This window comes from Kogia breviceps, chromosome 1 (assembly GCF_026419965.1).
Source record: "Kogia breviceps isolate mKogBre1 chromosome 1, mKogBre1 haplotype 1, whole genome shotgun sequence".
In the NCBI taxonomy this organism is placed as follows: domain Eukaryota; kingdom Metazoa; phylum Chordata; class Mammalia; order Artiodactyla; family Physeteridae; genus Kogia; species Kogia breviceps.
Genome location: NC_081310.1, coordinates 148,076,883 through 148,148,971, shown reverse-complemented (window position 1 = coordinate 148,148,971; position 72,089 = coordinate 148,076,883). Strand labels below are relative to the sequence as shown.

General features: G+C 37.5%; 2 pseudogenes; one reads left to right on the top strand and one right to left on the bottom strand.

Moving 5' to 3' along the window:
* Window positions 1-19,547: 19,547 nt before the first annotated feature.
* LOC131764272 (small ribosomal subunit protein uS2-like) lies at window positions 19,548-22,780 on the top strand (annotated as a pseudogene).
* A 24,150-nt stretch (window positions 22,781-46,930) lies between these two features.
* Window positions 46,931-47,584, bottom strand: LOC131745049 (large ribosomal subunit protein uL1 pseudogene; annotated as a pseudogene).
* Between the last annotated feature and the right edge of the window lie 24,505 nt (window positions 47,585-72,089).

Here is a 72,089-nt window from a genome sequence, read left to right as displayed (position 1 = left end):
AGAAAGCATGTTCCATAAGGTTCTGGTTCTTTAGAATATGTTGAAGTTCCTTTTGGCTTAATATGGGTCAATTTTTAGAAATATTACATGTATGCTTGAAAACAGCATGAAATGTATCAGAATACCCCATTAACAGTGACTTAGGCAATAAGACCCTTAATTATCTTGCATAACTAGAAAGCTGGAATTTGGATGCTCCAGGGTTGAAAGAGCAGTAGCTCAATGGTGATACCAAGGACACAGACTCTATTTTTCTGCTCCTCACTCTCCTTTCTCCTCATGCTTGGTCATAAGATAGAGCTGTCCCCATTCCAAACACAACATCATCACACCACTGTTTCAAGCAGAAAAGAAGAGGATAAAAGGCTTTCTCCTCATAAAGCTCTTTTACCTAAGAAGAAAAACTTTCCCCAGAGCCCTACATCAGTCATTCCCCTATGTCTCATTGGTCAAAATGAGTCCCATGGCCATCCCAAGCTGCAAGGGGACTAGAAGGCAAGAATACGGAAAGGAGGAACAAGATAGGCAGGATGCATCCCCTCAGGTGATGGAAGCCTCACTACCTCAAATAAATGCCTTCCTTGGTCAATAAGCAGGAAACAAGCACTGACATTTCTTATATGTGCAGTTAGATACTTGGAACATAAAGTGAACTCCTCTCAGAGCCAATTGACCAGAACTAGTTACATGGTGCAGCCCCATTACAAGGGGGCTGAGAAGTATAGCTTTCCATGTGCCCGGGAAACAACAATGGTGAATATGATAGTGGCTACTACACCATCCATGCAGTTTCTTATTTCTGTAAGTTCTGTAATATTCTTTCTTGGAATACCTTTGCTACAATCAATGAACCTACAATGACACATCATTAGCACCCAGAGTCCAAAGTTTACATTAGGGTTCAACACTTGGTGTTGTACATTCTATGTATTTGTACTATTGTATAATAACATATATCCACCATCATAGTATTATACAGAATAGTTTCACTGCAACCTTCTTTTACTGTCTTCATAGTTTTTCCTTTAACAGAATGTCATATAGTTGGAATCATACAGTAAATATGATTATTCAGATTGGTTTCTTTCACTTGGTAATATGTATTTAAGTTTCTTCCATGCTATTATAAATGGAATTGTTTTCTTAATTTCCTTTTCAACTGTTCATTGTCAGTGTACAGAAAGGCAACTGATTTTGATGTCCTGATTTTGTATCCTACAACTTTGCTGAATTCACTTATTAGTTTTACTTTCATCAGTTTTGTAGTTTTCCTCATATTGATCTTTTACATATTCTGTTACCTGCTCATTTTTAATACAATGGTCTTACTTCATAATGGCTTCTAGTCTTCCTTTTATTTCTTAAATCATTATAAACATTTATTTTATAATCTCTTTCAAAATATTCCATTATTTCTAGTTCTTAGGGTGCTAATTCTGTTGGTTGCACCTGCTGACTCTCCCTTATGGAAGCTTTTTTTTTTATATGGTTTGTAATTTTTTTCTATTCCATTTCAGAGGAATTTATTTATTCTATAGCCATCATAGGTGCCCTGGTTGTAAAAGTATGGAAGAGGGCTTCCCTGGTGGCGCAGTGGTTGAGAGTCCGCCTGCCGATGCAGGGGACACGGGTTCGTGCCCCGGTCTGGGAAGATCCCACATGCCACGGAGCGGCTGGGCCCGTGAGCCATGGCCGCTCAGCTTGCGCGTCCGGAGCCTGTGCTCCGCAATGGGAGAGGCCACAACAGTGAGAGGCCTGCGTACCGCAAAAAAAAAAAGAAAGTATGGAAGATACACAGTATTTCTAGGCTCGTTTCTGCAAATATGCTTCTCTCAATAGTATCAATGTCCCTGGACTATTTCTTTGATAATGTATCCTATATATCCTATATATATACTATATATACCTATATCATGCAGATAGAATAAATTTGGGCATCACACATACATATAGCACAAGCTTGGGATTTTAATTTCCCAGACAGATGCCAAGATTCTTTCCACATATCTGGGACAGAGAGTTTTTCTAGCATTTGAGTATAAGAACTAAGTTGTAGGCTGTATTCAGGAGCATCAGTTCTAGGTTCACTACCTTTCATAGATTTTTTTGGCCAAATTTCTTATCTCTGTGTGGGCATTAGGAACCTGGCCCCTTACTCATAAATCCCATAAGTCTCCCTAAGTCAACTTCCTCCATACAAGCAATGGGATCCATCAGTGCAGCTGGTGCACAGACACTGAAGCCTCCTTCACTGGCCTTTCATCCGCACAGAATCACCCGTGTGGACTGATTTGAAGGCTTCAGAGCAGCAATTCAACCCAAAGCAACTTCTCCAACCAGGGGCCTAAAATTCTACTGCTAAAGATAAATTTTTATGGAATAAGCATTGCCCTTACACTATTCTCTTTCCATAGACAATATTCTAAACAGACTTGTTTTGGAGACAGTACCTCTGGGAACATTTTTCAGAATGACTTTGGCATACATCCAGTCAAATATATTGTCCCCATCGGTACTCATTTGTTTGGTGAGATAAATAAATTCACATATCAGTGTAAATGACAAGGAGGGAAATGAGCAGGAAGAAGAAAGAGGAGGCATTTTACAGGTTGTCAAGACACAGGCACTGAAAAAATATTTTAACAAAATTAAAATGAGCACTGTTCCTAAGAGGGAGGTAGTATATACCTCTTGGTTCTTGCCTATGCAGCAAGAACCCCTCTTTTCCAGGGTAATCCACTCATGCAGTCTAGGTAGAGATGATACTGGAGGGGCAAATGACTCAGGCCTAGCCAACTAGTATGAACCATTCCACTAGCCTCAGTTGGTCCACAGATGGGGCTTTTCTGCTGGAGCTTACAGGGAAGATGGTCTCTTCCACCGAGGTTGATACATTAGGAGGATTTGAGTCTGTGGTTGCCCGCAACCATTTTTGCTCCACGTGGAGAGAACTTGGTGAAGAATGACACAGGAGAGATACACAGAGCCAAGAGATGGAAAGAGAGTACAAAGGAGATTGCTATGTGCTCACTCTTCCCTCTGGTCACACAGTGAAACTGTATTTCTGTCTCCCTTGAAGACTATTGTAGTTATATGACTAAACTCTGGTCAGTGACAGTGATCCTACAGGCTGTCCCCCACTCCCACCCTAACATCTATCTGTTGGCTAGACGTCAAGTTCCAGCAGAGGACTCTGAGGCCCTTGGAGTAGAAGGCTAGAAGAGGAAATGGGCTTGAGGCCCTTAATCATCATATGGAAGGCCATTCACTGAACATGCTCATTAAACTGTTATGTATACAGAAATAAACTTCTATTGTGTTGAGCTACTGAGATTTGGGGGTTGTTTATAACAGCATTTAGCCTATCCTGATTAACAGATAATACAGAGACCTACTGACCTTGTTTGAGTCCATAGAACCATCTAGGCTTGAAGCTAACTACTCCCCTGGGAAATCCTTTTGTTTAAGTTGGTTTGAATTAGGTTTCAGTTTCTTGCAACAAGAAGAGTTCTGACTGACACAGAGTACAAGAGGAAATGTGTAAAAAAAAAAGACAAATTCAATAATACCTTAGTGTATTATAATATACTTATAATCTAGAAGTGTATAATATACACTTATTATATGTGTGTATATACAAGTGTATAATATATTCTTATATATATATAATATATAACTGTGTAAACTGAGTTACAGAATCATTTTGGGAATTCCCTGGTTGTCCAGTGGTTAGGACTCTGCGCTTCCACTGCAGGGGTCCCTGGTTTGACCCTTGGTTGGGGAACTAAAATCCCACAAGCCACGTGATAGGAACAAAAAATTTTTTTAATAAATAAAGTGTCAGTTTAAAAAAAAAAAATCATTTTGCCCTCTAAGAGAGAAACTAGAACAATATTAAAGTTGTGAGCAGGCTTCCCTCGTGGCGCAGTGATTGAGAATCCGCCTGCCGATGCAGGGGACACGGGTTGGTGCCCTGGTCCGGGAAGATCCCACATGCCGCGGAGCGGCTGGGCCCGTGAGCCATGGCCACTGAGCCTGCGCGTCCGGAGCCTGTGCTCCGCAACTGGAGAGGCCACAACAGTGAGAGGCCCGCGTACCACAAAAAAAAAAAAAAAAAAAAAAAAAAAAAAAGAAAGAAAGTTGTGAGCACCTCAGAGCTATTGTCAATTCAAATATTTCTTGAATTCTATAGGCCAGGAAATTTTTCCTCCAACTCAGACAATGACTTTAAATAATAGTTACATTGTTAATTGTTGAAATAATATGCCATAGTCTTTTTCTCCTCAATCATTAATGTATAATATTCCAATAGTAATTTATCACCAAGTCAGGTAGGTCAATATGTGAGAATACAAAGATAAACTCCAGCCTTGTAAATTTATACATTTAGATAAGAAACTCAGAGACAAAAAGGAGTTTAGAGATCATCTAGTCCAACTCTTTCATTCTACCGATGAGAAAATTATGGCCTAGAGAGGTGAAAGTACTTGTCCAAGTTCACACAGTAAACAGGTGGCAAAACCAAAATTACAACTCAGATATTCTAAGAGAGGAAAAGAACCAAAGTACAGGAGAGAGGGGGCATCACTGATAAAGTAAAGAACCTTAGCTAGGAGGAGGAAATGAGATCCAGAGCACAAATAGAGAAATTAGCCTTAGATTTAAGGATGGATATCTCTTACATTTAAGCTAGAAGAAAAGGGTGGGTATGAATACAGATAAAAGTTTGTTAAGGGTCTAAAGAAGTCGCATTTACCATAAATACCATAGTTTGCTGTTTTGTCACACTGTCTCTCTGATCTCCCTTAAGGCAGGAATTATAGAAATATAATCTCTTGAAAGGGAGCACACCTCAGGAGCCAGGCAGAAAGGGCACAGAAAAATATCCCAGAGTTGTGGACAATGAACTTTGCCAACATCACAGCTTAGCTGAGGCCCAATCTCAGTAACAAAAAGTTCAGGAATTAAAATCAAGCCGAGGAGACTTTAGACCTACTCTGGTGGACAGACTGACCAAGCACATGAGAATAGGGTTTACGGAGTAAATGTATCCCTTGGGATGAAATAGGGAGGGTACTATAAACAGAGACAAGTCCTACCAACAGCCAGACAGCTGGTAACAAAGGCCAGGCTGCACAAAGTCTTTCTGGCTGCCCTTTTATATACGAGTAAGAAAAGCATACATCTCTGTTGGGTGTGAGTGATCTGGCTGCAACATCTGTCATGCCATTGATTGCCAGGCTGGCTTCATTCGTTCTGGCTGGCTAAGCTAGGGTCTCCTTTCTTCCTTACCTTTCCAAGTACATCTCTTCTCAAGCTGCGTGATCTGTCAAAGAAGGCATGCTTCTCTAATAGGGTGGACGATTCTTCAGAGAATATACTTATTATCAGGAAATAACCCAACTTGACTTAAAGGCCCCTAAATAATCTTTTAGTTCTGACATATTTTTTTTACCCTAAAGGATTATCTTTAGTGCCAACAGCACCCAGCATGGCTAAGGCCTCACAGGAAAAGAGGTTCCAGCTCTGGAATTAAACATTCAACAAGCAGAGTCCAAAGACTTTCAACTAGGATGGAAAGTCTACAAAATTAAGAAGGATATGGAACAAATAACTGCTATGAGGATGTTGTAAGATGTCTTGACCTTTATGCTTCCTTTGCATATATGCTGGGGAGGCAACACAGCTTCATGGGCTTTAAAATCATTATAGCATGTCCCAGGTCCTCTTGTCTTCATACTTTACTGACTTCAGTTGCCATCTATGTACAAAAGATTTCCTGTCTAGAACTCATTCTAGAACTCCTGACACTCATGCCCAATTACCTACACAACTCTTCTACTTTATTAACCCTTAGGCTCAAAAAGTATTTATTTGGCATCTGCTATGCGTCAAAGAATGTCCCAATCTGAGCTTACTATCTTCAATCTCCTCAAAGGAAAACTGGATGAAATCTTGGGCCCTACACCAGAGTTTCAGACTGGACTAAAATCAGAAGCATCCATAGAGTGTCAAGTGCTATCCCAAGCACTTCCACCTATGCATCTCGTTTATTCTTCACAATAATCCTATAAAATAAGAATCATTACTTCCATTCAACAGGTGAGAAAACAGATATATAAAGTAGATGTTTCCAAGATTTTTTTAAAATGTCTCTGTTTTATTTTATTTACTTATTTTTGGCCACGCTGCATGGCATATGGGATCTTAGTTCCCCGACCAGGGATCAAGTGCCCCGTGCATTGGAAGCGTGGAGTCTTAACCACCTGACCGCTGGAGAAGTTCCCCAAGATATTTCGATTTCAAGGACATTTCAAAAAATATTCAGGGAAGTCACATAGGATGACTAACTGTTTATTTTGGCAAATAGGAACACTGAACAAATCATTTACTATAAATTCACAGAAGATAGGCTATATATATATATATATTTTTTTTGGCGGTACACGGGCCTCTCACTGTTGTGACCCCTCCCGTTGCGGAGCACAGGCTCTGGACGCACAGGCTCAGCGGCCATGGCTCACGGGCCCAGCCGCTCCACGGCATGTGGGATCTTCCCGGACCGGGGCACGAACCCGCGTCCCCTGCATCGGCAGGCGGACTCTCAACCGCTGCGCCACCAGGGAAGCCCGGTAGTTTATATTAAATGGAGGAAACTGAAATGGATATGATCAAGTAAAAGAAGCCAATCTGAAAAGGCTACCTACCATATGATTCCAACTATATGCACATTCTGGCAAAGGTAAAACTACGGGGACTGTAAAAAGATTAGTGGTTGCGAAGTGGGAGGAAGAGGGATGAATAAGTGGAGCACAGAGGATTTTTAGGGCAGTTGAAACTACTCTGCATGATACTATAATGGTGAATACATGTCAGTTTACATTTGTCCGAACCCATAGAATGCACAAGACCAAGAGTGAACCCTGATGTGAACTATGGACTTTGGGTGAAAATGATGTATAAATGTAGGTTTATCAGTTGTAACAAATGTATCAGGCTTGTGGGGGATGTGGATAATGGGGGAGGTTCTGCATGTTGGGGGTGCAGGGATCATATCAGAGATCTCTGTACCTCCTTCTGAATTTTGCTGTGAACCTAAAACTACTCTAAAAAGCTTTTTCCTTACAAAGAAAAGATAGGCTATATATATTGATATGTATATGTATGTGTATATATGTATAAATTTTACATATATATGAATATAAATAGTTCTTTCAATTCAATAAATTTAGCTTTATGGAAAATTTATATTGTCTTTCTTTTTTTTGTTTGTTTTTGTTTTTGCTGCCAACCGGTGAAAACCTTGTCATAGGCCCTGAATTTGGGGACTACTCATTTGAGTTACTTGCTCAGGGCTCCTGGATTAACAGATAAGTAGTTATAACAGCTTCCTTATATTTGCATAAATAGCGAGGTTACATCTCTCTTCTCCAGCCATCTTTCCAGATACCCTGTGTTGAGCAAATTAAATTATGTTTCCTTTCCTTAAATGATGTGAAACACACAGCAGTGCAGGTTTTACCTTAGGGGAGCTTTAGCTCATACAGTGGGGTTACTTTCTATTTAAAAAAGAAAAGAAGGATCATCTGTGGCCTTGCTTCAGAGATAGAATAATAACTTCTGGTGAATATCATTTTGTCATAACTATATTTTGTGAAAATTATAAGGTATTTCATAGTATTATCAGAATAAATAAGAAATCAGTTGACCAGGGCTTAAAATTTTAGTTTTCAGAGTAAACACAGTAATAATTTTCAAATCATAGACAAATAAAATTTCCAGTTTGTTAGAAACAATAAAAATTAGTTTTATATGTACTTTCTAATACTGAAATGAACTGATTTTTTTTAAACTATAGCAAAATTTAGAATTTAAACACTACCCACTATTCCCTACCTAAAAGTCCTTAAAGAAGTCAAATAATACTGCTTGCTAGACCTAGCCTATTGGACTCTAGGCTCATTAACATTAAAAAATATATAATTTACTATTTGGAGTGACAGGTATATTACGCAATTAATTTTTTGGTAATAAAATACCATTCAGTGAAGAAAGCAAGGCCAAAATTAGCAATCAAGGTGAAATAGAAAGGTAGAAAGAAAACTATAAGCAGTGATGTGACTAACATAGAGTTGTGATTATTGTGATAATTATATTACATTTTTGGTCAAGTTAAAACACCTTAGAAAAAAATTTATTTTTGTATGTCAAAAAAAATGGTCAAGTATCACAATTTCATACAGCTCCAACTAATGTCTCACAGTCCTCAGTATATTTTAATCAGGTTTTTGGAAAATGTAGCATTCATTTTTATTCAGGAAAATTAAGGGGTCCTGTGACTTGGCTTTATGCCAAATTATCACAGGGAATCAACAACAGAACTAGAAATATAACCTAATGGAATAAAAGAATTATTAATTACACTAATTCAATAGCACTTACTGAGTGCCTACCATATATGCCAGGCAAAGTTGTGGAAGTGTGTGTCCTTGCGGGGAGTGGACAGGATGGGAAAAGGGCATAGTGGGGGAGAAATGTGACATGCTTTACAGAGATTTAGACATTTGAAGTTTTCCAAACAGAGAGTTTAACCTTGGAAAGACCAAAATAAAGACGTAAGACTACCTCTTTTTTATTTTTACTTCTATTTGTCAGTGAAGTATTTGTTTCTGTTATCAACAGAAACTGATTAACGAAAAGGTGCTAACTTAATCAAGTTATGTATATGAATTCCCCAGCAAAGCCAGGCGTAGCAGATAGTTTCATATGCTAAGATCAACAACCAAAGCACTTTCTGTCAGGGACTTCAGCTGAGTGAACAGTTTCATGAACTGACATTGTGGCAAAATATTAGCTTTAATAATGAATCTGCTAATTCTTCTTCCCTGCCTGTCTTGTTCAACATTACATTCCCATTACGGCAAATAATAAGCCCTCAATAAATATTTGTTACATGAACAAATTAGCTGGTGTTTGGTCTTTGATTATAGCATAATAATTCCTGGCAGATAAAATAAGTTTGCCATACTTATTGATTATATATAAACTTTTTAACAAATAGTGTGAATTACCATACATTCAATTCTAAATTTTTCTCTCACCAAATAACACCATTCATTATCTCTCAATAAGATTTTTTCAAGAAGATCAAATCTATATAAAGTATTAAATTCACAAATGTTAGCAAATTATTTTAAATATTCTTTTATTGAAACATCCCAGTTTGTATATTATACTTTGTATGTGTATTTTTTATACTATAAATATAATCAGAGCTACATGTATACAAAAATTCTGTTTCCTTTTATTGCTTACAATACAGTACTATATGGCTACTACATAAAATTGTTATAAGAATTAATGAATTATACAAAAAAGGAATTTTAAATATAAAAAAGCATATTCTAAGTGAAAACATTATTATAATAATTCTACATCCTTGCCCAGTTATAAAACACAAGAATCATTTTATAAGGCTACTTGTATATTAATTTCCAAATAGTCTGATTAAAGAATGTTTTAATCTATATTTTAGGCAAAATAGAAAATCGAATTTTAACATATTATCAAGTGATTGAAAATAAAAGCACTGTCAATTTAAGTATTTCAACTGCCAGAGTTCTATAGGCCAGATAATAATTTTAAATAATAGCTACATTGTTAATTGTTGAAATAATATGTAATAGTCTTTTTTTCTCCTCAATCATTAAAATCATATAATATTCCAATAATAATTTATCACTAAGACAGGTATTTTTCTAAGTAATGTATCACCAAACCACATTTTGTTTCTGATGTCATCTACTGAAATCAATCCATGTTATAAAATGACACATTGGCTAAAAACTTGATAAACTCTGGAATGAAGTTCACCGACATGCTACTAAAAATAGACCCTTTTTAATTTTTTCAACAAATTTAATACGAGCATGGTGATAGAAATACATTAGGATAATAGAAATTCACCCTACATTAGTTTTTAATAAATCTTAGATATCACAATTCTTTCACATACCAAATTTTAATTAGTCTTCAAAAATAATAACTACCATCTCTTGAGCAGTTACAACATGAATGATACCGTGCTAAGCACTTTACATGCTTTACTTCATAAAAGATTCACAACTTTAACATATTAATTAGTGTTCCCATTGTATAGAAATGAAACTGAGACTCAGAAGGTTAAGAAATTCATTCTCAGTAGAAGAATTAGGATTTGAATACCTCAGGTCTATCTGACTACAAAGCCCATAGTCTTAAACAACCATCCAATGTTAAGAAAAAAGTCCTAAATATAGAGAAGTGGAAAGTCAGCAAAGTTGAAATACAAAGTTAAATTGGATGTGAAAAAAAAGATATTGCTAATTGTTAGAGAAGGAAATGTAAACCACACTAAGAGTCTCAAAGATACATTTACAGAATAAGTGAGACAAATAAATTTTCATTTTTAATAAATCAACTTCTTTTGGCAATATTTTTAAGATGACTGCAGAGAATAATCCTTTCCAAAGTCTCCTGATGAACACGTTTTTCATTCTCGACTAAAAACTCAAGTTCTTTTAATAGTCAAAATTTTCACACCTGTGGGGTGGTTTCACTAATTAATGTACATTTTTAAGCTTTTGCTAACAAGTTATCAAATATTTGTGAGGAATAAAGTATGCCTATTTAAGCTTTAAACCATCATTTGTCCTCCATAGGAAATTGTTATTTTCACATCTCAAAAAATTCATGACATACAATTAAAAAACAACAAACAAAAGTCACATTTTATAAGGCAGCAATTATGTTCATATGGTACCAGTATAATTGAAAGACAGAAGACATTTCATTCGTTAGTAACACAGAATTTCTTCTAGTGGGGTTTCCTCAAGCTCATTAGATATTCCCTGGCTGATTCTCCTAAGTAATTAGATTTTAACAGGATTTTCAACAGATCAGAGCAATCTCTGTGGGTGCCAATAGAGAAGAGTCCCCCTCTGGCCTTACTAGCAGGGCAGAGCAGATAACATCCAGGCTGGGAGTTAATAGGACAATTACTGGCCTCTTTTAAATGAGTTACATTAATGCACTTAAGCTAAATGACTCTATATATGATTAAATATTAACATCTGCAAAGTATGAAATCATGATATGCAATCAAGTTTTGTTGTTTTCATTTCCCCAAAGAAAGATTTCAATTGTTTGTATAAATGCCTTTAAATACTGTGTATTGGACATTTTTAGGGTACAGAGTAAAAAGCTGGAAAGCATTCTTTTTTTATATATATATATATAAATTTATTTTATTTTTATTTATTTATTTTTGGCTGCATTGGGTCTTTGCTGCTGCACGCGGGCTTTCTTTAGTTGAGGGGAGTGGGGGCTACTCTTCTTTGCAGTACACGGGCTTCTCATTGCGGTGGCTCCTGTTGCAGAGCACGGGGTCTAGGCACACAGGCTTCAGTAGTTGTGGCTCGTGAACTCTAGAGTGCAGGCTCAATAGTTGTGGCGCACGGGCTTAGTTGCTCTGCAGCATGTGGGATTTTCCCACACCAGGGCTCGAACCCGTGTCCCCTGCCTTGGCAGGCGGATTCTTAACCACTGTGCCACCAGGGAAGCCCCAAAATCATTCTTCTCACTTAAGAGTCCTAAAATATACTGACTTTTAGGATGCCACCTCTGGCTATGATGGAGTAACTAAAAAAACAGACAAACATATGAAATAATAGTTTTCAGACATGGGACAACAGGCAAGGAAGAGAAGGCAAAATAAATGAGGTGGTCTCCCTAAGCTGAGAGACAGAGTTGAAAATGTGGGGAAGCCAGGTGGCTAGAATCACAGGAAGAGTACCATGGAGGAGACTTGCACCTTTGGTGCACCTTCAGAGCACCAAAAAAGAGAGCTCTGAAGATCTACAGAGTCTCATGTTGAGTGTTGATAGGCACACACATACAAGGAAACTACCCAAGGTTGGAAAATGAACCACGGGAAAGGAGCAGGCAGAACAATTTTCTGAGCTCACACAGGGCTGGGAATAGTTCACATTCCCAACAGCCAGGGCTAAAAACGAAACAAAACCAAAACACCCTCATAATATATAAAGCAACAGGTAAAAAACTCAGAAGGATAATGTCTCAGTAGTAGGCAAATTAGCCCTAGACTAAAAGTTGCTCTAGCCCTCCCTAACAAAGTTTAAAAGCAAATCTCAAAAGGATCACCCTATTTCCAAGTTTTTTGAATGCCCTGGAACAAAGCTTAAAAATATTTATAGGAACATAAAAGAATCCAGCACTAAACAACATAAAATTCACAATGTCTAGTACCCAAATTCACGAAGTCACACAAGAAGCAGGAAAATATGACCCATAATGAGGAGAAAAATCAATCAATAGAAACAGACCCAGAAATCAAACAGATTAGAAATTATGAAAGAAGAACATTAAAACAGCTATTAAAAATACACCCTATATGTTCCAGAAGAAAAAGGAAAGCATAAGCACGGTTAAAGAAAGACATCAAAGATATAAAAATGACCTAAATCAAACTTCTAAAAGTGAAAAGTACAATGTCAAAGATGAAAAATAGGGCTTCCCTGGTGGCGCAGTGGTTGAGAGTACGCCTGCCGATGCAGGGGATGCAGGTTCGTGCCCCGGTCCGAGAAGATCCCACATGCAGCGGAGCGGCTGGGCCCGTGAGCCATGGCCGCTCAGCCTGCGCGTCCGGAGCCTGTGCTCTGCAACGGGAGAGCCCACAACAGTGAGAGGCCCGCGTACCGCAAAAAAAAAAAAAAAAAAAAAAAAAAAAAAAAAAAAAAAAAAAAAAAAGATGAAAAATACACTGGATAGGATTAATGGTAGTTTGACACTGCAGACTGGGAAAAAAAAAAAAAAAAAAAATGAACAGAGCACCAGTGAGCTGTGGGACACCTTCAAGTAGGTTAATAAGTGACTAATTGGAATCCCAGAAGGAAGGGAAAAGAAAAACTATTTGAAGAAATAATGGCCAAAAAATTTCCAATGTTGATGAAAATAATACACTGAAGAAACATGAAGCTACACCAAGGTATATCATAAATCAAGTAGTCTAAAGCAAACTGACTTTAAAATGCATTTTAGATACATTTTAAATGTTTTCAGCAAAAAACTACCACAAAATTTATTGGTTCAGATCTGATCCAAAGTCAGACTTGTACTTGGCTCCTAAGACATTGGCCCATAACATTTTCTATGAAAAACTTTTAACCGAATGTAAACAGTCAATTTTGCCAATATCTCTCAATATATGAGAGATATTTCAGAAGTTTTATATTGAATTCCATTCTTTACTTTTTGACTTTATAAAGTGATGTTTCCTATCCTTATTGTCATTATAAGGTTACCTAGTCTTATACCCCAAAACAATACATAAAATACCAAATTGTGGCCCCGCAAGTGCAGAGGCAAGAGCCTGAACCAGACAAATAAGTGCTGGGGAGCACTATCATCCCTCAGTTGCCTTTTACTCACTTGGATAAAAGAGGGCATAAGATCAGTAAGAGAATCTTCCCACTTATCAGGTCCTAACAAAATCACCATGAACTTAGTGGCAAATTCAGGGCATCATAATCCAGAGAGAAACTGAGCCTGTGTACATGGAGGGTCCTTACAAAGAGGTGATAACTACTTGTAACTTTTTCTTTCATGAGAATCAAGCTTAGGTTAGACTGTAAGGAGAAAAAATTCCTGACATTGGAATAGATTAAAAACAAAAAACGAATTTTCTTAAAGTTTTTAATTCAGGTTCTGTCCTGGATAACCCTTGTAAATTCTGGCATACACCTGACCTGCCTTTTCTATGAGTCTGTGAACACTTGATTGTTTAAAACAATAGTTAACCTTCTTAGGCTGAGCCACAAGCCCCACTAACTCTCAAACAGCTTGGAGCATGTCTGTAACCCACCAAATGCAGGATATTCAGATAGCCTTTTGTGTTGAATTTCCCCTCTCTATTCTCTTTGTTCATCTACAAATCTATTTCCATAATTCTATTCTCCCTTATGCAGTTTTCAAATGTCTATATCTTGCTTTATGTACTTGAAATATTCCAGAGATCTTAGGTGTAAACACGACTTTTTTCCAATCTAATTAAACTTAAAGGGCATTTGGGGAACTAGTTATTTAAAAGAATTCTTTGAGTGAATTAATCATCTTCTGAAATTTTTAATCTAAATCTGATTGTTATATATCAAATTTGCTTAACACAGGTACACAAAACTAAACTGTTAGTATTATTTGCAGATCTGGGTGGAAGGGGATACCTTACATAATTTACTGAGTACTATCCATGGACATTGGAGAATGTCAGTATCATAAAGATATATAGAGATAAAAAATCAATGAGTTTTAGAAAATGGGTTGAATCAAGCTGGCCAAATAAATTATATTAGTCATAATGGGACCCACATGAGAACCAGCATTTGCAAATACCTCAAAGAAATCAAACAATTTGCCTAAAGGAATTATAATAGACACTAGCTTCCCTTTCCTTAACACTTTTGGAAATTTTTCAGGCCTGTTTTATACAATGAACTTGAAATTCTTATCAAAGAGGCATATTTATAGATTTGACTGATCCAGTGGACATTTCAGTATGTCCTACTAAAACATAGAATGTTGAAAGTACAGAAAGACAAGGGTAATACACATGAAAGAGGGTATAGGATAATACAGTCCCATGGCTAACTATGATTTTTGAACCACCGGAAAGCAGAACTAAAACCTATGACTTGAAGTTGCAGGAAGACACATTAGGCCCAGTATAAGACTAAACTTTCTAACAATCTGAGCTAAACAAAGATCAAATTTCCCATCACTCTAAATGTGCAAAAATTGAATGACCTTTTGCCAGGGATTTTGTAGATTGGATTCAAGCGTTGTATAGAAGATTTAATTAGACAATATTTAAAAATCTAATCTTTAAGTATTCCTAAACATTCAGATGATCTAATTCTATGATCTTAAAAGCTTTGGTGGTCACACAAGGAACTTCCTTTGCCTTAATTTCTTTATAGGATGATTGTAATACTTGTCCCTTTCTTGCATATAGGAAATACTGTACTGGAAGAATACCTAGGGTATCTGGCTCAATCACTAACTTGTTGGGTGACTTTGAACAAATCACTTAATAGTCCTTGGTTTTTGTTTTGTTATCTGCAAGTGTGGTCTGGGGGTTCTAAAGACATGCCCCAAGAGTTCACTTTACTTTATATATAGATTTTGCTTCTCCAAGTCTCTGACTCTAGCTGTATATCAGCCCGGCACCTTGCTAGAATAACCAGCCAAAATTCTATGCTCTGGCATTCAGAAAAATGTAAAATCTCTAACATTATAATTCCATGTTGCTGATATGGGAAATCCTACAGTCATTAACTGACTGTTTGCCCCACCTATAGCCATTCATGGTAGCCAATCACAACGAAAGGTCCCATTCCTGGTGTTCCAGTGGTTAGGACTCAGTGCTTTCACTGCTGGGGCCCAGGTTCAATACCTGGTCGGGGAACTAAAATCCCACAAGCTGCGAGGCATGGCCAAAATAATTAATTAATGAATTAATTATTTTTTAAAAGATTGTATTACCGGTTTTACATTTCTGATAAGAATTATATTGTCCCTGTTCCCAAAGCAGCAATTTGTACTATAACCCTAAGAAAGAGCAAATAGATGAACTCCAAGTTCATATCCATTAAAATATTTTAGAATATTAGTTGTATCATTTACTGCTACTTCTAAAATAAATACACAGAGAATATTACCAAGAGACATGTTAAATGAATCACTCTGAGAAAAATGCCAAATACAGCACAGAAAAATGACTAAAACTAATTCTTTTCTTATAGCAACTCATCAAAACTGACTATCTAGTCATCTGCATACACCTAACTCTGAGTTGAAAAATTCAATCTCATTAACTGAAAAAACTCTCCCACCAGCTTAATATTCTCTGTCTAGTGCCAACATTATATTCTTTTGCAGTCCAATTAGAGATAGGCTCATTGTTCTCTTAACTTTTTATGCATTTGATCCAAAAAAACTGTACTTGAAAAACAAAATAAAAATAAAACTGAACTCTTACTTGTTACCAGAGGATTGGTTGGTTGTGAAATCTAGTTGCTGAATATTTGAAGTCATAATGGAAAAATCAATATTTCTTGTTGTGCAATGCCCACTTCATGCTGTTTTCTGCCTCTAAAAGATGTTTTCTTAAGGGGGTGAGACCACAATCAGACATAATTCAACTTTCCTATCTGCCATCTAGAAACATTCAGGTAAGAGAAAAAGAACTAAGGATGGTCAAATATCAAGAAAATCCAACCACCAGTAACTATTAGATTCATAAATGAATAAAAATAATGACATATGTATGGCACTTTAAACATTTCTATGTATTAACGTCCATGGTTTCACTTGATGTGCTGGTAACCTTATGAGCTAACGTAAGGCATTAACTCCCATGCATAGGAAGGGGAAATGAGACAGAAATCACTTGCCTGGTCACACAATGAGCCTGCTATGGACTGAATTGTGTCCCCCCCACCAATTCATATGTTGAAACCCTAACGCCAGTGTGACTGTATTTAGAGATAGTGCCAAAAGGAGGTAATTAAAGTTAAATGAGGTCATAAGGGTGGGTTCCCAGACATGATAGGATTAGTGTCCTTATAAGAAGAGACACTATAGAGTTCACTCACTCTGAGTGCAAACAAACAAGAGGTCATGTGAGCACATGTCAAGAAGGCCACCACCCACAAGCCAGGAAGGAAGTCCTCTCCGGAAACCAACCTTGCTGAAACTCTAATCTCAGACATCTAGGTTCTCGAACTGTGAGAAAAGAAATGTCTGTCGGTTAAGCCACCTGGTCTATGGCATTTTGTTATGGCAACGTGAGCTAAGACAGAGCTAATGATCATGAAACTTCTCTGAGAACCAAAGTCTCCTTACTTTTAGTCTTGTGCTATGTCAATACAATATAATGGCCAGCATTGAACTACTGAGAATGATCACTTGAATTTCAAGCAATTTTTCCTGAACTTATTTTTTTTTTTTTTTTTTTTTTTTTTTTTTTTTTTTTTTTTTTTTTTTTTTTTTGCGGTATGCGGGCCTCTCACTGTTGTGGCCTCTCCCGTTGTGGAGCACAGGCTCCGGACGCGCAGGCCCAGCGGCCATGGCTCACGGGCTCAGTTGCTCCGCGGCATGTGGGATCTTCCCGGACCAGGGCACGAACCCGTGTCTCCTGCATCGGCAGGCGGATTCTCAACCACTGCGCCACCAGGGAAGCCCCTCCTGAACTTATAATTGGGGCTGCCCCAAGCGGCTGTCTCTTCATCTAGCAAATAATTGAAGTATTACTATAATGAAGATACCCTTCAGAGGGGAAAAAATGCAATAATCATCATGAATGTGCAACAAATCCTATGGATTTCTCTTTAGCAATAAACTTTTAAACTAATTCCTTTTTTAAAAAGTCCTCTTGTTATTGAGGAATGGTTTTTTTTCTTATGCCTAATGTTTCCTTCCTATAAAGACAGCTAAGCCCTCTCTCTTCCCTTTACTCATTTGAACCTAACTGATAAAACTTTATAAAGAATGCCCACATTGGCTTAACTCTTCTTTTTCTTGACATGAGCCTATCCAAAGAAAGCACAAATTGTTTGCTTTTCCATGTTAAAAATCTTACCTATGCCGTCCTTCCATTAAGAAAGCCCAGGACCTAGTGGGTAAGTATACCTAATGTCAGTATTTTGCTAGAAAGCCTATTTGGCTCCCATACTAAGCCAACATAGTCTGTATCAGTAAATAAAGATGCTATTTTGGCCTCAGCATTTACTCTTTTTACAAAATCTCTCAAATTACTCAGAAAGAAGAAGAGCAGGGTGTTATCGAATGCAAGTCCTTTCAGAGAACACCAGCATAACTGCAGGACAAACTTTTGATTTCAATTGTCTCTACAATTTGAGAGGCCAGGAGAAAACATGAACCTTAATGGAGGTGGAATTATCCTTGCTATGACTGCAGTAAATGTTTGTTGAAGGGGAAAAAAATGGAAAGGGAAGGTATACCATATACACGCAGTTTTAATGGAAAGCCTATTTCTGCCATATACATTAGAGAAATTGTTCAAGAACAGTTCATCCATGTGAAAATATTAGCACTGTAATTCTGCCAAGGTCAGTAAGACCTAGTGATTTGCTGAGATATCACCTTCATTTCACCAGGTAAATAAAGGCTCCTTTTTCAGTATGTCCTCTCTAAGAAGGCACTCCATAGCAACAGTTAAATTATGAATACAGCACATATGTTCCATACCATATCATTTACAGCACAATTTAGCATAGACATAATGCTTTGTAACAAACTACAATACCATTCACAAAATGCATTTAAATAGCATAATTTAGTTCATTAAATTCAGTCATTTACAGTAAATCAAAATCATCATAGGAATTGAAGAGAGTACACAGTTGTTTGTTTGAATAGTTAAGCTAGGTAAGTCAATTTCTTTTTGAAGGTCAAGGACAGAGTTATTTCCATTTTCTGTTATTAAAAAGATACAGCTGGTGTCAAAAGATAATTTAATGTCACCTCAAAATGATCAACCGTCTTTTCTTTCCTCCCCCCTCTCTCTCTCTCTCCTGGTTGCATATAATATCCCTGCCACTCCTAAAATATATCTGATTCTCCGAAAACATTTTACATACTAGTTAACTAGAATGTGTCTGCAGATTTCACAAAATCTCAAATGGACAATTTCTTTAAATTTTTAACCAAAATATGTACATTTGGCCCTGAGAAAGGTTCAAACACTAGATCACAGTACATGTCATCATCTGCTTATCTGTCTGCTTTTCATACCATATTGTAATCCCCTTGTGGGTAGGAGCCTAGTCAATCGTATTTAGATTCCTACAACCTAGCACAGTGTTTGTTGATTGTAAATTCCTTGAAAGCTAGGATTCGTTCTTTTATTTATCTATTTTTATTCTTTCTGGCCCCTACCATAATGCTTTACACAGACACAGTGAACATTCATTGATTTAAAAATCTCACTGGAGGGGCTTACCTAAGGATATATTTTATAAGTACATAAATTCAGTATATTTTTTATCATCTTAGTAAACCAGTGCCTAGAAAGACAAAGGCAAAGTAAGAAAAGAGAGGACCTCCTCCAGGATTTAACACAAACTATTTGACCTCTCTGATTGTTACACAGTCCAGTGTACTCTGAGCAGAATCACATTCCAGGTGGCCACAACTGTCTCCACCTTTCAAGTCTTTCTCTTAGCCTTTGCATGAAATGCTTTCAGCACAGACTCAGCAGTAATCAACAGTATGAGGATTTCAGCTCGAGTTCACCTGCTTTAAGATTAATGCAATCTACACAGCATTCATGGGCTCAGCATTTACCTAGACGTTCCATAACCCTATATATGCCTTGTCCTAGGTACTGTGTTAATTGCAGAGGATACGGACTCAAGTAAGACCTGAACTCTCTCAAGCTGCTTAGAATCTAGCGGGGCACACCATCAACAATGCAGTGTCTGAGGTAAGCACAAGTGCTCAGAGAGAGAGAGCACACTATCTTGATAACAAAAAGATAGCAACTCCCTCTATTCAGCACTCCCCACCCCATGTGAAGAACTGATTTCCACTCTCAGCCCTTTATGAGAGGGCCAGTGATACACTGGAGGAAGTTTAAAAGGAGAGCTGTCAGATGGAAGTGCTGCCTTCTCACATTTCCTCCCCTCAGGCTACCTTTCCCCTTACTTAAAAAGGAGGGAGAGTGGGAAAGAATGTTGGAAGATTAAGGGGGAAATTTTTTAATTGAAAGTAACTGTTCTTGAAATTATCTGAGTATTGCTAAGGTGAGTATTGCTGGTTTGAGGAACCAAGTCAGAGTTCATTACCATGAACAGCCTTTAATTGTATTAACTCCCTACATTGAGAATATCAATAGCTCCACAGAGACCAAGCAATAAAAAACAAACTCCTTAGATTGCATTAAAGATCTCTGTACTCTGGCTTCAGTCTTGTCTCTCTTAGTATCAGAGACTGCTAGTTTCCTCCAATATCTATTTCCCCCCTCCTCTATCAGTAATAAAAATTTTAGCTAGAAACACAGCCACTTCCCTTGCAGTTAGATGTGGCCATGTGACTAAATTCAGGCCAACAGGACACTAGTGAAAATGTCAGGAGGAAAATTCTGGGAACCTAAAGAGACAGTGGATGCATACCTCATCCTGCCCACTGGGACATGCCATGCCAATCCTGGATTGCCTACCTCCAGATTTTTAATTAAAAGGGAAATTATTTTCTATAGTATTTCAGCCACTATTTGAACATTCTGTTATTTGCAACCTCCCTTTCCCCCAGGTCCTCCTCTGGTGGCCTGCTATGAGCCAGACGCTGTGCTAGGTCTCTAAATACCTCATCTCATTTCAATCCTCACAAATACCCTGTTAGGTAGCTACTATTAATAGCTTCGTTTTACAGATGAAGAAACTGAGACTTAGAAAGATGAATTTACTTGCTAACAAGAGGCAAAGCCAGGTTTTTGAACCCAGGCAGTTTGTCCCCAGAGGCTACGCTTGTAATCTCTATAACAACACTGTCCTTTCCATAGGGATGGGCGCGTTCTATGTCTGTGCTGTCTAATATGGTATGCGCTACCCACATGTGGCTGTGGAGCACTTGAAATATGGCTAGTACAACTGAGGAGCTGAAATTTCTATTTCATTTAATTTTAATTAATTTAAATTTCAATAGCCACACAGGGGTAATGGCTATGGTGTTGAATGCTGCAGCTCTAAAGACTCTGTGATTGAAGCTCTAGAAAATAGCACCAGCAAGCTTTGTGTTGACCAGGTGCTCAGTAGATATTTGCTTTAGTACTCTGAACTGGACTGAGGTGAACATCAACCACACCAGACATAATCGATGTAGATTAAAAAAAAAAAAACCTGAAAAAGGGACAAACTTAACAAATTCAGGGACAACATGAAAAAAAGACAAAGTTGAAGCAACAACAACAAAAAAAACCACTCAAGCTCAGCATTTGCAGCAGAAAAGAACACTCAACTCATTTTGTCCTTGCTCAAGCAGAGTCTGGAAGAGGTATGTCAAGATGACCAATTAAATGACGTGTAAACCCAGTTTAATAAAAGCTGGGCTGGCATCCATTTACAAAAACCTTCAGAGGACACTGAGGTTTCTCATGCTGTCTTTAAAGAAACTGTCTGTAAAAGGTTGGAATGGGTCTCACTAGGCTGGAAAGAATAAGTTCAGATCACTGTATTTAACAACCATTCATCATAAATTCCATTTTTCATTTGGTAGGGAAATGACGGAAACTCACTCTCTCCCGGTTACAGCAATTCAGAGCAAAAAACCTTCTAGTTATACTACCAGGCCAAACTCTAAATTTTAGGCACCTTTGGAATTTTTCACTCTTGCTTTTACCCCACCGAGGTGGAGCACTAAAGAATGCAGTCAGGGACTCACACCATTAGGTGAGCTTCTCCCAGCCTGGCCATTCCCAGTGTGACCTTTCACCAGGTCCCTGGCATAAGGCAGTGTGTCGTCTCCTGGAGCAAAGCCAGAATGTAAGATGAAAAGCCACATGTGGAGGATGACGCAAGGGAAATAATCATGACCCTCATACTGAGAGCCAGAAAGAAATCTGAGGTCTTAAGCACACTGGTTCCTAAGCCTGGGGGTTTTACTCAGCATAAAACTCCCGTAACATTTTGTTTTGTAGGGCTTCCAGACACAGAACAGTGAGCATACTAGCAGTCAAACTTTGGGTGTACCACGCTGCACTACCCAGAGAGGGATCTAGATGGTGTTGTCTTGGGTTTCCATAATAACTTAAAGGGAAATTTTCACAATAACCATAGCCCTTGACGTCCCACAAATGAAGGAAGAGGATGTCCTTAAATTCCAAGCAGTAGGAACCCACTTAGGTGGCACCAACCTTGACTTCCAAATGGAACAATACATCTCCTAAAGGAAAAGTGATGGCATCTACATTACAGATCTGAAGGGGACCTGGGAGAAGCTTCTGCAGATGGCTTGTGCCATTGTTACCATTTAAAAACTGACTGATCAGTGTCATATCTTCCAGGAACACTGGCCAGAGGGCTGTGCTGAAGTTTGCTGCTGTTACTGGAGCCACTCCTATTGCTGTGCGCTTCACTCCTGGAACCTTCACTAACCAGATCGGGGCAGCCTTCCAGGGGCCACGTCTTCTGGGGGTTACTGATCCCAGGGCTGACGACCAGCCTCTCACAGAGGTGTTGTACGTTAACCCACCTACCACTGCTCCCTGTAACACAGACTCTCCTCTGCGCCCTGTGGACACTGCCATCCTTGCAGCAACAAGGGAGGTCACTCAGTGGGTCTGAGGTGGTGGATCCTGGCCCAGGAAGTTCTGCACATGCGTGGTACCATCCCGTGTGCACACCCGTGGGAGGTCACGCCTGATCTCTGCTTCTACAGAGGTGCTGGAGAGACTGAAAAGGAAGAGCAGGCCATGCTGAGAAGGCCATGGCCAAGGAGGAGCATCAGGGTGAATGGACTGCTGCAGCTCCCAAGTTCACTGTATTCTACCCGCGGTCGCAGACAGGTCTGAAGGCACAGGTGCTGCTGTGCCTGCCCAGAAGTTCCTGCACGAGCAGGGAGCCCCCAGCCCGCCACTGAGGACTGGCCTGCAGCTCCCACGGCTCAGTCCACTTAAAGGGTAGGAACAACCACTGAGTGGTCTTAAGCTGTTCTTCCCCAGGCTTTTAAGCAGAAAACAGAAATACGGTAGATAGAAAATAAACATCAGTTTCTTTAAAAAAACAAAAACAATTCTGGGTATAAAGTGTTTGTACTATTCAACTCAAGGGCGCATTCAGTCCAACAAACATATTTTTAGTTCCTACTACGTGACGGCAATGCTGAGTGCTAAGAGCACAAATCGGAATACAATGACACACAACAAACATTGGGACACTCTGTAACAATATCTTATGGAGAACAAATATTTTTAAAATCACTGCCATGCCTTACATATACAATTTCAGTTAAGCCTCAAAAACCTCTATAAGATTGATATTATTACTCCTGTTTTCTCAAGTGAAGAGGTTGAAGCTCAATGATTAAACAACTTGCCTGTTTGTACAACTGGTAATTGCCACAGGCCAGATCCAAATCCAGGCCAGATCCAAATTCAGGCCAGATCCAAATCCAGGCCAAATATGTGTCTTCTACTATATATAGAATAGATAACTAACAAGAACCTACTGAATAGCACAGGGAACTCTATTCAGTACTCTGTAATGACCTATATGGGAATAGAATCTAAAAAAGAGTGGATATATGTGTGTGTATAACTGACTCACTTTGCTGTACAGCAGAAGCTAACACAACATTGTAAATCAACTATAATCCAATAAAAAAATTTAATTTAAAAAAGTGTGTCCTTCTCACCAAGCTAGTCTCTTCCCCCATCCCTCCCAAATACAACTGAAAGACAGTATACTCAAAGATTAGCCCCCATAATAATATCAATTATCTTTGGGGCCTGTAACAGCTTGGTCTCTCACAAGTTGAAGTAATGACTTCAAACAATAACAATGACTTATTGAATGTCTACTATGCCTAAGTACTTATCATATTTGATCTCCAGTGTCACAATTATCCTGTAAGGCAAGTATTATTAATATTACCATCCCCATTTGACAAATAAAGAAACTAAGTCTCAGGAAAATTAATTGCGTTGGCCAAAACCATACAAGTACTAAAGGAAAGAATCAACACTGGAACCCATTTAGTTCCTAAGTCAATACTCTTTCAACTAACCATTCTGCCTTGAAAAACAAAGACTCTGAAATCAGAGTAAACTCTGGATTTAATATTGGGCCCAGTCCTTTCTGGGGAAGGGGGAGGAACTTCTTACTTGATTACCTAGCAGAAGGGGATGGGTTTGGAAGAAGAAACCCATTAATCCATGCGTAAGAAATAACGAACCAACCAGATTCCAAGTTAGAGGATGGAAGGCTCCACAAGCATCAGGAGAGTCTCAAAGGCCCCCAATGAATAAAATATGGATTAACACTGCTGAGAATAGTGAGAAGCACAGAACTCTGGAGCCAAAAAAATCTGACTTTGAATCCTGGCTTTGTTGCTTACTATCTGTGTAATTTTAAGCAAGTTATTTCAATCTCTTTGGACCTCATTATTGTTTTTGTATCTGCCAATGTAGATTATTCAATTTGCTAATGTGAAGTGCTTTGCAAAAAGAGTCAACAGTTTTTAAGAACCTGCAATGTGCCAGGACCTGAACTACAGTTGGAAGTTGTGATGAAATTGTGAAAAGATTACACGCAAAACCCCCTTAACACTAACAAGAACCATGAGATCATTTTTAATAGTACCCCTTTTTCAAGAGAAGGAAACTGAGATCCGGAGAAATGAAGTACTTTGGCCAAGGTCACAGAGCCAGTAAGTGTTAGAGCTATGATTTGAAGCCAGGGGACTCCAGAGACTACACTTTTACTCCCTGTGCTGGGATGCTATGGGAAACCAGGGAACAGTAGCAGGAGCAGGTCTGGAACACGTAACTTCTGAAAGTTGGCACTCAAGTTAAAGCTAAGAAGCCTGGAGAAAACTGAGTAGCCTGGAGCAGTGAGGGACAAATAAAGCACTGAGCTAGAAACAAATAATGAGGCAGCAACCTGGAAGTCACAAATATCACTGAGTAAGGCAAGATGAGCAGTCACAGGACTGGGCTGATAAGAAACAGAAGAACTCAAGGGGAAAAACAGAGAAAAGACAGAAGAAGAAAAATACTAATAGACAATAAATATATGGAAGTCTCTATACCAAGTTGTTAATAGGGAAGAAATTACGTCTGGGAATAAGGAGTGTGCTACATGAAAGAAACTTCTGCTTTTATTATGTTTCAGGATTATTTAACTCTGACTAAAGAGCAGTGTTGCTTCTGCAATTTTAAATTAATAAAACTAAGAATACTAAAGTATATGACAAAACAAAAAAATTCCAGTGGGTTTAGATGGAAGAATGAGGTACAGAGGTCAAAATCCAAATAATAAGCTTGGCACAGCAGAGGATCCAAACCCAGGGCACCTATTGGATTGGAATCCAAATCCAGGGAGACAGAGACTAGAATGGCAGAGCTGGAAGGGGCCTTAAACTATGTCTAGCTTCCACCCCCATTTCATTTTTTTTTAACATCCTTATTGGAGTATAATTGCTTTACAGTGGTGTGTTAGTTTCTGCTTTATAACAAAGTGAATCACCTATACATATACATATATCCCCATATCCCCTCCCTCTTGTGTCTCCCTTCCCCCCGCTCCCTATCCCACCCCTCTAGGTGGTCACAAAGCTCCAAGCTGATCTCCCTGTGCTATGCGGCTGCTTCCCACTAGCTATTTTACATTTGGTAGTGTATATATGTCCATGCCACTCTCTCACTTCATCCCAGCTTACCTTTCCCCCTCCCCGTGTCCTCAAGTCCATTCTCTAGTAGGTCTGCATCTACAGAATGAAGTCAGTCAGAAGGAGGAAAACAAATACCATATGCTAACACATATATATGGAATCTAAAAAATTTAAAAACAAAATTTTTTAATGGTCATGAAGAACATAGGGGCAGGACGGGAATAAAAACACACTTCATTTTTTAAGTGAGGGAAACCGAGGCCCAGAGAGGGAAGTGTAATGAGTCCAATGTCACATCATTCACTGCTACATAACATAGACACAAACTTGGCCCCAGGTTATAGGCAGTTTCAGACTCTACAGATTAAAACAAGAGACAGAGACAGGCTGGGATGGAGGAACAGGTGACAAAGAGAACACATTTCCTGACAACAGTCACTAAAAAAAGCAATCCTACACTCTTGTGAATATGCAGAGAATCCCTATGGTCTTCTCAGGGATTTTTCTGCTCTGTAGAACAAGGGAGTCTTTGGGGAAAAGAGGAAAGATGCCTGAGCAGAGAAATGAAGATTTTGCAGACAAGCAATCAGAGCCCACAATGCAAAAGGACTGCCTTTTCTCTAATAAAATAAACATCCATGAGACTTCAGGTGAGTCATTTAATCTCTCTCATCCTCGGTTTCTCCATCGTTTGGCATATCTCTCCAATAAGGTTGTTGTTGCAGAATCAGGACTTCTCAAATTGTATTTGGCAAAATTCTAGGAGATGGGGTTTGGGGAGTTCCATTGATACCTGTGTTTGGGAAACCTTGCATTCTCTATCTGCCATCTTGGAGATTCAAGGTGCACATGAAATGGGCATTTGCTCTTTTTGACTGCCCAGCATCATTCAACCTATCTCCAGCAATTAACTCTGCTGTCCATTTGGAAATCAACCCTTCTCCTTTCGGTCCATGTAGATGCTATGGGGTTGACTTCCATGCCCTGGCACAACGCATGACACATGACCAATGACCCAAGTGAAGCCAAAGTATGACACACACCCCTCCTCCAGATGATGCTGACAATTAAGTTTTCTGGAATTCTTTTCCTCCTTTATAAAGTAAAATGATAATAATGTGTTTCTAGAATAGTTGTAAGGATTGAGATAATGCATGTAAGGCATCTAGTTCAGTACCCAACACATTACTAGTACTCAATAAAAAGGAATTATTAATATTACTTAAAATTTTCACTGTATTAGGGCTAGGAGAAACAGGTATAAACATTCAGTAGGACTCTTTAGGTTGTAAATGACCAAAAACTCACACCAGATTGAGCAAAAAGTGAAATTGGTTCACACAACTGAAAACTCCAGAGGGAGATTTTCCTGGCTTTCATCTAAACCTGATCCAGAGGCACCCACCATCTGCCTCCAGCTCTCAGCCTTACTTCCCTCCATACTGTATGCCACAAGGAGGCAATGTGCCAGTCAGCAAATTCATGCCTACATTCTCCCAGGTTTCAGTCTAGCAAAACAGTCAGCTCTTCCTGGTGGCTCGCATCTGAGCTTGGGGCTTTGGAACAACTTAGGTCATGGGCCCAACCCTGAAACAACAATGTTATTAGGAATGGCAACTACGTGAGGTGATGGATGTGTGAATTAACTTCATTGCGGTAGTCATTTCATAATGTATATGTCTATCAAATCATTATGTTGTACAGTTTAAGTGTATACAAGTTCTCATAAAACTGAGGGGAAATAAAGGCATTAAAATAAACAATGTTATTAGGAGGACTTAATACTCTGGCCAGGACTGAGTCACATGATCTATTCCAGGTGGAGCCCCACCAACTACATGGGAAAGAAATGGTTCTCTAAAGGACATTTGGGTAGAGCTCCGAAATAAGGAGGAGCAGAAAAAACAAATACCTATTAGAAGATAAAATAAAATCTTTGTAACAAACTAATAAGAACAGAACACCAAAACAGACATTTTCATACATTATTTGAGTGGGCAATTTGGCAAATACACATTCTTTTTGCCCAATTCTACTACAAGAAATGTATCCTATACATAAATCACACCAGTGTGCAAGGATGATATTTAGAGGATGATCACTGAAGCAACATTTGTAATAGCAAAACACTGTACATTAATATGAAAGTTGTTAAATTATTATATTCATAGGGAAAACACTGCACAATCATGTTTTAATAAGGTAGATCTATATGTTCTGATACGGAAATAAGTCTATGATACGCTGTAAAGGGAACAAAGCAAATTGCAAGAAGATAGGTAAATTTGGTCCTGCTTATGTAGATACATTAAAAAAAAATCTGGAATAATGTCCAAAAAATGAGTAATACTGTTTATTGCTCAGGAATAAGTACTAGGGAGTTAAGAGTGGCAGGAAGAAGACATTTAATTTCACTTTATATCCCGTGGGATTTTAATTTGTTTACCTAAATACACACGATTTTTATTACTTTAAAAAGTCTAAAAATCACCTGTTCATTTGACTATTAACATGACTCACAGTTTGCACCACTGGCTCTAAAGGAGCAAAAATATTTGCTTTATATGTGCTGAAGAAATTTATTAAATTACTAAAATGTGTGAATGGGATTTCACCACGAGATTCTACTACTTCCAAAAAGTATACAAATCTTCTTAAGAAGCAGTATAATATTTTCATGCTAATCTAGCAAAATTATCTGGGCTACTGAATCAACTTGGTTCATTTATTTACTTTGTTTATCGGTCAGACCAGCCCATCACAGGATTTTGCCACTATAAGTTGGCCCCTGGACTGACTCGTTCAGGCAGGAAGCAACTCCATCAAACCCAATAATTAATCGGGCACTCCTCCTCCATATGTCGCAATGACTATTCATTAAAGCAATGCATATGGCTCTTACCTACATGTGCTAGCTTTTTGCTTTTATTCATGGTTCAACAAATTTATGAACCTTAGGACCAGTGGAACAAAGAAAAATTAGTACAGAAGATATTATAATTAGGCTGACTGTTTAAAATTAGAAAAGAAAAACTGAAATTGAGAAGAGATGTTGCCATTAACAGTAGAATTCATGAGACAGCAAACATCTTTGGATGGCCTTCTATGTGCAAGGTACAAGGCAAAACCCTAGAAACATGAAGAGATACATATGTCATTGTCTGTGCCCATAGTCTTACTTTTTGTTTGAAGAGATAGCACATGTATTGAAAAAAAAATAAGTAATGGTATAAGGTTATTGCTGGTGAGTGCCATATATTTCTATTTATCAAGATTCCCATTTAAGATGTATAAAGCATCTTAGGAGTCACGAGTAAGTGAAATATATCATACTGTATATATTATATATACAGTAAGAACTATCACTAAATGTATTGTTATGGACTAAATGTTTGTGTTCTCCCCAAAATTCATATGTTGAAATCCTACTGCCCAGTGTGATGGTGGTGTTGGGAGGTGGGGCCTTTGGGAGGTAACAGGTCATGAGTGTGGAGCCCTCATGAATAGGATTAGTGCCCTTATAAGAAAAGACATGAGAGCTTACTCCTGCTCTCTGCTCTTTCCTTCACGTGAAGGATACAGTGAGAAGTAGCAGTCTGCAACCCAGAAGAGGACCCTTACCAGATTCTGACCATGCTGGCACCCTGATCTCAGACTTCTAGCCTCCAGAACTGAGAAATTTCTGTTGTTTATAAGCCACTCAGTCTATAATGCTTTGTTATTGCAGCCCAAACTTATATAGTACACGTATATAGCAGTTAACCATATCATTTTATAAAATAAGAAATGAATATTACCAAATTGAATTGACAATGCTTTGGTAACTTAGGTATTAATAATATAATTTCCAAATGATTTGTTTAAAAATATACACAAGAAGGGCTTCCCTGGTGGTGCAGTGGTTGAGAGTCCGCCTGCAGATGCAGGGGACACGGGTTCGTGCCCCGTTCCGGGAAGATCCCACGTGCCGCAGAGCGGCTAGGCCCGTGAGCCATGGTCGCTGAGTCTGAGCGTCCGGAGCCTGTGCTCCGCAACGGGAGAGACCACAACAGTGAGAGGCCCGCATACCACAAAAAAAAAAAAAAAAAAAAAAAAAAAAAAAAAATATATATATATATATATATATATACACACACAAGAAGTACAAAACCAAAACAATGATTTTGAATCATCATTGTGAGTGACATAAGATATGACAATAATCATAATCACAATCATAACTAAGACTTATCTGGTATTTATTATGTGCTAGGTACTATTCTAAATTATATATAAATATGTATTTCATCCTCACGACAATTCCATGATGCAAGTAATTTATTATCCCTACTTTACAGATGAGAAAACTGAGGTGCTGAGAAATTAATTAATTTACCCAAGGCAAGTGTCAGGGCCAGACTTCAAAACTAGGCAGTCTGACTTCAGAGTCCACACACGAAAATATCATGGTGAATGTACAATATGTATTCTCTAAATTATCACTTTGTTCATATTTTTAAGGAGGAAATAGAAGGCAAAGAATAGTAAAGATACGGTTTCTTCCTCTATTCTGGAATTCTGCACTTCCTTTGTAGCCTCAAGACATGACTTGCACATAATAGACAATCGATAAATACCTGTCCTATGAATGGTTGAGCTCTAGGACTGGGAGAATAGTATTTGTGATCCATATTCCCCACGTGTCTTCAAAACTCCTGACCACATGACTTTTCCCTAGTATTCTAGTAGAGAGTGTGGCTCTCTTCCCAGAGTTCCAAGCAAGAAGCAGAAAGAGTGTCTGTGAAAGTCTGTAATGAGCAAAGCACAGTCTGGGACTCGGCCCTGACACTTTTTAGTTATATAACCTTGGGTAAGTCGATCCACTCCTCTTGGAAATGAACGTTCACATTTTTCAAATGGAAGAGTTGGATTAGGTGATTTTCAAACTGTGCTCGGAAGGAAGGAAAAAGGGGACGCATATAAACAGGTGGAACCTCTTTGGCTTCAAGGAGAGTAGCTCCCCTTAAACCTGCTTTACATATTAAGTATATGAGATTTTGTTTGAACAAAGGAACTCAAGGCTTTACAAAATTTGAAAACCACTGGATTTGATCAAATTCTTAAGTACTGTCTCATTTCAAATTTTCTATCCTCTTGACTGCACAGGCACGCTCCAATATGTCAGACTATTTTTCTCTTCCAACCTGTTCAAGAGACATTTTAACTGAATCTTAGACTCTTTCCATCATTACAATTCCGGATCTATCCTTTCACAAAAGAAATTGGTTTTTTTCCCTCCACCCACATTTATCAGTCCATTTTTGGGGAGCTCTTCTTGCCACATCCTTAAATAAGTAAATAGGATAACTGTGGTAATTGCCTGACCTGCAAAGTGTGTAGAACTTCAAGGTTAATGCTCTTGGCACAAGATTTTCGCTACAAACAGCAGAATTCTTCCAACCCTTTGCTGAGGCATCGGTTCAATAATAAGAGAAAATCATGCTATGTATTGAATTACTCAAAAGAGAATTATCAGAGAGTCCCCTGATGGTCTAAAACCATGGCTAAACTGTACTCCAAAAAGAACTGGTCTTAAAGAACTTCAGGAAAGGTCTTCACTAGCGATATAGTAGAAAAGCCAAATATTTAACAACAACAATAAAACAAATTATATATCCAAGAATTGGTACACTCCTACCCCAAATGTTGTGTTAATTCCTTTTGTTTAATTTTATAATTTTGAACTTCTTTCCACATGAATGAAAAGAATTGTTGCTATTAAGCCTATTCATTCTCTGAAATTCCTTTAGTCAGTTTTCATTAGGGACTGTCAAATACATACATCATTTAGGGACTTTTAAATCTAAATTTTATTGAAGATATATTGCATATGGTTTAATATTTCAGTTCAGCAATGGCCCTCAGCAATGAGCATTACTCCAAGAGTGGGATTAATTAAATATTCTAGCAAACACAGTGATCCAAATAGGAAAGAAAAATTCTGGGCACTGAGCCCAGAGTCCCCACCCTCTCTTATGGCATGTTTCATCTCTCTCTCAGATAAACGAGACAACCAACAAATCTTTCGTCATTATTAGTGAATGTGTAGATGTGCGATAAATGATCAAATTCCTCTTCCGGGTCGCCTAGTAAATTTTTTAAGCAGAAAAAAAATTGCACAGAATCAAATTGCTCCATAAAAGGATATTTTCAAAATCAGGAGAAATATAGTTGTCAGAAATAAAACATAACTCTCCATGATAATCATCAGTTTTCTTTTAACTTGACTTTACCACTCCTCCAGTGACAGGTGGGAAATGCTACTATTCTATATAAATCTGTCTTTGTTATGGTATGAAGTTTTAAAGTATTTCAACTTTGTATGTTAGAGTGAATATGAATCACAGCTCCACAGAAACCAGAGATTCAGAGCACACTCATGGTCTGGTCCCACAGAGATTACTGGTTTTGCACCCATCAGTTAAGGCTGATGATAGTCCAACCTTGAATCTTAGCTTTACGTCTGAACTATTTGGTGTTCCTTATCTTAAACTATTTTAGCATCAAGGTGGTGGAAGGAGCTCCAGGTGGAATATTTACAAAGGGCCTTATTCTTCAAACATCCCTGGCTCTGCTTCTTCATTCCCTCTCTCAGCTCTCAGCAGGAGTTACTTGGTAACAAAATAGGTGCATCTAGCCCAATCAAATATGACCTAGCAACAACATTTCCTGTCATCACCAAATCTGCATTTCAGGGATGCAATGTATCTTAAGTCTTCTATCAAAGCACCCTTTTGGTTCCGTGGTGAAGCTGTTTATAAGGCAAAAATCTTTGAGGGCTTCCCTGGTGGCACGGTGGTTGACAGTCCGCCTGCCGATGCAGGGGACACGGGTTCGTGCCCCCGTACGGGAAGATCCCACATGCCGCGGAGCGGCTGGGCCCGTGAGCCATGGCCGCTGAGCCTGCGCGTCCGGAGCCTGTGCTCCGCAACGGGAGAGGCCACCAGTGAGAGGCCCGCGTACTGCAAAAAAAAAAAAAACTTTGAAACTAGAGCAGCTGATGAAACAAAAAGTAAAAGAGCAGCTGGAGCATGACATCTATGTAGCCTAAATGATTTTCAGAGCACAATCAAGTACATTACATAATTTTAATTTTATCTTTCCAATAAATGTGTAAGGTGGTTGGTTATGGTCTTAAGTAAGTCACTTCTTTGAACTTCAGAATCCTCACCTTTAAAATGGAGATAATATTTCACAGGGTTTTTGTGAGGCTAGAACAAAGTAACATGTAAAGTACTTTGTACAGAGTACTCAATAAATGGTAGCCAGTTTTTATTAGTAGTAGTAGTGTTATTAGAAATAGAGGAAACAATCACTTAGGGAAAGTAACCAGCCCAAGGGCATTCAGCGAATAGACTTTATTGAGTACCTGCATAGGGCTGTGAATATAAAAATGCATAAGATCCCATCTCTGCCTTCTATCTAGGAAGTCACACTCACTCTTAGTAAGAAAGTAAACAAAATCTAGAACCAAATGCTCTTTTCACTCCATTCTGATGCAAATCTAGAAAGGAAGAGGTAAACTGATACCCATGTCAGCTATTTCTTAGATGAAAAACATTCTTCATATGCACTAAATTTCTTTCACTGTGTTTAAGGGTACTCTAACTCAGTGTGCTCTCCCCAACCTGCCTCCCCTCCAAAATCAGGAAATCTTTATATATAAAACTACTATACTATATATAAGATAAACAACTAATAAGGATACTGTATAGCACAGGGAACTCTACTCAATACTCTGTAATGACCTATGGGGAAAAGACACTAAAAAAAAAAAAGTGGATATATGTATATGTATAACGGATTCACTTTTCTGTACACCTGAAACTAGCACAACATTGTAAATCGACTATATTCCAATTTAAACAAACAAACAAACAAAGAAATAAGACAATTTCAACTCCCCTCATTTTAGAGATAAGAAAGAAAAATAAAGTTCCCTTTCCCTAATTTTTTCCTAAGTAACTCTTTAAAAAACTATTTGCAAATGGTTCTGAAGAACCTAGGGGCAGGACAGGAATAAAGACACAGACGTAGAGAATGGACTTGAGGTCACAGGAATGGGGAAGGGTAAGCTGGGACGAAGTGAGAGAGTGGCACGGACATATATACACTACCAAATGTAAAATAGATAGCTAGTGGGAAGCAGCCGCATAGCACAGGGAGATCAGCTTGGAGCTTTGTGACCACCTAGTGGGGTGGGATAGGAAGGATGGGAGGGAGACGCAAGAGGGAGGAGATATGGGGATATATGTTTATGTATAGCTGATTTACTTTGTTATAAAGCAGAAACTAACACACCATTGTAAAGCAATTATACTCGAATAAAGATGTTTAAAAAAAAAACTATTTGCACAGTCTTTTAACTATAGCACAATGGTATTTTGTTTTAAAGCAATTCTTTAAAGATATTCTTAATGTTTTGTATAGCTATGCTTTTGCTAATTATATGTGGAAAACTAAACATTACTGATAAGCCATGAAATTAACATAATTTTAGATGTACTTTTAAAGAGACAAATGATCAGTGCTTTTTAAAGTATCAAAAAGAGGATGGAAAAACCCAGAAGAAGAAATTACAATGTATCTTAATTGTTACATTTTACTTCTGATTTCATACCTGTCATTAAATATGTAGCAAGACAAAATAAAGTCATAAAACAATTAAAAAAATAATCAGGGAATCCTTTTTTTTAACATCTTTATTGGAGTATAATTGCTTTACAATGGTGTTAGTTTCCGCTTTATAACAAAGTGAATCAGTTATACATATGTTCCCATATCTCTTCCCTCTTGCATCTCCCTCCCTCCCACCCTCCCTATCCCACCCCTCTAGGTAGTCACAAAGCACCCAGCTGATCTCCCTGTGCTATGTGGCTGCTTGCCACTAGCTATCTATTTTATGTTTGGTAGTGTATATATGTCCATGCCACTCTCTCACTTTGTCACAGCTTACCCTTCCCCCTCCCCATATCCTCAAGTCCATTCTCTAGTAGGTCTGTGTCTTTATTCTCAGGGAATCCTTAACAGTGGTATTTTTCTCCTTTGAATGGAGAATTCATACCATTGTTTTGATGTATTGCTGTACAGTTAGCTAAAAACACCTTCACCTATGCTAACTAAACTAATCTAACTAGCTAACTTAATCTTCCCCAAATCCTGTGATGTATGAATTACTAAAATTATTTTAAAGAGGAAGAAATTGAGACACAGCTATAAGTGTCATAATCTAGATGAGAACAAGATCAAAAAGCCTCATCCTAGTTTAATTACTCTTTTAAAGCTTGCTCAGTAAGCTACACTGAACCTATATTAAAATATTTTTGCACTCTCACCTAGATTGCCTTCTATTTTCTCTGAGTCTATGATACTCCAATTTTCCTAGGGGTCTAATACTGAACCTTGTATTTGAAGGATTCCCTCAGGCAATATGTTTATTCAATAACCCATGCAACATAATATAATATCACCTTTTCAAGTATGGCTATGACTTTTACACAGACTAGATCCATAAAGGGAGATGGAGAATGATACTTTGCATTTGTTTAGCAGTCTTTCAAAGTGCTTTCATATATATTATTCATAGAGGGAGAATGGAATTTGAATTTAAGAGTAGAAAGGATGTTAGAGATTCTCAAATCTAGTGTTTCCTAACCTTCTTCAGGTCATTTGCCCATTTGAGAATCTGACAAAAACTACAGACCTCATACCCAGAAAGATATACACACAAATTTGCATAGTTCCGAGGGAATTCTTGGAACACCCCCAGATTAAGAACTGTCTAATTTGCAGCTCACATTTTACAAACAAGGAAGCTACTATTTATCATGACAGCATCCCTATGAGGTGGCAAGGTAAGGATTATTATCCACATTTTCCAGATCTGGAAACTAAGGTTCAGAGAAGTTTCAAGACTTGCCCAGAGTCTTAAAGCTAGGTTGCAGCAGTAGCAGAACCCAGGACTGGACAGTCCAGTTTTGCTTTTGTTTTTTTTAATGAATTTATTTATTTTATTTTGACTGCATTGGGTCTTTGTTGCTGTGCACGGTCCTTCTCTAGTTGCGGCGAGTGGGGGCTACTCTTCGTTGAAGTGCATGGGCTCTAGGCACATGGGCTTCAGTAGTTGTGGCTCACGGGCTCTAGAGCGCAGGCTCAGTAGTTGTGGCGCACGGGCTTCGTTACTCCGCGGCATGTGGGATCTTCCCGGACCAGGGCTCGAACCCGTGTCCCCTGCACTGGCAGGTGGATTCTTAACCACTGCGCCACCAGGGAAGCCCTTGTTTTTGTTTTTAACTGAAGTGTATTTATCGTACAATATTATATCAGTTCCATGTGCTCTAGTTCTTATTCTTCTAGATCACATTGACTGCACACTGCACTACAACGAAATTTCTTCACCATGAGAAAGTCTTCTACAGCCAACAGTTTATTTTATCCTCCACAACACACACAACTCTCTCAATCTCTGCTAAAAAAACTGTCCTATTCACAACAGTAACTAATTTCTTAGAGATTTCCAAAAGGTTTTAGCCATCACTGACACATTAAATATTGGAATCTGGAAATTATTATAAACAACTCTGTAACTTCTACATTGGTCAACTAAATACCAATCTGGTCAACTTCTCCTTTTAGCATCAAATGAACATACTGGAATCTAAGCAAAGAAGGCAAAAATGTTAGCACTTGTCTTGGAAGGGAGTGGGAAAATAGTATTTGTAAATTAGAATTATTGATGTTAAATATAAATTATTAATAAATATTTACTGAATGAATAAATGAATTACTAATATCATAGAGTTTTTCAATTATTTTGTTTTCACTTTCAAAAATTATATTTAAACTAATGATACACTCAAATACTGTACCTTTCACTTAAGGTCTAAGTTAAATCAGCAACAGCATATTCAATACTAAACTATACATGAAAACATGCTTTTTAAACTGTTTATTCAGATTTTATCGAAACAGCTTATGTTGTTAAGACAGTGGTTCAGATGAATTTTATTATTATTTATACATTCTCCCACAGCAACAAATATACGTAAAATATTTATTAAGAAGATATCTTAGATATGTATAAAATATTTTGATATGCCAAGGATACTATACCGTTTATGATGAATGTTAAATTTTTACAAGAAAATGGCTATTATTAACATTTAATTTAACTTCATTTAATAGCATGCTATCTTGTTACACTCGAGATTTCTATTCTTTATTTGTAAGCCAAAAGCTTCCAGAATATATGCTAGGGTGCTGAGCATTCTGGTTTTTAGGAAGAATCAAAGGTGCTATGTTTTAGTTTCGCTTATTTATGCTGGCTTTAGTATACTTCAAGTCTGAATTTTAATGTTTCATTATCATAGTTCTTCTGTGATAACTAGATAGAATAAGAATTTTCTATAAAACAAATGCTTAACAAAGCAATAAACCTGTTGAAGGAATAAATTAGTAGGCAGGTTATGCTTTTAGGATATCTACACTACACAAAAGGTATTGTAGCCACTCTACCTAGTGATTAGGTTTATATTGCAATGTGATTCATAAGACTCACTGTACTGAATAAAAATTTAGGCAATTAGTGATCTTATTTCGTAGGAAGAACTGCTTGCTATCGTATATTAACACAGATCTCACTCAATTAAAATTGCTCACCGTCAGCAAAAATAATTTCTGCACTGTAATGAAATAATAAAATAATTATATGCAAGGGAGGACTTGTGATCTTTTTAATTATTCTATTCTTCATTTTTAAAAGGGCTATTTGAAAATGTACTCTTATAATTGATTGCTATAAATCAGTCAAATGCATTCTAAGGATCATAAATATTCTAACTTTTAAAAGACAAAGAAATGCTAAATATTCAATGGAATACTTCAATATTCAGAAAATTTAATCTGGGGGGAAAGGATAGACTGATCTTTGGAAAATAAAAAAGTAAATTTGTTGTCCCGTGAAAAATGAAATATCTTGAATGTCAGTAACAGAAAAGGAATTAACAAGAGATCTTTTTATTGTTTTTTAAGGTCATTAGGCTGTGAATTCTATAATTATGGAAATTGTCAGTCCAGTTCTGTAAGAATGTTTGCTCCCATCCATAAGGTAGTGGAATGTTCAATCAGTCTCTCTCGTGGGAAAGTTAGGTCATAACTGTAAGTGTACCAGCAAAATTGAATTAAGCAAAGAGATTTCATTAGTATTTATAGCCAGAAGGCATCTGTAAAAGTACAGGGCAAAGAAGTTATGTGGAAGTCAAAGGAGAAAAAAAATGGGTTTCTAGTGACAAAGGCGAATCTGAAAGAGGTATAAGTGGATAATGAATAAGAGCTATTGAACACTACTGCAAAGAGGGAGTTGCAAAGATGTCAAATATTGATTTTCTTGTGTATGCCTTTGGACTACATATGTAACTGTTTGGATTTGCTGTCTTCATGGTACAACAATATTTGTTGTTGAAGGTTAAAAAGCATGATGTGAAATAAACTAAAAACTAGAAACATGTTGGAGAATTGTAATAATCCTCCACTCAGTATCTCATTAAGAGATTTCTGTATTTTCTTGCAAAAGAACACTTTTAATGGACAAAAATGTCCTATATTTTTCAAACAGAACACAAGATCCTTATTATTAATTATGCTATTGAAAATTATTTGACTTGCAGCATCACTTTAAATTAAACTAGGTTCTCTACTTCCTTATTTTATTGAATGGATATTCCTAAACCATATATCTAATTTTGAAAGTACATTTAAATTATACTTTATTTTTTCAATATGATTACAATTAATCCAATTAAAGCTAAACTGATATTAAAAATCTGACATTACCCATTTAAAAGAAATAATTCCTATAATATTTCCTTTTCACTGCTAAAACTCCAGAAAGAAAACTCTTGCATTTTAAAGTCTATATAAGCATATAAATTTAATAACAAATTGCAAACTCAAGTAATCAAATTAACAGTCAAGCTAGTATGGTCATTAGATAAACAAAATACTTTTTTCTGGTGTTTTCAGAGGTTATTCTCCCTTTGAACATTCAAGTCTTAACAAAGAATGTTAACTATCATAATGCTCTCTTTAAATAACAGATTCACTTGTTTCTTTTATCTGACTTTATTTGATTATTTATTAGACTCTTGAATAATATTTATAAACATTACCTTGTTCTCCTTCCTACTTCAGGGAGTTTATAAACAATAGCAAAACTCTCCAGGTGGATTTTGTTGTGCTTAAAACCACAATGACCACAAACTGAAAAAAGAAAGAAAAAAAAGTGTGAGATGTTTAAGCATTAGAGGTGGACAGAGGTACAAATAAAGAACAGTATAATATATGGCAGAAGCCTATCATTTTACCAGTGCAGAAAACACTAGGTAGGACAACTGCAGAGAAAAGAATTTCTGCAGCACAGACAAATTTCTGATTTTATTTTCAATGTCTCATTTTTAACGTTAGTAAATATTTAATAGCAAAGTAAGACAGAGTGACAACGTTTAGTCTATGTGAAATCCAAGAGATTCTTTTTCCAGTGTTTTGGAAGCATGTAGGACACAAAGAAGATAATCCAGCAGTAATGGCAGCTCCTCTCCGAGGTAAGTACTTGTTAGGAACAAAACATAATTCAGTTGCACTCTTCTTCTCTGAAAAGGTTGCTTGTGGAATATGCATCATAAAGTCATTTCTGTTTCTTAAGAGCTATTAGTGCCTGGCCCCTTGGCTTCATTAAGACACTCTTTTTCAATACATTCTTTTATTTTAGACTTCATCCCACTTCTCAGCTACAACAGGGCACGTTGCAATTTCTCAGCTCCCCAGGGAGATGTTTGCCACGCCCCCCGATGACTGGCATGCAAGGACAAGGTAGCAAAGGAGAGAAAGGCGGATCTGTTGGCATGAAGTCAAAAGAATTTCTTAAACCCCAGAGGTTAAAAGGGAGTTTGGCCAAGCCTCTGAGACAGACTACTATATCATTCAGCTGACACTAACATGACCATGATCGCCATTAGGAGGGCATGGGTCTCCCACCCGTTAATCTCACCCAGTGTTCTGGAGGAGCTAAAGAAGCCAGAAGTTTTGAGAGTCCCTGCCACCAGACCACAATGTTGCCTAAGCAAGCATTAAGAGATTATGGTAATAATAGGTTTGCTTACACCAAATAAAAGCTTTCATTAATCAAGCCATATTAAGATAAAGCTGTCACTGGACAGAGGAGACCAGAAATCAAATGCTGTGAAAGTCCTGACAGATTGTTAAATAGAAACCCTTTAAAACAGAATTTAATTTACTGTGATATTATAGGTATTTATGCATCAATAGGCAAGTGCAGATTGAGTTCAGAGGTCGGCTCTGGTACTTGAAAAATAAAAGCACAGGATGAAACAAACGGTGACAGTTACCTTTGTCTGAATTAGGGTTCATTAGACTAAATGGAAAGGTTCTAACTGATTCATGTAGGGAACTGAAGCACGGCATGGGATGTGGTGTGCAATATTGGATAACAGGCAAATCCAATTAAGGGATCTTCGTTCTGTTAAAGACTTGTCTACAAAAACAAAAAAGAAAAAAAAATAAACCCCAAGGGCCAGCCAGAGAACAGCTCGGGCAGTTGTCTGTAGTGGCCCTCTTTCACACTGCAGTAGGAGAATATATTTCCTTCATGGCATCATGGTTAGAAGTGCTAGATTTGGGAGTCAGACAGTCCTGAGTTCAAATCACAGCTCTGCTACTTACCAACTGTATGACTTTTGGCAAATGACCTCACTTGCGCCTCAGTACCCTAATCAGTAAAACAGAGGTATTACCAGTACTAACTTCATAGAGCTGTTGTAAGGATTGGAAGAAAGTTTGCAAAGCACTTAGCACAATGGCTAGCAGTGCTCAACAAACCATAGTTATTAATTCTTCCTTTTCCTTCTCTTTCCTTTCTCGCCTTCTTCACTTCTTCCAGTCCCTTTCTTTTTGTCTTTTGCCCCTCTTCCTTTTCTCTTTTACCCCCGCCTGTTCCACAGCACCAGTTACCAGCACCACCAGGACCTCCAGGCATTGTGCAGCCTCCTGGGATCCAAGGGACTGCTGACCTCTGGTCTGCAGGCAGAGTTCAAAATGAAGTCAGGAAAGGTCTGTTCATTCATACTGCTTCATTCATGAAAGACTGTTGGAAGTTCCCTTAGCTCTAGAATGTCTGAAACTTGCTTGTTCAAACTAAAAGAATTAAGTTCCAGATTCTACCAAATTGATCCACAGGTGCAATCTTTCCTTCCAGTCCAATCAGCACCTTGCCACAAATTCCTTATTGAACAGTAGCTAAAATAATTGTGACAAATCACTAAGGAGATGTGTTTAATGAATTTTTTCAGAGTCCCACACCCTAAATGTTTTATTCTTACAGTTTTACATTATGTAGTTCAGTTTCCTAATTTATGTTTACAACACTTCTATACTTCCTGGGTTTTGGTTTGCATTTTACTGTTTCTTTTTCTTAGTGTCTCTGTTTCATTCCATTTATCCTGGTTGAAAGAAAAAGGAAGTTCTTTTTTAAAAATAATTAATTAATTAATTAATTTAGTTTTGGCTGTGTTGGGTCTTCATTTCTGTGCGAGGGCTTTCTCCAGTTGCAGCAAGAGGGGGCCACTCTTCATCGCGGTGCGCAGGCTTCTCACTATCGTGGCCTCTCGTTGCGGAGCACAGGCTCCAGACACACAGGCTCAGTAGTTGTGGCTCACGGGCCCAGTTGCTCAGCAGCATGTGGGATCTTCCCAGACCAGGGCTCGAACCTGTGTCCCCTGCATTGGCAGGCAGATTCTCAACCACTGCACCACCAGGAAAACCCAAAAGGAAGTTATTATTTTTTTTTTTTTTGGAAGTTCTTTTTAAAAAGAGGTTTGAATAATATCTCAGTGAATAAAGGTGGTGGAAAGGGTCTCTGTAGAAAAACAGAGACCTTACCAATACATGAAAGTTAATAGGCAGGCAGCATACAGTCTTGTAATTACCCCTGTGTCTAAAAAACAGCCAAGATGGATTCAAAATGCTACAAAGCAGCTGTGCAACTTTGAGAAAGTCATTTGTCGTCCCATGCTGACTTAGGTACTCCTCCTCTATACTCTGCATGTTTTCTGTGAATACCTGTATCAGAACTCTTCTTCCACTACTGAAATTACTCACCCCACCACTAACCTATAAACCATTCATGGGCAGAGATATCTTATTTATCTATGTATTCTCTGACCAGCAGTGGTGTTCTTGACAAACATTTGCTGAATTGATCAAAAATATTCATATCTAGGCCTGAGTTAAATGATCCATTGAAACCCTCTCCAAGTTGATTAATTGAAGATGGCATAATTGACCTGTGTGTAAAGATAAAATGACTCAGACCACTTGAAATGATTTAATATTAAAACAATAGCTTTCCAACCTAAATGTCCATTGACAGATGAATGGATAAAGAAGATGTAGACTATATATACATATATATATATATATATATACACATATACACACAATGGAATACTACTCAGCCATAAAAACAATGAAATAATGCCATTTTAGCAACATGGATGAACATAGAGATTATCATATTAAGTGAAGTAAGTCAGACAGAGAAAGACAAATATCATATGATATTATGTGTATGTGGAATCTTAAAAATGATACAAATGAGGAACTTCCCTCGTGGTCCAGTGGGTAAGACTACACGCTCCCAAAGCAGGGGGCCCATGTTCGATCCCTTGTTGGGGAACGAGATCCCGCATGCATGCCACAACTAAGAAGCCTGCATGCTGCAACTAAGAGTCCACATGCCGCAATTGAGAAGTGTGCATGCCCTAACTAAAGATCCCACATGCTGCAACTAAGACCCAGTGCACCAAAATAAATAAATAATAAATAAATATATATATTTTTAATGATACAAATGAACTTCTTTGCAAAACAGAAATAGGCTCAGACATAGAAAACAAACTTATGGTTACCAAAGGGGAAGGTGGGGTAGGGATAACTTAGGAATTCAGGATTGACAGAAACACACTACTATATATAAAATAGATAAACAAAAAGGACCTACTGTATACCACAGGGAACTATATTTAATATATTGTAATAACCTATAATGGAAAAGAATCTGAAGAATATATACATGTGTATAACTGAATCACTTTGCTGTACACCTGAAACATTGTAAATCAACTACACTTCAATTCAAAACAAAACAAAAACAAGGAAACACAATAGCACTCAGTAAACTTCTCCTTAAATGGAAGTTTCCTCAAACATACCTCTCTCTTTTGAATTTGTTGGTGTCATTTTGGACTTAGTCTTTACTTAGTATCTTAATAGAACCATATTTTAAAGGGAAGTGAAAAAAGAAAAGTATGTTTCAATTCTTAGCTACCACCACTCCCTCCAATAACTACGTCATTTAATTTTTCTGTTCTTCAGTTTCCTGTTTAAAATGAAAATACTGAAGACAGGCCAAGTATTCATATAGTTTTTGTTTCTAAGTCAAATAAAAACAACTCATCTCATAATAAAAATATCTACATCTATTGTTATTATAATTGCCTTTAAATTGAGAATGTTCAACTTCTGTCTTGTAAATTATATTAGTTATCTGTCGCTGTGTAACAAACTATCCCTCAAATTTAGCAGCTTAAAACAACAAGCATTTATTATCCCACATGGTTTCTGGGATCAGGAATCTGAGTGTGGCTCAGGTGGGTGCTTCTAGTTCAGGGTCTCTTGTAAGGTTGCAGTCAAGCAATCAGCTGGTGCTACAGTCATCTGAAGGGTTGACCAGAGCTGAAACATCCATCTAAGATGGCTCACTCACATGGGGATTGGCAGAAGACCTCAACCAGTTCCTCACTGGTTTTTGACAGAAAGCCTCAGTTCCATGCCACGTGGACCTCTTATAGGGCTGTCCTAGCATACTCATAACTAGCAGCTGGCTTCCCCAGAGCGAGGGATACAAGAAGTACAGGGCGGAAGCCACAATGTCTTCTATGAGGTAGCCTCAGAAGTGATATAACATTATGTCTGCTGTATTCTGATGGTTACACAGACAAACTCTGACGCAACACAGGAGGGGACTATACAAGGCCATGACTGCCAGGAGGTAAGGGATCATTGGGGACCATCTTGGAGCCTGGCTACCACAGCAATAAAAATGAATATCCACATCAATGGAGCAGGGAAGAAATGATTCTTAGTTGTTCAGAGGGTGGACAGCCAGACTCCAAATGACTTCCTCAGAACTGAGATTAAACTCTACTAAACCACCTCAAATAATAAAGTAAGTAAGTGGATGAACTTGGGGTTCTGACTCCTTATTAAAGTTCAAAGTTCTCCACCAAAACAACTCGCCAAAAACATATTCACTTCCCCAACTTCACCTACAACTGCAGCACTTGAGGTTGGGGGGAAAATCACATTTCTCCTACACAATAAGCAACATCAATAACCAAGACAGGGCTTCCCTGGTGGCACAGTGGTTGAGAGTCCGCCTGCCGATGCAGGGGACACGGGTTTGTGCCCCCGTCCGGGAAGATTCCACATGCCGCAGAGCGGCTGGGCCCGTGAGCCATGGCCACTGAGCCTGTGCGTCCAGAGCCTGTGCTCCGCAACGGGAGAGGCCACAACAGTGAGAGGCCCGCGTACTGCAAAAAAAAACAAGACATAAAAATGAACCCTAACCATGGATATAGAAGCTAACAGACACAGACTGAATATTCAGTGGACAGCACTTAATTTTTATACCAGTTCTTTTCCACATCTTAACTAGCTACACAAGGGTCATATGAAACTAGATTCTTTGATTCTCAGCTGAAGAGTACAAAAGTCTGAAAACTGTGGATTTGACAAATCCTCCTCCAACAAACAATAAATCTCCCTCTCCACCAAAAGATAATTTTCCCTATACCCTACTTCCCATATCCTGCCAGGTAAAAGGAAAACTGGGAATTGAGACCTGGGTTCTAGCTCCAGCTCTATTATTAACTTGCTGTGTGATGTCTAGCAAGTCACTTGACATCTCTGCTCTTCAACTTTAAAGAGGCAGAAGTGAATCAAAAAAACTCTTCCAGGGCTAAAATAAATCCTATAATTCTGATTCATTTGTGCTTTCAGATGAACCCAGCTTGCTTACCCTTATCTACTGTCATTTGTGACTCTAACTGCATTGATTTCTTACTACATTGTGTCAGGAAGCAAAAGGACAAAGGCCATATTGGAATTTATATTAGGGCTTTATCCACCCCACCCCTTCACAAAAATACTGCTGGAAAACGCTCTCTGATATTCACTGTGGGAAGCTCAGCAGAAACGAAAATACTCAGCCAGTAAGGTAAAACTATTCTGTGACCAATGGAACCAAATTGGAGATAAATTTAGGTACGTGGCTATAAAAACCAATTTTTTAAAAATGGTTTTAACAAAAATTAATGATTGCTTGTAGACAGAGACAGGAAGATGTCTCTCCCCAAAGGATTCACTCTTCACAAAGTTTGGCAGCTTGATGAAAGGCAGGAGTATGATTCCATGGCAGTAGAGGAAATGATACCCTCATCAGCTGGCAACCAATTTTCCTCAGAGGAGGTACTGACACAGCTAAGTCAGGCCAAAAGTTATGAATGTCCCTGAATTCCCATGGGAAAAGAGTGCAGTGCAAAGAAAGAAGTCTCATCTATTGATCCTAGACAAGTCTGAAATAGAAAGGGAAGCCCTTTAACAATTTCCAAAGAAAGAATGGGAGCGAAGTAAGAAAATGAAGGAAAGAATAAAAGTAAAAAAAAGAAAGGGTCGAGAAAGAAAAGGACAGGAAAATGCATGAATGAAAGAAAAGAGAGCAAAAAAGGGGAAAACCTGTCCAGGACTAGACACTCATCAAGAGAGCCCTGATTGTCTTGTTCAATAAGGACCCTCTACCACCTACCAAAGTGCCTGGTATAGAACAGGTGCTCAGTAGATGCTGAATGAGTGAAAGAACAAGGATAAAGCAACAAAGAACAGTTTGGAAAAAGGCAGGATAATTCATTGGCTTCCAGCTGTGTACTTAATCCAGACAAAAATCTCACAGCTGAACAATAGATGTGAGCAAATGAGAGAAGGTAAATGGATCAGTACAAATCTATTACCCCTCTGGAAAAAAAAGAATGAAAACACATGTCCTACTGCTACATACTTTGTCACCCTTTCAATTTTTCTTCTGTATTTTAATAATCTGTATCAGGTAATCACCTCCTAAATATTTTAGGATCTCATGTTTAAAAAACGAAAAAAAATAACATTTTTTATTAGTATACCAGTTCAAAAAAGTTTAATGGTTCCAAAAGAAAAGTGTTTACTTGGACATAGACACCACACAATCCTATATGTCTTTCTTAGGGCTCTATCAATATTTCAGTATTAAAATAAAATTGTCAAGAAAAAGCAGCTGAGTGAAACAAAGAGCATTTAAATGTTTTCTAGGATTTTTATCCTTCTGCAGAGTAAGGTATCTGTTTACAAATTTGGTCCTTTTGGTTAAATACAGACACAAGATCAAATTACATTGCAGTTTGAATCATCAGTTCATTCCCTTCCACAGATTATTTTAGATCTTGTTCTAACACAACTATCCCTTCAGTACCAGTCAGATTGCCATGGTAATTGCTCAGTGACCACAGTTGTTGCAACTTTGACACAGGAGTGACCACGGTTCTAGGTCAGCTTTCATTTCACTGAGAAATGAAGACACATTAACAAAAGTGGGACCACACACACACACACACACACACACACACACACACACACACACACAGAATCAGAAACACAATATCTATTACAGAGAGGAAATAGAAAGAATAGTATCCATTTCAAGATCTCATATTCAGATTTAAAATATTATTATTTTTTTCTTCCATCATTCCTCTCTTTTAAGAACATGAAAAAGTTCACTTCCACACAGCATTTTAATCAGATATGCCTTTCTTTTCAATGAATTATATTCCTAAGTGGAAACAAACCAGATAGCCTGTTAATAACCTATGCAATGTTTTCCAAAGTGCATATTTTGTGGAAAATAAATATTTTAGAACAAGACTGAGAGATTAATTTTTTCTCAATAAAATGAATTTCAAATTATCTAATTTTATGTCAACTTAATGTAAATATTTTAATAGAGAAACTATAAACATGTTTATCATATAAGCCACATTATGATGAATTGAAATGCATCTGTAAAATAAAAAAAATACACATACCAATTGAATCAGGCATCAAATATCAATAAAGACTGTTCCCTGACCACCCACATGCTAAGTAGAGTAGGATAAAAATGAAGTGAGACACTCAAGGATATATAATACAAAATCGTGTATATTCAAGCAATAAGTTTTGTATGTTCACATTTTAATTGTGGGAGTATGGTTTATTAAGCTGTGCCTTAGTACAGGCGCTGGGGCTTGCCCATGGTGTTCTTAATGTACAAAGTCCCACCATTCTGCCAATTTTTCTTGAGCGACGACACCAGGAAGTTGACAGCTAAGTGGATGTTGTACACAAGCTCATCATCTGTCATCTTCATGTGGCCAACAGCCACTGCCAGACACAGCACCTTCTTCATCTGGAACTTGATAGTGGACTTCACTTCATCAACGTTGGCCACCATGTTCTCATTGTGGGTCAGCATGGAAGGGAACTTGCCAGCCTTATTCAGATCTGGGCCCAGATTCATGGGATCTGCTTGATCAGAGACTCTGAAGCCAAAAAGGCATCATACTTCTTGGCCAGCTTCTTGACCTGTTTCTTATTCTTGTTGAGTTTCTTCAGAGCCTCTATGTCCATGTGGTGGATATCCACAGCCTTGACCTCATCACAATGCTGCTGGTCCCCCAGAACCCATATGGAGAAGTTGGGGAGGGGAGTGGACTTAAGCCTGACAGTGCCCGAGAAGTGTTTGTCCTTTTGAGGGTCATAGTTCTTCAGGCTGATCTGAAGCTCCACCGTCTCCAAAAACTTCTGGTGCTTGCATTGGTTACCGTGCAGGACTTCCCGCACCACCTCCGTAGAGGGTGTCTCGGGAGACTTTGCAGTTCATAGTGCCTCATGCCACGATAACCGGAAAAAAGGGAGGGAGCAAATTTTTAAATGAAGCAACATTACATCCTAAGAGGAAGTCAAAATATTAATTTTCAAATTCATTTGAGTAATTTTCCTTATGTGGATTTGCATTCTTATCTAGGGCTTCTCAATCAGTATTAATTAAAAATTGTAATAACTAATATTTATTGAGCTTACATATCAGGCACTAACTTAGCACTTTACATACATTATTATATTATTTAATTCTAAAAATGCTCTTAAGTAAATAAATTACTTTCCCCACGTTAATGGTGAGGAAACTGAGACTTCTGATAATACAATGATCTAAGATATCCAAAATTAACCATCCAGTACAAAGACATAGAAATGCTAGATAAAATAAAATAAACATTATTTTTAAAGTATGACTGAGAAGGAAGGAGGGGAGGGAGGAAAAACTCCATCCATCCTAGGTGCCCAAAATGAAGAGGTATGGTATGGTGGAGCTTTAATTGCTGTGGAGAAAACTTGGTCCCGGTAACCTAAAGAGTTACTGGGACAAATATTCATGCAGTTTTTCATTTTAATGTTTAAAATATTTAATATTCATGCAGGAAAAAGGAAATGAGGATTTGGGTGTGCATGAGAAGCTAAGACTCCTTAGATAAAGCCAAGACCCTCAAATGGCAGCTCTTTCTGGTAAGAGATGAACTAGAAAAGAAATATGTTTACCAGGACAAGGTGAGAAAGGAGCTTGTCTATCTCTTTTCAGCTTTAGGTTGGAGGAAAAAACCCTTCCCCCTAAATTCAGAATTTCAGGCCTGTGCCTCTCATAAACTTGGGGATAAATATAATATGCTTGACTTAGGAAGCCTCAAATTGAGAAGTTAACACAATGACTGAGCTATGATTGGTGATCTCTCTAAAACAACTGTAGAAGCAAAAGCAAAAAAAGCCTCAATAAAGATAATCTCACAACAAAATATGTGAGAAAACAATCCACATTGAGCAAGAGTCCACATCTAGAATTTGAAATAAAACAACATTATGAAAGAGAATATGGAAAAAGGAATAAAGCCATCAAAAAGAAGGTACTATGAAAAAGAATAAATTGATTAAGGAGGAAAATAAAACTATACAACTTTTTTTTTAATGTTAGTACTTTCAGAAATAAAAAATTAAACTCTTTAAAGTGAAAACTCAAGAAATGGGTTGAGGGCTTCCCTGGTGGCGCAGTGGTTGAGAGTCCGCCTGCCGATGCAGGGGACACGGGTTCGTGCCCCGGTCCGGGAAGATCCCACATGCCGCAGAGCGGCTGGGCCCGTGAGCCATGGCCACTGAGCCTGTGCGTCCGGAGCCTGTGCTCCGCAACGGGAGAGGCCACAACAGTGAGAGGCCCGCGTACCACAAAATAAATAAATAAATAAATAAAAAATTTAAAAAAAAAAAAAAAAAATGGGTTGAATGAAAGATTAAACCAGTTGAATAAAAGAATTAATGAACTGGAAGATAGATCTGAGGAATGAAGCACAAAAAGCTAAAAACTGGGAAAATGTAAAGAGACATGCAATATAAAATTAAAAATTCCAACATATCTCTGATGAGAGTTCCATAAGAAGGGAGAGGGTAGAATAGGAGAAAGGCAATATTCAAGAGATTATGGCTACTGAAATAGTGCAACCACTTTGGAAAACAGTTTGGCAATTCTTCAGAAAGTTAAACATAGTTACCATATGTCTGCATAAAAACTTGTACATGGATATCCATAGCAGTATTATTCATTATAGCCAAAAAGCAACTCAAATGTCATCAACTGATGAATGAACAAAATGTGTTATATCCATACATGGGAATATTATTTTTCCACAAAAAGGAATGAAGTTCTGATACATGTTATAATATGGATGAACATTTAAAACATTATGCAAAGTGAAAGAAGCCAGACACAAAATGCCACATATTATATGATTACAATTATAAGGAATGTCTAGAATAGGAACATAGGCAAGTCCACAGGGACAAAAAGTAAATTACCAGATGCCAGGGCTGGAGAGAGAAAGGAATGGAGAGTGATTGCTAATGGATATGGGGTTTCATTTCCAGGCAATAAAAATGTTCTAGAATAAAAAAGTGATGATGGTTGCACAACTTTGTGAATACACTAAAAATCACTGAATTGTATATACTTTTTAAAAGGGTGAATTTCATGGTATGTGAATTATATCTCAATTTTTAATAACTTAAAAAATACAGTAGACAAGAATTTTTCAGAATTGATGAACTCGAGACACAATGAGTCTCAAACAGGATAAATGAAATTAAAGACACAATTAGCAGAGTGTAAGAAACCACAGAACACCAAAGATAAACAGAAATATCTTCAGAATAGCCAGAAAGAAACATAAGTTATTCACAAAGGAAAAATAACTAAGCTGAAAACAGACTTCTCAACAGCATAAAGAGAAGCCAGAAGAAATTGAATAATATATTCAAAAGATGAAGGAAAAGTATCTGTGAATGCAGAATTCTATAATCAGCTAAATTATGATTTTTAAATGAGAACATAGTAGAGATATTATCATTAGACAAAGACTTTGACAATATATTTCAAATAAATCCTCATTTAAAGAATTATTTAATACATATTACAAAAAAGAAGAAAAATCAAACCCAAAACTTTAAGAGAACTTCAAAATAACAATGAGGGACAAAGAAACTCATAAATATGTGGGTAACAGTGAAGAGGAATTGATGATACAAAACAAAAATAATACTGCTAATTTACAATCAAAGTGGAACAAAAAATACATGACAATCACATGTGCAATGGAAGAGAATGACTAAAAGTGTTCTATGGTCCCTTTATTATTTGAAAGGGAGTTAGAGATATTAATATTGACATTATTAAGCTAAATATGCATGTTTAAAGTTTACACATGTGTCAAAATGAGGAAAAAATCAATCAACCAAAACCAACCCAGAACTAACATAAATGTTAGAATTATTAGATAAGAACATTAAAAGAGCTATTATAACTGCATTTCATATATTCAAAAGGCTAGAGAAAATGTTAAACATGTTAAGTAGAGACATTAAAGGTATTAAAAAAAACCAAATCCAACTTCTAGAGATTAAAAACTGCAATATCTGAAATGAAAATGTATTGGATGAGATTAACATCAGATTAGGCATTGCTGAAGAAATCACCAGTGAACTTGAAGACACAGCAATAGAAATTATCCAACAGTAAACACAGAAAAAATACTTCAAAGAAAGAGAGAGTGAGAGAGAGGGAAGGAAGGAAAGAAGGAGGAAATAATATCAATAAGTTGTGTAACAACTTCAAGTGACCTAGTATATTTGTAACTGGAATTTCTAAAAAAAGGAGATATAGAAAAAATATTTGAAGAAATACTGGCTAAAAAATTTCCAGATTTGATGAAAACTATAAACCCACAAATCCAAAAACTTCAACAAACCCTAAGAATATAAATATAAACTATACCAAGGCAGATTATAATAAATTACTCAAAATCAGTGATAAAGAGAAAATCTTAAAAGCAGCTAGAGAAAAAAGTCACATTACTTAGAGGATGAAGATAAAAATAACTGCAGATTTTCTCATCAGAGCAAATGTAATCAAGAAGCCAGCAGAAAAACATCTATAAAGTACTGAAAGAAAAAACTATCAAACTACTATTCTATAAACAGGGAAAATATCTTTCAGAAATGAAGGTGAACATTCATAATAGCCAAAAGATGGAAACAATCCAAATGTCCACCAATGGATGAATAAATAAACAAGATATAGTGTATCAATACAATGGAATATTACTCTGCCATAAAAAGAAATAACATACTGATACATGCTGCATTATAGATGAACCTTGAAAATATTATGCTAAGTGAAAAAAGCCAGTTACAAAAGACTACATGCTACATGATCCCATTCATATTAAAGTCTAGAATAAGGAAATCTATAGAGACAGAAAAGTGTGTGGTTACTTAGGGCTTGGGGAGGGGGGAAACAGAGGGCTGGGGAGTGACAGATAAAGAATACCAGGTTTGGTGAGTCCCTGGTGGTCTAGTGGTTAGGCTTCTGGGTTTTCACTGCCATGGCCCAGGTTCAGTCCCTACACAGTGAACTGAGATTCCACAAGCTGTGCAGTGCAGCCAAAAAAGAAAAAAAAAAGAATATCAGGGTTCTTCTTCAGGTGATGAAAATATTCTAAAATTGACCGTGGTAATAGTTGCACATAATTGTGAAGATACTAAAAACTGTTGAACCGTACACTTTTTTTTTAAGATTTAATTTTATTTATTTTTGGCTGCATTGGGTCTTCATTGCTGTGCGCAAGTTTTTCTCTAGTTGCGGCGAGCAGGGGCTATTCTTCATGGTGGTGCGCAGGCTTTTCATTGCAGTGGCTTCTCTTGTTGTGGAACACAGGCTCTAGGTGCATGGGCTTCAGTAGTTGCAGAACATGGGCTCAGTAGTTGTGGCTTGCAGGCTCTAGAGCACAGGCTCAGTAGTTATGGCACACAGGCTTAGTTGCTCCGCAGCATGTGGGATCTTCCCAGACCAGGGATCGAACCCATGTCCCCTGCATTGGCAGGCAGATTCTTTTTTTTTTTTTTTTTTTTTTGCGGTACACGGGCCTCTCACTGCTGTGGCCACTCCTGTCGCGGAGCACAGGCTCCGGACGCGCAGGCTCAGCGGCCATGGCTCACAGGCCCAGCTGCTCCGCGGCATGTGGGGTCTTCCCGGGCCTGGGCACGAACCCGCATCCCCTGCATCGGCAGGCGGACTCCCAACCACTGCGCCACCAGGGAAGCCCCTGGCAGACAGATTCTTAACCACTGTGCTACCAGGGAAGTCCTGAATTTACACTTTAAATGCGTGAATTATGTATGTGAATTATACCTCAAAAAAGCTGTTTTTAAAAAATGAAGGTAAAATAAGGACTATTTCAAACATAGAAAATCTGAAAGAATTCATCACCAGCAGACTTGCCCCACAAGAAATGTTAAAGAAATGTCTTTTAGGGAAAAGGAAAATCATACTAGATAGGAATATGGACCTACTCAACAGATAAATAAAGAGCATCAGAAATGATAACTATGTGAGTAAATATATGTTTTTTTTTCCTTATTTAAATCCCATTAAAATATAAATAAAAATAGTAACAATGTGGTATGGGGTGTATAACATGTAAAAGTGAAATGTATGACATCAGCACAAAGGCTGGGAGGAGAGCAATGGAAATATACTAATATACTAATATAAGGTGCTTATACTAAATATGAATGTAACTTGAAATAAACTGTTATAAATTAAAGATGAACATTATACATTCTAAATCAAACACTAAAATAAAGAGGAAATTATAACTAATAAGATAATAAAAAAGATTTAATCATAAAAAACACCAATCCAAAAGAAGGGAGCAAAGGGGGAAAAGGAGAACAAAGAAAGATCAAACAAGTAGCAAGCTGGTAGATTTAAACCTAATCATTATAAATAATCACATTAAATGTAAATGGTATAAAAACTCCCAGTTAAAAGGTGTAGGTTACCAAATTGGGTAAAAAAGCAAGCCCAACTATATGCTGCCTACAAAAAACCCACTTTGAATATAAAGATATAAATAGGTTAAAAGTACAAGAATAGAAAAAGTTATTCTATCCTAATACTAGTGAAAAGCTGGAGGGGCTGGGACTTCCCTGGCTGTCCAGTGGTTAAGACTCCACGCTTCCACCACAGGAGGCACAGGTTCAATCTCTGGTTGGGGAACTAAGATCCTGCATGCCACGTGGCATGGCCATTAAAAAAAAAAAAAAGCTGGAGGGCCTATATTAATGTCAAAGTAGGGCTTCCCTGGTGGTGCAGTGGTTGGGAATCTGCCTGCCAATGCAGGGGACACGGGTTTGAGTCCTGGTCTGGGAAGATCCCACATGCCACGAAGCAACTAAGCCCGTGAGCCACAACTACTGAGCCTGCGCGTCTGGAGCCTGTGCTCCGCAGCAAGAGAGGCCACGATAGTGAGAGGCCCACGCACCGCAATGAAGAGTGGCCCCCACTCGCCGCAACTGGAGAAAGCCCTCGCACAGTAACGAAGACCCAACACAGCCAAAAATAAATAAATAAATTTATTTTTTAAAAAAATCAAAGTAGATTTCAGAACAAAACTATTACCAGGGGTAAAGAAAATTATCTCATAAAGATAAAGGGGTCAAATCATTAAGAAGTTAGAAATCCTAAGTTTATGAACCTAATAACTAAGCACCAGAATATATGAAGAAAAACCTGATTGAACTGCAAGAAGTAAATAAGTCTACAATTTTTATCAGAGATTTCAATATCCTTCTATCAAACTTGATAGAATAGAAAGAAAATCAGCAAATATACAGAAGACTTGAAAAACACTATCAATCTATCTAATTAACATTTATAGAATGCTCCACCCAACAACAGCAGAATACACATTGTTTTCAAGTGTACATAGAACATTTACTATGATAGAGACCATATTCTCAGCAATAAATGTCTTCATATATTTAAAAATATTCAAGTCATACAAAGTAACCACAATGGAATTAAATTAGAAATCAGTAACAAAAGGACATGTAGAAAATCTGCAACCACTGGGAGACTAAACTTCTAAATAACCCATGGGTCAAAGAAGACATCAAAAAAGAAATTAGAAAGTGTTTTCAACTATATAAAATTGAAAATACAGCATATCAAAATCTGTGGAATGCTGCTAAATCATACTCAAAGGAAAATTTATAGCACTAAAACCTCTATATTAAAAAAGAAGAAAGATTTCAAACCAATGACTTCAGCTAGGGAAAAAAAGAGCAAATTAAACCAAAAATAAGCCAAAAAGGAAGTAATAAGGATCTAAACAAATAAAAACAATACAGAAAATCAATGAAACTAAAAGATGGTTCTTGGAGAAAAATCAGTAAAATTGATAAACCTCTAGCCAGATTGATCAGGAAAATTTAAGAGTATAAAGTGAATGAATTAGAAGGGTACATACCAACCCAGATAAACCTCACAAATGTAATGCATAATGTAGAGGGGAAAAGAGCAAGTTGCAAAAGAATACATACAGTATGATTCTGCTTAAGTTCATAAACATGTAAAATGCGTGTGTGTTCGTGGGTGTTGTGTGTATAATATACACAATAAAAGTATTTTAAAAAGAGCAATGTAAATATAATTTTAAAAACTCAGGATTGTAATTATCTCTGGCAAAGATTGTAGGAGATGGTTCATTGAATGCTTCAATTGAGTTGTTGACATTCTTTTTTTTTTAACCTGTGTGTTGGTTATGCAGTTGTTCATTTTATTGTTTTTTATGATGTATATGTACATTACATATATTCTTTTGTATATATAAAATATTTCACAATAAAAATTTCAATAAAATGTATAGGTAACCAGTAAAGGAGAACTGAATATATAACTTCCAAAGCAACAGCAAGGAAAGAAAAAGAATACAGAAAACTTAAGCAAAGCAATAGAGAGCAGAAAAAGATTGACGCAAGGAGAAGGAACAAATAAAAGCTTAGGTAACTATAAAGCAGGAAATGAGATGATGACAATAAATATCAAAAACTGCAATTAATATAAATCCAGGGGTTTCCCTGGTGGCGCAGTGGTTGGGAGCCCACCTGCCGATGCAGAGGATGTGGGTTCATGCCCCGGTCTGGGAGGATCCTACATGCCGCGGAGTGGCTGGGCCCGTGAGCCATGGCCGCTGAGCCTGTGTGCCTGGAGCCTGTGCTCTGCAACGGAAGAGACCACAACGGTGAGAGGCCCACGTACCGCAAAAAAAAAAAAAAAAAAAAAAAAAAAAAAATATATATATATATATATATATATATATATATATATATAAATCCACTAAATTTGCCAGTAAAAAAACAGAAATTCATATTGAATTAATAAAACAAAACTTTACATGTATATTTATAAGAGAAACACCTAAAACATAAGAAAATATAGAAAGGTTTAAAGTAAAGGAGTGGAAAAGTTATTCCACTCCAATTCTTACCCAAAGAAAGTTGATGTAGACTATTAATATCAGTTAAGATAGACTTTAAAGCAAATATGCATAGTCACAAAAGAGAATCTCTACATAACAACAAAAAGATAAATTCACCAGGTAGCTCTAACAATTCTGAATTTATACGCATCTAAAAACATGGCCTTAAAATACAGAAAGTAAAAATGCAGAGAAGTACTGCCAACTCTACCATTATGATATTAAATTCTAACTCACTTCTCCCAGCAATGATACAGATGTGTGTAGCTATAGACATTCTGAACAACACAATTTATATGCTTGAGCTAATGATAGAACTCTGAATTTAATTGTTACAGAAAACACTTTCTTTTCAAGCACATATGGAACATTTAAAAATAAATAAATACCAGATACGGGACTACAAAGCAAATTCTAATAAATAACCCAAGAATCTGATGCTACTAAGATGAAGAAACTGAAATTTCACAGAGTTTAAGTAATTTTCTCCAGAACATACACTTAGGTAGTGTATGGTTGACTCCATGGTCTCTAACAATAACCACTATATTATACCATCTCTATTAAATGTTTAACTAAAAATTTAAAAATTTTATGCCCCATAATATAGTACATTTATTTTTTCTACATTATCTCTGACACACTTGTCTCTGTGTAGGCATTCCTAATAATAGAAGCATTCTATTTTACTAGGAAGCTGTAATTAGAAATATGGGTAATTTTAATGGGTTGTGTAAGCATGCTAGACAGAAAAAACCACACCAACAATCAAGTCAGAGAAGTAGAATTATGGGAAGGTAGATCAGGGCCATATTGATAACAGTTTATTCACTGGTAGAGTATAAAAGGTTATTAGGGAAGTGTCATGTTTTAGAAAAACAATATGATTCATATAAGAAATAAAGATCCTTTCAATATACTACTTGTAAACTACATCATTATATTTAAATTGACTTTCATTTGTTTTTGAAATATTTATCTCAAGAACTAGCATGGCAGTGTAGAGATAAATACATATATGTATATGTAAATGTTGGTCAAAGTATTTCTTTTTGTTGGCTCTTAGATTTTGCCTCAGAATCTTTCTCAACATAATTCTCCTACCAGCTGTGATCAGCTGATGAAACTTTTTTCAGGGCCTGGTTCTGTAACAGAGAGCAAGATTAGGAATTAATGTCCAGCACCAGCTCTATCACCTACTTAGCTGTGTGATCATAAACAAGGTACTTGGTACTCCTAAGCCTCGGTTATAAAATGGGACTGATGATATTTGCCTTACAGGATTATATAAAATAATGTAATCAGTACCTAGCCCAAATAGTCATTTAATAAATGTTAGTCTCTCTTTTTTCTATATTGCTATTGAAGCTAGTACACAGTATGGGCCCAGCATATTATCTTCCATAACTATAAATAAACCCCAATTTAAAGAACTCACGGAGGGACTTCCCTGGTGGCACAGTGGTTAAGACTCCGCACTCCCAATGCAGGGGCCTGGGTTCGATCCCTGGTCCAGGAACTAGATCCCACATCATGCCACAACTAAGAGTTCACGTGCCGCAACTAAGGAGCCTGCCTGCCACAACTAAGACACAATGCAACCAAATAAATAAATTAAATAAATAAATAAAATAAAGAATTCTTGGCATGCAGATGTCTTAGGAGCATAGCATAACAAGTATACATCTTCTTCAAGTCTCCGTTCAAATGTCACTTTAAGGCCTACCATGACAACCCTGTTTAAAGTTGTACCAGTGCCCTACCCCTAGCACTCCTAATTCCTTTACCCTGTTCCTCTTCTCCTTAACACTTATTTCTTTCTAAGGTAATATATCAATGGTGTTATCTTTTATTGTCTTGATAGAAAGTTAAGCTCCACTAGAACAAGCATCTCTATCTGCTTCACTGATGTACCCTCAGCATGTAGAACAGTGCCTGCCCTATGACAAGTGCTCTTTAAAGATTTTTTGAATTATTACTCTCAAAGCATAATACACATTTAGGATGAAGTTTATCATTAACAATAGTGAATATAAATCCATATTTCAAAAACTCTTTCTTGATAAAAAGTTCTTTGGCCAATTTCTTGTCAGCTCCAATTAGACTACCAATGTATTGCTTTTATTTTGTAATGTGTTGGAGAAGAGCTCTAATTAGTTCATAATTATTTTTATCTTGTAATGTGGCTGAGAAAGACCACTACTAGGAGGGGAGAAAAGTTGGTACTACAATTTTATCATTAGTAATATTTTCAAAGTTTCTTTGCAGGAATCTTTTCATGCTTAAATTATATGTACAATTTGTCAGGTTATTTTAATTTAACTACATAATATAATCTATAAATTAACTTAACCCAACAAATGCTAACTGCAATAACCTCACAGTAAACTGGAAGCAAAACAAAAAACAAAGTCCCCAGAAACCCTCTGTATTGTACAATTCCTACTCTCATCTCTCAGAATCCTTCATCTCCCTTGGTTACACCTTCCTCCACTTAGGAGACTACTATTTTAAATAACCAAAGCAAAAGAAAGAATAAATTATATAGTGTCCTTAATGTTGAGAAAAATAGCAAATCTGGGTACCTACCCCAGTCTACATCACAGAATATTATTAGATTTTTATTCCAAAGTAAAGGTTAATTGCATGAATATCCTATTTAGTCCTGGTGGCAGGCTGGTGCGGGGGGAGGGAGTTGCATTCCTGAGATAGGTGTGCAAACTAAATTGGCCTATATGTAGTTGTTTTAGCATAGCCCCTGTGGAGATGCTTTGTAAGTCAACAATTGTTCTCTTCAAATCCCCTGAAGTCACTACATCCCTTAGGTAACAGGTATCCTCTGCTACCTCTCCTACAACTATCTATCAATCCTGCGAGACCTCAGTGATGTTTATAATGCCCTGCATAACGTCAAAGAGCTCCACCAATCCTTGAAGGCCTCTGGCTGTTCGTTACTCTCTTACCTCCACCCTTCACTTGAAGACTACCTCAAGCTGCCTTAAAAATGCATTTTAGGGCTTCCCTGGTGGCGCAGTGGTTGAGAGTCCGCCTGCCGATGCAGGTGACACAGGTTCGTGCCCCGGTCTGGGAAGATCCCACGTGCCGCGGTGCGGCTGGGCCCATGAGCCACGGCCGCTGAGCCTGCGCGTCCGGAGCCTGCGCGTCCGGAGCCTGTGCTCCGCAACGGGAGAGGCCACAACAGTGAGAAGCCCGCGTACCGAAAAAAAAAAAAAAAAAAAAAATGCATTTTAATACACAGTATGATACCCTTCCTTTGCGACTTTGTAACAAAATACTATTCATGTATATCGTTTGTCAGCCAAGACAGATTTGCCAGAACACAGGATAAGCAACAGAGGGAGACCTCAGCGGAGTACACCCGTTTCAAAACACACTCGACTCAGGACAGCAGGATAAAGAGCTCTGAGAACAAGAATAGATGACCAGAGTTCAGATATCCCAAGAGTTCAATAGCCAAGAGTGTGTAACAGCTCACAGAACTTGGGGGTGAGGAGTTCTACTTAAATTCCAGTAAGATGCATTATATTCATATGGAAAATATTTCAGACGCAGAGAAAAGCAGCGTTACTTAAAGCTGCTCTCTTTCCAGATGAGTGTTGTCTCTCTGAGAGTTCACATTGGGAGGTAATATGTTTATTTTCAAATGCTCAAAACGTTTTTAGAATCCTGTTTGAAAAGGCCTTTGCAGACTAAAGCACGTTCTTTTGATCGTCCTTAAGGGTAAGAAGCTGTCATTATTCGAAGCTGGCTCTTATTTTAGACAATAGCCTCCAAGAGTAAGTTGTAGAAAAGTGGACAATCAAGCCAATACTAATTAGGGGTCAAAAGTTAGATGTGAGTGTAAAATGATGGGACTGATTTTCTTCTGACGGTTAACTATAACATTAATTTTGTAACAATACTTCATAATTATTTTGGAGTACTTTACAGACGAGAACTTGGAAATGATACATGGTACCACAAAGAAAACGTAGAGGGGGAAGAAAAAAAAACCAAAGCATTTAAATTATAATATTCATTATTTTTAATAATCAAAAACCATTACCAATAGCTCTTATTTATCAGCTATTGTACCCGTTGTAAGGATTTATTTGGTCCAAAATAAAAAGCAAGATTTTAAATATGTATGTACACAGACTCATACATACACATATATATAGGATAAGGAAAGTTTTGTTATAACGTAGAGAAATATGTTTAAAAGTGTGAAAACATTTATATAATTGGTATCGTTAATGTTGTATTTTGAAGCTGGCCTTAAGTACTTATGTAAAATTATTCACCATACAAAGCTAACCCACTTCTTGATATGCCATCTCCAAGAAAGCCTATTTTCTCATTCCCATAACATCAGTCCACTTTCAACCCGTTTTAATATTAAAACTTTGGTATAAAAGACAAAAGAGAGGTATTTTCCATATACATTTTTTTAAACCTTTCTAAATATTTTACATACTAGAACATAACCTCTAGAAACCCTGGTTTGGGATTAAGGTTTACTTATAAATTAACATGCAAAAGTTAAGGTTTCATTCAAAATATTTTCCTTGAAAAATATATTATAAATCATTAAATAATATATAAGACAAATATATAGTTGATGGTATTGCTCTGATTTTGAAAGGTTAAAATGTATTGGGAGTTTTTTTAAATTCTCTAGGAAATAGCTTTATTAATTAACTAAGTCTTAGTTTCCTTTTGTCTTCTTAGTATTTAAAATCAGAATTGCTTCAAATTAAGATCAGAAAGAATAATCTCCTTCAAGTAGTAATCATAATTATTTAAATATATTAAGCTGGAGAGAATTGGGAGGTTGATAGATATAATAAATGTTTCACCACAGTGTGTTTTACCATTCTTCAATTTTAGATTTTTTTCAACATATATTATACAGTGACGGCATTCAGAATAAAATATAACAACGTTGCACCTCAGTTTTCAAGAAACCCCTCTTTTCTAAGAAATCTTTCTGTACAGTATCTTCAGCCTTATTCCAAATATTTTTTATGCTTTGACTGTAATTGATACAAGTGCATCCTGAAGCTACTGTGAATGCCGCTTTTTAAACTGGTGCTGGGTTTAGTGTTTCACTTCCACATTTTATCAAAGGACACCACCCGCACCCTCCCCACCCAGTTAGTCAGGACAGACAGCCATATTAAATGCCTTCTGAATTGACCACACTTAGCCACAAATTTAAATATCTCTAGTCTTCTTTTAACTTCCTAACTGCGATATCTTGTTCAGAATAAAGAAGAGAGAATTTCAAATTACCCCATGGTTCTATACAAAGCCTCCTGCCTAAAAGAGTTTAAACAATGTCATTTTGCATCATAGTGCTTTTTTAATTGTTGTTTTTATTGATGTAATTTATGCAGTATCTTTCTTCTGAGCTTTTTCATCACCTTTCATAGTCATCTCTACCTTCATAGGAAGGGGGTAGAAGGGACAGAATCATCATTTTCCATTTTACAGACAAAGAAACAGATCCCACATCAAGATAGCAATAGAACAAGATTGGATTCTTTGTCTCTCCATCCAATGCTCTTTTTAAACTGCCTCTCTAATTCTTTAGGCCTCCATATAATTTGTTAATAAATTTAAGCAGCTGAGAAAGTCAAGACAAACGAGCCCTGGCTGGGTCTACAGATAATTTCCTGCAGAGGGCTATGAACTTCAATCCTACTGCATAACACTTTCTAACTATTTTAGTCCTGGATGTCTCCCAAGGGTCTGGTGACAATCATATCAAATTGAGGATCCGCAATGTACTAAGGATCACACTAAACACACATGCACTCATTTATACTTGGAACTTTTAACAGGATTTTTTGCCCTTAACTTCCTAATGTTTAAATCTCACTTATCCTTTCAAAACAGGGAGTAAATGCTACCTCCTTCAGGAAGTCTCTCTCTTAATCCCCCCCTCCTCCCCCTGAATCCCCCAGAGCTAAAAGAAATCTCTTTTCTGAACTCCCAGAAGTACTTTATTGGTATCTTTTAGGCCACTTAACACATTCTCCATTATAATATTTTATGTATCTTAACTCTGCTGCTACTCTGCAAGTTCATCAGGTTAGGATCCATATCTGAGTCACTTAGTATGACTTCAACACATGCTTTCTAAAAGCCAATCAGTGTATTATGGGATAGATAGTAGAGAAATTAAAATAAAATGCTGGGCATTTCCAAATGGAAAATTACCAAAGAAAACACATGCACTCTTGAAAAGGGTGTTAGAAGGCTGGATAATAGTAAAGGGATACACAGTAGTTAAGGTAATACATGCTAATTAATTAGATCTTGAAATTTCATTTGATGCAATCCAAGTATTCCAATTAAGAACCTCTCATTATGTTACTGTTAACAGGACTGATCTGAGAATGGCTATCCCTTTTTGTATGTGTAACAAAATCCAAACTCCTTTCCATGGCCTATAAGACCCTATATGATCTGGCCCTGGCCAACTTCTCCAGCTGCATTTCCTGTCCCTCTTCCACAAAAAGCTCCTGTCTAAATAGCCAAACCTTTTTTTGTCTCAGGGCTTTTGCCATTTGGGTCATTCTGCCACCTGGAACACAGTGCTCACCCCCCCTTCCCTCCTCACCACCCACCAGCTACCCCAAAACTCTTACATAGACTGGTTCCTCATCCTTCAGATCTTAGCTTAAAAGACCAACCAGGCAACTCTATCTTAAAATGTCACCAAAGGGTTTCCCAGCTATTATTTTCTATCATAACACTCTGTTTCCTCCTTCATCACAATTTATACTTTTTTAAAAAAATTTTAAATATTTATTTATTTGGCTGCACCAGGTCTTAGTTGCGGCATGCATGTGGGATCTAGTTCCTTGCCCAGGGATCGAACCCAGGCCCCCTGCGTTGGGAGCATGGAGTCTTAACCACTGTGCAACCAGGGAAGTCCCCTATACTTTTTTATTTGTTTCTGACTTATCTATATTATCTGTCTGCTCTATCAGATCCTATGGTCATGAGAGCAGGAACCAACTGTATCTAGTATGGTTGCCACTGTATACATAATACCTGTTATAAAGTAGGTTCTCAATTCGTTTGCTTGAATGAATGAATGAATGAAAGAACAAATAAAATGCCAAATACATGAATTTCAAACTGAATTGTATAAGGTGACTTTCAGTGTCTAAATAACCTTCAAGCTCAAATACTATAATGATTAAAACACTAGACCTCGGTTCAAATTCCATTTTTAACTGCTTACTAGCTGTGTCACCTTGAGTAATTTCCTTAGGCCCTCTAAACCTCAATTTTTTCAAAAAAGGGACTACAAATAGTATTTACTTCTCTGAGTTGTGAGAACTGAAGGACAAAATTCCTCCCTCCCTACTTAGCTATTAAGTACTCAATAAAAGGTTGATATTATTTATATTAGAATTTCTTCTGTCTCCCATTGGTTGTTTGTTTCTCATTTGTTTAACTTAAAGCAACAATTTTACATTAATGAGGATATTTTAAAAATGTGTTCTTGGCTCAAGGGTCTTCTAGAAACAATTTTACACCAAAGAGGTTATTTTTTTATTTTTTGAGTTTTTTGTTTTGTTTTGTAAGCAGCTTTATTAATGTACAATTGGCATGCCATAAACTGACCTGAAGTTATTTTTTAAATGTGATCTTGGCACAAAGTGTCTTCTAGAAAACACATGATAAGGAACACTAACCAACAACGTTGTGTATAACTTTCCACGCTATAGGAAGACAGGTATGTCCCGGCCGGAGAAATCTTTAGGAAACACCATGTTGAGATCCATTAAACAAATATTTACTGGGCACCAGCTTGTGCCAGGTGGTGTGCTAGGAGTCAGGGATATATCCATGAATAAAATGGACAAAAATCCCTGCCTTCCTGGAGTTGACATTCTAATATTATTTGCTGTAATGCAAAAGGATATTAGAAAATTTATAAATTTTTTCAAAGGAATTCTTTTAAATAGTCATGCACTATGCTTAAAAAAGCAAGTCTATAGACCCATCTGTCACATGAAGTGAGTACATCTAAAATAAAAGACCAACTCTACAATAGGCTTAAAGCATATCCAGCAAGGATCCAATAGTCATAACCCAAGTTACAGCTGTTTCATTCCATTAACAGGTTATTCTATGAGATAGTTCCTAGTTACAACTTCTTCCACTCCTGAAGCTAGCAATGATAAAAAACTGTCTTTCCGGGGCTTCCCTGGTGGCACAGTGGTCGAGAATCCGCCTGCCGATGCAGGGGACACAGGTTCGTGCCCCGGTCCGGGAAGATCCCACATGCCACGGAGCGGCTGGGCCCGTGAGCCATGGCCGGGGAGCCTGTGCTCCGCAAAGGTAGAGGCCATAACAGTGAGAGGCCCGCCTAGTACACACACACACACAAAAACCTGTCTTTCCATCTTTCAACCTGTAAAATCCCATGTCTGAATACAATGTAAGGAAGATATAAATGCTATACTATGAAGGAAAACATGAGAGGGAGAGGACTCAAATAAAATTAGAAACAAAAAAGGAGAAGTTATACCAGGCACTGCAGAAATACAAAGCATCATGAGAGACTGCTACAAGCAACTCTATGCCAATAAAATGGACAACCTGGAAGAAATGGACAAATTCTTAGAAAGGTATAACCTTCCAAGACTGAACCAGGAAGAAATAGAAAATAAGAACAGACCAATCACAAGTAATGCAATTGAAAATGTGATTAAAAATCTTCCAACAAACAAAAGTCCAGGACCAGATGGCTTCACAGGTGAATTCTATTAAACATTTAGAGAAAATCTAACACCCATCCTTCTGAAACTCTTCCAAAAAATTGCATAAGAAGGAACACTCCCAAACTCATTCTATGAGGCCACCATCACCCTGATACCAAAACCAGACACAGATACTACAAAAAAAGAAAACTAGAGACCAATATCACTGTGGTACATATATATACAATGGAATATTACTCAGCCATAAAAAGGAACGAAACTGGGTCATTTGTAGAAACGTGGCTGGACCTAGAGACTGTCAAACAGAGTGAAGTAAGTCAGAAAGAGAAAAACAAATATCGTCTATTAATGCATATATGTGGAATCTAGAAAAATGGTATAAATGAACCTGTTTTCAAGGCAGAAATAGAGACAGATGTAGAGAACAAATGTATGGACACCAAGAAAAGTAAAAAAAAAAAAAAAAAGTGCTTCTTCAATTCAATTACTTCTCTGCAGTCTAGATAGTGTTTTATCAAACTCCTGGTTGCAACTCATTAATGGGCCATGAAATCAATTTTGTGGGTTACATCAAGCATCTTTTTTCCCAGAATAGGAAAAAAAAAATCATAGTACAATACACAGTGTGAATTTTATTCTATGAAACGTGTTTCATGTATGTATATGAATCTAGTTACATGTATTTATATACGAGGACATGTATTTCTTACCATGAGTCAAAGATTAAAATACCAAGGAATCTTCATATGTTGGGGAGGAGTAAGGGGAGGGGTCACTTGTAGGTGCAAAAGTGAGAGAATAAGCTGAATTTTTTTTTTTTTTTTAGATGTTGGGGGTAGGAGTTTATTAATTAATTTATTTATTTTTGCTGTGTTGGGTCTTCGTTTCTGTGTGAGGGCTTTCTCTAGTTGTGGCTAGCGGGGGCCAGTCTTCATCGCGGTTCACGGGCCTCTCACTATCGCGGCCTCTCTTGTTGTGGAGCACAGGCTCCAGACGTGCAGGCTCAGTAGTTGTGGTTCACAAGCCTAGTTGCTCCGCAGCACGTGGGATCCTCCCAAACCAGGGCTCGAACCCGTGTTCCCTGCATTAGCAGGCAGATTCTCAACCACTGCGCCACCAGGGAAGCCCCAAGCTGAATTTTATAAATCAAAGAAAGTTCAATAGTAAAACTTCTCCAAAATGGTAATCAGCTTATAGATTTTTGTTTTAATCATTTAAGGGGAGAGTGAGAAGCATTATGATGAGAATGCACTCACTTATAGTTCAGAAAATTGGTGCTCATTTAAAACAAGCCTTAACTTCTCTCTCTTAGACCTAAAATGTTCTGTTCAGAAATAAAACTAAAGGCATGCTGAGTTTATCTTTATGTTCAATTCCTAGCTTTAAAGTACTGTAATTACCATGAGGATTTAACAATCCAAGATCCTTTGTCCCCTCCCAGGGAGAGTTGATCCTTCCTTCCTTTATAAAATAACAATTGAATACCTAAGGCAAGGATTAACCTCATTGTAAAACAAAACAAACAAATGTTCCTACCTTAACAGTTGGTAAATTCAGGTTTCCCAACCTCAGGCTTCTTAATTCTGGACTGAAAAATTATGTGTAGTGCCTTATAAATATTATTTGAAATAGGAGCCCCTATATCAGGAAAGTCATTTCTTAGGATATTAATTCACATCCTTTGAATGTTATTTATTTACATGGCTTTAAAAGCAATTAAGACATTTAGGGAACACATTAGACCACAGATTAATGTACATTTTTCTCTTGGGCAGTCTATCATTCAAAGGCTTACTCCTACCCTTTTCCACCCAGGGAGATAAATGTTTCAGAACCACAGAGGCATATTTCCTTTCTGTCTGGTTTCTTAGAATTCATTTAAACATGCTTATTGAAATTTTCTGTCATGCAATATTTTAGCAAGATTCCCCCAATATATACAGCAATGCAGACTGTAAATATTGCATGACAAAATTGCTACCAAGTTTTCTTCCTTAGGCAAACAATACCACAGTCAAAATCCCCTACATAAACAATTCCAGTCAGTATGTAAATTAGATTAACATAATAAAAGAGTAAGTATAGCTGTTTTTCTCTAAGTCTTTTAAATACATAGGAGTGAATATTCAAAAACTGTAAATACCCTGGGGGCATCAGGGCTCTTGGTGAGTTATCACCACAGATCTATAGGAGGACAAGAGGACCGCCCATCTCCAAACTAAAAATCACTTTCTCTATACAACACCCAAATCACAGCTCAAAGAAAACTGTTTTCTCTTTAAGGTACTGTGTTCAAAAATTTTTGAATTCGTAAGAAGTCCCAAGGAGTTACAGACTGATAAGACTACCAGAGACAAATTTCAGGGCTTTTTTTGAGACCAATTTCCTATTCCTGAAAAAGAAAGAGACATGTCAAAACTAAATATGACTCCCTTTAAACAACTGTAAAATCAAGACACTAAAAGTAATCTAGGGACTTCCCTGGTGGTGCAGTGGTTAAGAATCCGTCTGCCAATGCAGGGGACATGGGTTCGATCCCTGGTCGGGGAAGAGCCCACATGCCACAGAACAACTAAGCCTGTGTGCCACAACTACTGAAGCCCACGCGCCTGTAGCCCATGCTTTGCAACAAGAGAAACCCCCGCTAGATGCAACTAGAGAAAGTCTGTGCACAGCAACAAATACCAAACGCTGCCATAAATTAATTAATTAATTAATTTTAAAAAAGCAATTGCCCTCAATTTTTTAAAAATGTGATTCTTTTTAAAAAATTCTATTTTTTTAAATTTATGTATATATATATATATATTTTTTTGGCTGTGTTGGGTCTTCGTTTCTGTGCGAGGGCTTTTTCTTTAGTTGTGGCAAGCGGGGGCCGCTCTTCATCGCGGTGTGCGGGCCTCTCACTATCGCGGCCTCTCTTGTTGCGGAGCACAGGCTACAGACGCACAGGCTCAGTAGTTGTGGCTCACGGGCCCAGTTGCTCCGCGGCAGGTGGGATCTTCCCAGATCAGGGCTCAAACCCAAGTCCCCTGCATTAGCAGGCAGATTCTCAACCACTGCGCCACCAGGGAAGCCCAAGAATGTGAAATCTTAAAAATAAAAATGTAAAGTTATCTAAGCTAAGACACAAAGATTCATTTCCTTAGGCCTCATAAAATGATCTCTTGGCCATGGTTTGGTATAAAATACTCTGGAAAAAAAAGATAAATATCAGAAGTAGTTGCTACCCTTTTAGCAGCTCATTATAGGTAAGGGTGGGTGAGAGGCTCTGGACTGACATTTTCCTCCTGTCTAGCTACCTAAAAGAGGCAAAGTAATCAGGTGTCTGGGGAACCAGCTCATTTCATAGGCTGAAACTAGAGAAATTAGAATCTTGATCTTGTTTTAAACTTTGAGGTTTAACCTCCTTTGTTTTAAAGGAAAACAAACATGGAAATTTTGATTAAACGTACAATATCGGCTCCCACAAGAATTAGAGGCCTTGACCACAGTTTTCTGTTTATCTATATCCACTGGGTAGATATATGAACTCAACTAGTTTAACACTGAGAGCTAGTGAATGGTCTTTCTTTAGAAAAGCTCCTTTTACTCCTGCATACTGGTTAAAACACAGACTTTGGAATCATATAGGCTTGAGCTGGACACCAGCTATATGGCCATGAACAAGTTGCTTAATCTAATCCCTCGATTAGAAAATGGGAATATTAATCAGTACCTGCTAGACAGGGTTGTTATGAGGATTGAGTAAGACAATTCATATATGTAAATGGTGGCTCACAGAAGACTGAGAATCAGGAAGCTACCTATGCAGGAGGAAGAGGAGGAGAAAGGAGGAGGGAAAATAGGAAGAGGAAAAGGAAAAAGATAGGAGAGAGTATGGGGGCTAGTAAAAGGGTAAAGGGAGAGTAAAAGGTAAGAGAGAGAGCCATAATTATACAGTCACTCCTTTGAAGAGTACACACACTGTACTTAGCAAACACATAATCACCAAAACCTTTTCTCCAGCCTTCACCTGAGCAATTGGTCCAAAAAACAAAACCAACAAATAAACAAACAACCACACAGCCATGCTGATTGGGTTTCACTTTAAATTCATGACCACAACTAGCAACTGGTTTAAAAATAAAGAAAATTCGTTTTTCTGTCCTTGATTAATTCAGTTGCTCAATTATATAATGAAGAATCTAAGTGCTTCCTAACGTTTCCTTCTGCCAAACTCAAGAGTAAAAGATGACAACTGCAAGTATCATGCAGACATATGCCTAGTAGAAGAAGAGGAATATTTCCTTCCTTAGAGATAGTTTTGTCAGCAAGGAAAACCTTTCCTGGAAGCCCCTAAACAATCTTCCCCTTCTTTTTCATTGGACAGAATGGTATCACTTTACCATGTCTTCATCAATCTTTGGCAAGGTGGATGAAACCATCATAGCTGGATTAAGTCAATCAAGTTTCACCCCCCCGGAATGGGTTCATTTTTATCAATATATATGGCCGGGAGGATGACAGAGATACCTGGAGAATTATATTAGTAGAAGAGTCTACGGCCATACCATCCTGAACGTGCCCAATCTCATCAGAAGAGAAATATATTGTCAGAAACATCACTAGATTGGACTAAGCAAACAGTACAAAACGAAAAGAGGTCTTTGGATCCCCCCAAATTCTACAAGCAGCAATCAGGTTAAGAAAACTACTTCAGCTGCAAACCTGTGCTATCCTTCATGAGAAAGGAAAGATAACTTGGAGGGTAGAAATAAGAACCCAGAAGGTGGAGTCAAGAGCCACAAAGGATTATTTTCAGACATTGAGCCCTAATTCCCCCTTTTTGAAGAAGAATGTCTGTATAGCAGTTATCCTATGCCTATCCTACATTGAATGTATGTGGAGGAAGATAATTTGTCTCTTTGGTTCACAAGTGTTCTGAGAAAGAGGAACTGTACTCAAGGAGCTTATGGAACTACATCTGAGAAGTCAGCTACACCTGACTTATATGATGAGATTCTGAATTCTGTGGTGATGCTGTAATGGAATGAGACTTTTAGGAACTTTGGGAGGAAGAAAGTACATTTTTCATATGGGAGCAACATGAATCAGGGAGTACAGAGTGAATTGTGGTAGCAGACCTCTGAGATGGTCCCCAATGATCCCCACATTCTGGTATTCACATCCTTATATAGTTCACTCCTACGCTGAATCAGCATTGTTCTGTGTGACCAATAGACTCAGCAGAAGTGATAGCATGTGATAAGGCTAGATTATAAAAGACCTTGTGGCTTCTGCCTTTCTTTTTCTCTTATATCACTTGCTCTGGGGACCCACCTGCCATGACATAAGGAGTCCTGTGAAGAGGTTTCCATGGCAAGGAACTGAGGCCTCCTGCAAACAGCCATGTGAGTAAGCCCCAGTCAAGTCTTCATATGAATGCAGCCCAGTCAACAGTTATCTGCAGCCTCACAGCAGATATAGAACACAAATCACCAAGCTATGCCCCTTTTGAATTCCCGATCCACAGAAACTATGAGAAATAATTATTTACTATTTTAAACTTCTAAATTTGGGGATAATGTAGTGATAGATAATAATTCATGGTGTTGTTATTAAAAGTTCTATAATTTTTTTTCCTAAAGACTGCCTGTTCTGAGACATTCTCAAAACCTGTTACCAAGAAAGTATTATGGTCCCTTTTAAAAGAAAATAGCACAAAATGGTTGATACATATCTTCATCCCAGAAAAGAGCAAAATATCAAACTCTGCAGTAGCGACTAGACAATAAAGATCTCTGTTCTTTGTGTATCGTCTTCCATAATTCAAATGATTAATAATAATATTATAGAGGCATTTAATCGATATGCCCCCATTGAAAAGTTTAATTTAGTTGTGGGTGACAGTAAGAAAGCCATTGGGGATGAGGAAGGGAAAGAAGGGGCAGATGAAAAGAAAGATGATATTACAGGGCAGTGTAGTGTAGTGGTTAAGAGCCAAACTGCCTTCAAATCCTGGCTGAGTGACCTTCCTCATTTGTAAAATGGGAATAATTACTGTTCGTCCTCACAAGATTGTTATAAGAGTTAAATAAATACATGTAAAATACATAAGAGAGCACTTAGCACATAGCAAGTACTTAATAAAATCACTTATGTCATCCTGGAGGTGTGGATGGAATGGGAATGTATAGAGTTATTTTGGGTCACAAAGAAAATTCAGTCACAGTCTTACTTGGCAGGTTATGCTGTTTTAGTTTCCCTTCAGAAAAGCTCAGGAGAGTGCAAAGAGAAGCCCTGATCTAACTGGGAGGCAATTAAAACTACAGTTAGTGGAACCTATGTTTGTTTTAAGCACCTCTCTATCCATCAGTAGAAAACCTCCTGGACAGCTTGAGTATACTCTAAGCGTTGAAAGCTACGTCTACCATGTACGGGGTGACCAAATACTTTATTATCCAAACTGGGACAGTTCTGAGAATAAAATAGGCCCTAGATATAATTATACGTGAAAAGTTGGCTTAAACTGGAACCATTCCAGGCAAGGAGCAATGAACATTTTGGTCATTGTGACTGTGGCACAAGTTCATAGAAAGAGGCAATATGCATGTTTTAATGAAATCAAACAATAACATTTTGCAACTGTGCACAGAATGAAGAAATGGTATCTACTTTCAATAGCTGCCTTGCTGGAATTCGAATAATTCCTATCAGAGAAGGCCAAACACTTATAATAATATCCATATAAAAACTACACATAATAAAAATACATCTCAGAAACACACGACCTTGTTGACAACTTTTATCTTCTCAAAAGTCCCTCTTCCTTGCTTCCCATGATCATACTTGCTCCCAATTTAAGTTCTATTTATTTTCTCACTTTCTTTTATGGGCTCTTCTTCCTTCTCCCATCTCTGATATTCCCTTGGCTTTTTTCTCATTGCACACACTCCCATTTGCTGAGATTACACACTCTCATCGCCTGAAATATCACACGTGAAAGATGATGACTCCTAAGTCTTTATTTGTAGTCCCAACTTCTCTCTTAAACTCTAGACTTGAGCTATCCAATATGATAGCCATTAACCACTTGTGGCCATGGAGCACTTGAAATGTGGCTAGTTTAAACTGAGATGGCTGTAAGGATAAAATATACATCATACTTGAAAGACTTAGGAAAAAATGGATAGAAAATATCTCAATAACTTTTATATACATTGTGTATGCTTAAATGACAATATTTTCAGGTATATTGGATTAAATAAAATGTATCATTAAAATCAACTTACCTGTTTCTGTTTACTTTTTTAAATGTAGCTGTTAGACCTACCTAACTAACATATATAAAAGTACCTACACAGGGGGCTTCCCTGGTGGCGCAGTGGTTGAGAGTCCACCTGCCGATGCAGGGGACACGTGTTCGTGCCCCGGTCCGGGAAGATCCCACATGCCGCGAGCGGCTGGGCCTGTGAGCCATGGCCGCTGAGCCTGCGCGTCCGGAGCCTGTGCGCTGCAACGGGAGAGGCCACAACAGAGAGAGGCCGGCGTCACACACACACACACACACACACACACACACGTACATACATAACTCACATTTGTAGCTCACATTATATTTCCACTAGACAGCACTGCCCTAGATTCCTATCTCCTACTACTTATGTCAACTCTGAAATTCCACCAGCACCTCAAATTCAGTATGTGCAAAACTGAACTCATCAACTTCTGTGTTCAG